At 45.3% G+C, this 58,691-nt stretch overlaps 4 protein-coding genes across 6 annotated transcripts in view; 3 read left to right on the top strand and 1 right to left on the bottom strand.

The window, feature by feature from the left end:
• Positions 1-218: 218 nt before the first annotated feature.
• hsd17b4 (hydroxysteroid (17-beta) dehydrogenase 4) lies at positions 219-23,791 on the bottom strand. The gene is made up of 25 exons (XM_068605290.1): positions 23,628-23,791; positions 23,211-23,264; positions 21,995-22,102; positions 21,478-21,537; positions 21,330-21,351; positions 21,137-21,183; positions 20,807-20,891; positions 18,061-18,248; positions 16,302-16,393; positions 16,067-16,091; positions 15,786-15,914; positions 13,541-13,653; positions 8,060-8,172; positions 7,779-7,902; positions 7,534-7,585; positions 5,855-5,926; positions 4,049-4,152; positions 3,878-3,943; positions 3,421-3,490; positions 3,205-3,311; positions 2,951-3,037; positions 2,756-2,842; positions 2,502-2,643; positions 1,871-1,998; positions 219-976 (listed from the first exon to the last, which is right to left on the bottom strand). Exons 1-25 carry the CDS (start codon positions 23,677-23,679, stop codon positions 887-889), a joined length of 2,217 nt encoding a protein of 738 aa, XP_068461391.1. The 5' UTR covers positions 23,680-23,791; the 3' UTR covers positions 219-886.
• Positions 23,792-24,676: 885 nt separating this feature from the next.
• prr16 (proline rich 16) lies at positions 24,677-36,354 on the top strand. Its single transcript, XM_068566224.1, has 3 exons — positions 24,677-25,471; positions 29,370-30,483; positions 35,322-36,354. Exons 1-2 carry the CDS (start codon positions 25,331-25,333, stop codon positions 30,237-30,239), a joined length of 1,011 nt encoding a protein of 336 aa, XP_068422325.1. The 5' UTR covers positions 24,677-25,330; the 3' UTR covers positions 30,240-30,483; positions 35,322-36,354.
• Positions 36,355-38,551: 2,197 nt separating this feature from the next.
• Positions 38,552-42,284, top strand: pheta1 (PH domain containing endocytic trafficking adaptor 1). The gene is made up of 3 exons (XM_068604852.1): positions 38,552-38,911; positions 39,046-39,146; positions 39,624-42,284. The coding sequence occupies exon 3, from the start codon at positions 39,662-39,664 to the stop codon at positions 40,496-40,498; it is 837 nt and encodes a 278-aa protein (XP_068460953.1). The 5' UTR covers positions 38,552-38,911; positions 39,046-39,146; positions 39,624-39,661; the 3' UTR covers positions 40,499-42,284.
• A 2,018-nt stretch (positions 42,285-44,302) lies between these two features.
• Positions 44,303-58,691, top strand: part of sh2b3 (SH2B adaptor protein 3) — a 42,687-nt gene continuing 28,298 nt past the window's right edge. For 2 of the 3 annotated variants that reach the window (XM_068604851.1, XM_068604849.1), the window contains exons 1-2: positions 44,303-44,667; positions 57,561-58,691. The exon at positions 57,561-58,691 is cut by the window's right edge and continues 159 nt beyond it. In XM_068604851.1, coding sequence (XP_068460952.1) covers positions 57,591-58,691 — 1,101 coding nt within the window. In that variant the 5' untranslated portion in view covers positions 44,303-44,667; positions 57,561-57,590. The remainder of the gene's footprint in view (positions 44,668-57,560) is intronic. The other variant, XM_068604850.1, reaches the window with a different exon arrangement.

The raw sequence follows: 58,691 nt of genomic DNA, 5'->3' as shown, positions 1-58,691 counted from the left end.
ACACAATCTCACTGCTTTCCTTGACCTGAGAACAGTGAGACATAAGTACAATACTTTATTGTATTAGACTTCATTAATATGGTGCTTATTAACGGGTGTTTGACAGTCCATAAGTTGATGTTTAAACCAGTTTTTTTCACGTGTTATTCTGCTCCTGGCTGCTGAAGTTCATGTACTGTTAAAACACTAAAAGCACTATAAAACATTCAGACATGAGCTTTGCGTTTGAATTACTTTATTTTCATATAAGAGAAACCTTTGAATTTCTTTACAATTCCAGAATAGATATTATGAAAAATCAGTATTTTGCATAATCAGCAAACTCTACATTATTATACATCTCACAGGCTCAGTTACAGGTGCGTGTACAACTGGGTAAAACGCTCCTAAATACTTGCAATAACGCCCACATATAACCATTTCTGAAAAGAGGAATTAGTCCTTGTAATGAAATGAGGGATTGAAAAATGACTGCAATCATTGAGTTTTACAACAGGTTAAGATTATTGTTATCACTTAATCCGGTACAGTCGCCCATTGAATTTTGGTTCCCTTTAGTAGACGCTTATTCTTCCTCATGTTATTGAATTATGAGAATGATTCAATCAAATATATAAAATGTGTTAAGTGTCCATTAAGCAGGGACGGATCACAAGGACCCGTGTGACACAAACAAGGAAACCTCGAGTATTTGTCCAATCTACAGCTTCAGTGAAAGTTCAATTATTCATTCTGAAGCAGCAGTAATCTCACTTGTGGTGCTTTTTTGTAAGTGTTTCTCTTGACTTTAAGCATGTCAGGACACACACGACTCAGGAGGAAGAAGCAGACAGACGGAGAGGAGCTGGTCGGTTAGTGTGTTTATCCGGCCGGTGGGCTGAGGAGCTCAGAGCTTGGCGTTGTCCTTCAGGATGACCTCCAGCTTCTGACTCAGCATGATGTTCCCTCGAACCTTCAGCTTGCCAGAGAAGAATGCCTGGGAAAAAAAATGACAGGAAAAAACATGGGTTTTTTTTGGTTTTTTTGAGAAAGCACACGAGTCTCCTCTGAATCTAAATTCTCGGATTCCGTTTGGCCGTTAGTTGTTTTCAACAAAACGGGGCCAAGAAGAGGCCTGCAGCGAGAGCACTTCACACAAATGAAAAGCAACAACACCGAGCCAAAAAAAAAAAAAAAGGTAATATGCGGCGACCATGAGTGCTCCGGCAGCAGAACAATGAAATAATAATATTCATGGGGTTCGGAGCGGAGTGGAAGCTACTGGGCGAGATGAACAGCTGACGGTTCCTCGGCTGGAATCAATCAAGGGACGACGGTTTCCAGAGTCCTTTTAACTCCTTCAACTTATCTTTCTCCAGCTGCTCCTTTCATCATCGGAGAAGCTGGTAAAAAAAAAAAAACACTCCCTGCCTGAGGGACCTTCAACACCACAGCCTGTTGACACTTTGTAAAAAAAAAAACACACACACACACACACACACACTGACCTCAGATCAATATCAAGCACTCCAGGAAACGTAATAAATTCTCTCCAGTGACGATCACTCCCTCTGACGGATGAGATACTACAGACATAACAAGCTGGGCTTTGATGGATCATTTTATTTCCCTCTTTTCTGACACGAGATTAAGAGAGAAGTCATTACAGATTGAGGGGCCTTAATTAAAATGTACAAGATGGGGTTTTAACGTCGGATTGAAAGTACGAGGCTCCGTTTTTCCGTCAGAAAACAAAACCTTTCAGCATCTGTTCTGCTAAACTGAGGCGCCCCCGATTGTGAGCACCGAGTCAGTATGAATCTAGCTTTATACACAAAGTGTGACACCTCAACAGAGCTTCATCGTGACTGAATAGGTTGGTCTCCGTTACCTTCTGAGGGTTCAGTGTGCCCCGCACCACCTCCACGAAGTCTTCGTCCGACACGGTGAGGGTGACGTCCGCCTTCCCGCTGGTGGGGCCCCTCTGCAAGGAGCCGCTGCCGCTCTTCAGATCGACGGCTGGAGACAAAGAGGAGGCGGAGTCGAGCGTGAACAGTTGAGATTAGTGTCACGACGACTCACTTTGCACATGGAGGCGTCGTTCCGTCTTTGACGTCGACGTGACTCCAGTTTGAACTGCTTATATCCACCATTTCTTTGGAGGCAAAATGTCGATCAATCAACTTAACAGCTCACGCCGATATTTAAGCCTTTGTTTCTTGGGGCCGGTCAGAGCGAAGCATGTTTTCAGACCGACTTCTGAAGAGACACTATAGTGATGTAATGTTGACAAAGAGGGTTCACGGAGGACCAAATCCAGCATAGAATCAGTCCTGAGACTCCTTACGATGGAGATTTAAATGTGTGAAACAGACAAAATAACACACAAAGCTGAACCCATCTCGGGGTCAAGTTGTAATCCCTCCTACCTATATAAAATAAACCCAATAAATGCTTTTAATTCTGACTTGATTTGTACTGAACTTGTATCTTTCCCCACAGTGAACTCGGTCAACACTCACTCCACTCTGCAGCGGTCTTGCCGTCTTTGGTGATCTCCCAGGCGAACACGGCGTTCACCTTCTTGACCAACTCCGCGCCCGAGTCTTTAATCCGACGGCCGATCTCCGCGAACACCAGCTCGCTCTGCAGGGCCGCCGCTTGCTGCGCCGAGTCGGAAAGAAACAGAAGTCATCGTGTGTAAAATGCCGACCAGGAAAAAAGGAGCCTCGGTGAAAGAACGCACAAAGAATTGATCGCTTTCCGACTGACGTACCGGAGCGAGATTTTCCGGAGAAGCCTCGGACGCTCCGTGCAAATCCACGTAGGCGCCGGCGAGGACGACGGCGTCGGTCTCCTTCACCTGGAGCGGAGAGAGAAGAGCTCGTCAGGGGGAGACGCACGCCGAACACTGAAGGAACGGGACGGAAATGATGAGCCCGACTCGTGCGTCGACACGTCTGTCACTGACTTTACACTGGAGGTGAATTCTGTTGCCTTCCTTCCACATCTCGGTCTGGAGAGACTGACCCGGCAACACCGGCTTCACGAAGCGAACCTGAGGACGACACGGGGGTCAAGTCGATGGAAAAACATCTTTTTCGACTACACCTTGACTGAAGAAAGCAGCATTCACTGCTAGCACTTTATAGTATAGCACTTTCATGAAGAAATTGTACTTTCTTGATTCTTGTTCGGAGTTTGTACTCATGGTTGAACGCTCACCTTGATGGCCTTGAATCTGGACGGGTCGTTGTCGGCGAACTGCTTGAGGACGTGTCTCGCCGCGAAGCCGAAGGAGCACAGGCCGTGCAGGATGGGCGTCTGAAAGCCTGGGTCGGAGAGCAGATTGAAAGGACATAACCCGTGCTGTAATCCCAAGGGGAAGGTTTCGGTCTTGACCGATACAAATCGGGACATTTCGACGACGGACTCTCTCACCTCCCATGGCGGCGAAGCTGGGGTCGATATGAAGAGGGTTCCAGTCTCCACTCAAGCGGTACAAGGCCGCCTGTATCCGCGGGGGGGAAACAGATTTTGTTTAGATCTATATCTAATTCATAAACCCCTGAACTCTTCATACACAGACGTGGGATACAATTAAATTATCACGGAGGCAAAAGAAGATACCTAAAATAAGAACGTCTTTGAAGTGATACAGTTCCAGTCATTTAAATTGCTCAAGGGACTTTAGTTTTTTTCTTTTTCTTTTCTGCTGCATCATACACTCAGTGTTCCCTATTTTCTTTGTTTAAATAAATGTATGAAAATCTTGTCCAACACTTATTTCAGCAGCAGAAAAACAATATATGTCCCGTCTTCACCCACACATCATCCTCGTCATCCTCATCAACGCAGCTGATTTATTCTGCAGCTAAGCCCACACACAAGCACTCACTTGGTCTCTCGTGGTGGAATCAATCACCACAACATCTGGTGCCCGTTTGGGCGGCGGCAGAGGAGCCTGAAGGGGAAGAAGAAGAAAAAACACACAAAACAAATCAAATACGAGGCGGCGAACAAGCTCCCGATGTCTTGTTTATTTGTTGCTCAAACTCGGGGCGCGTACTTTGGCTTTCTCGGAGGTCCTGCGGCCTCCGAACCCTCCGGCTCCGACCACGAACACCGAAAACTGGTTGAAGCAGATGAGCTCGTCGCCGCTGAAGGTGTTCACTGGGAAGCAGACGAGGCGTTCAGGACGTGAAATAGTAGTACATCACGAGTACAGCGGGAAAGAAGTAAAAGTACTCGTGGTGCAGCACAACGGCCAGTGTTGCATCGTGATACATTATACATTAATTGTCTTTTCTGCAGCATTAATGTGCGCAACATGTTGATAAAGTTTCACAAAGTCAACATGTTGATAGTTTAATCTATAAAACTCTGTTATACTTAACAGCATCATACCTTTTTTTCTCCCCATTTCTCAGAGTAATAAACTATTAAAAAGCAACCCTGTGCAGTTGTTTATAAATAATTGTAATAATCGATTGAAGATTATGTGTGCTTCAAGTAAACAAACACGCATGTAAACAATCTCGAGGTCAGCGAACGTGCGCGAGGTCGTTTCCATATCATGTGTATAAGTTAATATATTCATTATTGTGACAGGACGATGCTTTGATTAAAAGAATAAACATTTATATAGATGCCTGTATGTACGCCTGCTTATATATATATATATTTTCTTTTTTTCAAACTCGGCGTAAACGAATATCATGAACACATGAATATAACACTTTTACATGACTTTTACAACACTTTTGGGATTTTTTTTGTTTTTGTTTCAATGACCTTTCCAATCCTGGAAAAAACACATTCTAAAATATGATTTTTCCAGGTTTTCCATGACAGTAAGAACCCTGAAAATTCCTCTCAACGAGTACTTGATGTACTTACAGGAGGTATATATTGCGAAGTACATCCAGCATCACGGGAGAGACAGAAAAACAAGAAGTTTACAGTACAATACTTTGTCATCGATACACTTTGGCGCCGATGGCTCGTGGCGAAACCCACCGACGTGCAGGGGTCACAGACAAAGGAGGGGCAAAAGTAACGGCATCATCGCGCTGCTATTCGATGCCCGACCACATTACGCGGACAAACTAAACGGCGATGGGCCTCGGGCTCAGTTTTTCGGGGCCCACATTGTTCTCATTACGGCTCGTCCACAGTCAAACCACAGCGGGAGGAGGCCGGGAAGGAGCCACGAGGCGGCTGACGAAGAAGCGACCATTAGCAGCCGTCAGGGAGAATCACATCCGGGCTGCGTTCATGAGGTAAACTCAAAATACAACCGTGTGCATGTATGTGTGCGTGCGTGCGTGCGTGTGCATGTGTGTGTTTGTCTAGACTTGAGATCTGAAAGAGTCACAACGTAGCCTCAAGACAAACATCACCATTGCATCCTCAGTTTATTCGCTTTGTGATTTTTGTGCGTCTGTGTGTCTTTAGTATATTTATACACACACACACACACACACACACACACACACACACACACACACACACACACACACAGTGTGTCAGTCGCTTGTGTGCGTGTAAAGAAATCACCCCCCCCCCTCCTCTTAATCGAATCCTTGGCGGATTTCCTCAGGTCCCACGTGACTCGTTTCAAGTCGGATTCATTATAGATCAGAGTGGCTCTAATATCATCCATCGCAGAGGAATTGTCAGAAAATGAACACGAGTCGTTCTCAGTCCATTATTTTTCGATTCCCCCGCAGACGCAGACTGGAAATTAACTTTCAATAATTCAGCCCGAGAGGGCGACTTTTCAGGAAAAGACGCATTAGTCTGGATGAAGACGAGCCGCTCGCGCGCGGGATGATGAACACTCCGGGTCCACGAGGGGACAAAAGAATCTCACCGTCCAAGAGGATGACGACTCCGGAGCCTTTGTCCAACACGTCTGCGACGCTGGCCTCAGAGGTGAGGGTACCTGGAGAGGTATATTTGAAGTACTGAGTGAGATGTCGTACAAGTACTTCATGTCACCCAACGAGCGCTGCACATTCAGAACAAGACATGTTGGCACGAGGACCGTCTTCACGTCGCCGACTGCTTTGCCTGTTTTCAAGCTCAAATTCCAAACATTTGACGCCTCCAGGCTCCTCAAAATGTGAGGATGTACTTATATTTTGGGGAGGGTAAAACAAAAAGAATACATTCACTGACTTCCTTTCAGATCACGATGTTCAATTATGTTTCAAATATTGACAAATTGCCGTAATGGTCGGATTACAAGCCGCTACTACCGTTGGTGGGTGTCCCTACTAGCTCCCCGCTGCAGCTAGCAGCTGCTAGCTCTGCTGCTAGCTCCCTGACAACCACCGAAGGTAGCAAGACCAGCCCAGGGTCGACTTGGGCAGTGGGGACGCGGGCAGTAGCATCAGCTAGCGGGGGAGCTAGTAGCAGCAGAGAGCTAGCAGCAGCGAGCTAGCAGCAGCGAGCTAGCAGCAGTGAGCTAGCAGCAGCGCTAGCTTGCTACAGCGAGGACACCAACCGGCAAGGTTTTTGGAAAAGTTGTCAGGTGTGAAAAATATAACTAAACTAAAATTTGGTTCACAACATTTGTACAGTTTATGATCTTTTTTTAATAATGGAGAAGAGGATCCATAGATAAGATCTTTAAAATAGCAGCAGGTGTTTTTAAACCACCGCCTGAGTTTTTGATTGATCTTCAGGGATTTATATATATATATATATATATATTTTAAACATAAGCTCAATTCTGTGACTTGATTACGATATAATCATAAAAGCAGAGGGATGGACCGGGGCCACGCTGATCTTACACAGCATGTAGTCATTTCTGCAGTGTGGATACGCTTATATTAGCTATCAAACAAAATCCATCACGGTCTAATAGAGTAGCCTGCCCTTAATTAGAGATCCTTATACTTGGAGGCGCCAAAGAAATTAGTCTAAATGACCTATTAAACTCAGACTGCTCCCAGTTAAGTGACAGAATTACTGAGAGTAACATGAATCCAAACAAAAGGACTCTAAAATGACATTTATTGTACTTATTATAATGTAAAATCTACAGCAGGTACAGTAGGTACTTATACGTAAGGAGATAAGGCTTGCAGAATCAATCTTGTCAATGACTTAATTTTGTTAAATGTGTATTGTTACATGTTTATTTATTGTTAAATGTTTATGATTAAATGTTATGCACCTCCCGCCAGGACAAATTCCTTGGCAATAAATGGTTCTGATCCTGATTAAAACCATTTTTTATTGAATTGCTTTCAAGCGTCGTTCTTTTATGTCAACTCATAATTCTTTTTTTCATGCAGTTATTTTGTTCCCCTGTTTTTGTTTGTTTATTTTATGTATTTATTTGTTTGTTTTCGATTCCATTTGCTCTTTTTTATTCGTTAGATTTCGATTTATTCTTTTAAGGTAAGGTCCTTTTTTTGCTTACTGGTATTTAAGTTGTGTATAACTATACTTTGCTTCTCTGTAGAGCACTTTGTAAAACTTTGAAAAAAAGGTGCTGTATTAATAAAATTATTATCATAGTAGTGGAGAAGGAAATACCTGAGGTGGGTAGCGGTTTGTAAAGTTCCAGGTACTGCTCTCCATGCAATACCTGACGCAGAACAGGAGAACAGCTGTGACGCATACATCCCATAATATCATGAAGCCTCATTAGCATAGGTAATGTGTGCATTGCTGTGTGAAATACACCATATGGATACAAATATGCATATGAGCACACAACAATGTGAAGCGCACACACACACACACATAAAACATGAGACGTTGCACGTATGTTTTCTAACCCGTGTGAAATCTATGTTGAGTCCGGGGATGGCGCTCAGCCCGCCGTCCATCATGGCCGCCTGAGAGCAGATCACCCCGAAGGTCGGGAGGCAGCCGAAGTCCTCGTGGCCTTCGTACAGGAACCTGCGTGGGAAAAAAAAAAGTGAAAAGAGTTACTGAGCGTGCTCGGTAAAGCCTTTGGATAGATTTCTATTCAATCACACGCAGGTTGACTTAACAGATCCCTCAGGGCTGCTGGAGTCCTTGGCATGAACACACACACACAGACACACACACACACCTCAGATGATCTGGGTCCTTGGTGGACATGCCGACCCCCAATGCGTAGAGGATGCACTGGGTGGGGGTGAAGACGAATGTGGACGGGGGCAATTTTTGTCCCACCGCCTGGGCCTGAGAGAGAGAGAGAGAGAGAGAGAGAGAGAGAGAGAGAGAGAGAGAGAGAGAGAGAGAGAGAGCGTCAACTGGTGATCACAACAACGTCAGCTGAACGGTCCTGATGAAAGGAACCAAAAAGGTCCCGCATGTTTAAAGCGAGAAGTTTCGTAAACAGCTTCCAGCTCGAGGGCCGGCAGCGCCAGTCAGTCGGTCCACTACTTCCACTCCAATCCACCCAATATATTGTTAAAATATTCTCAGGCATTTGCGCTTCCCAGACGAGGAATTCAAATGTGACTTTGCCCAAATCTTTAGATGCATCGGGTAAGAAGTGAGAGCCGCTAGCGGGGCTAGTAGCTTCTGAAGACTTCTTAGGAGACAATATAAACAAGAGTAAACACACTGAGGAGTAGTAGAAGTATTCTTTTAGAAGTATTTAGCATTTGATTTTGTACACAGAATACTTTGTGAGGCTCATAGAAAATAATATGATAAAAAAAGGCAGGCATATGGAAGGCAAATAAAAGCAAAATATCGACAAAAAAATGTTTTTATGAGCCGGCACGATCGCCCGTTTGATTTCATCCGTGATCCTCAGCAGTAATTATGTTGAGGCCCTTCGGGATCTCCCAGTTTGGAGGAATCAGCGGTTCAGAAATGTTCTCTCGGGCCGGACCCGCCAGAGCTTTGTCAGTCAGCACAATTTTGGAAAACGCAGCCCGAGTATGACCGGTGGCCAGAGATGGAGCCGGCGTTCAATTCTCTCGGCGTGCACTTCTGTTTAACGAGCAGCCTGGAAACCGGCCGAGTGTTGGTGGAGTCGCCGTGATCGGGAGTTAACGATCCAAACCCACCTGTGTTTTTAGGCCTCGGCTTGAACATTGCAACCGCAAACTAAAAAAAGGTGCATCTCTGCAACAACTAGGGCTATTTCAATATTTTTAATGTTGTAATAAAAGGCTACACATGTGAGACGTTGTTGAGATGTGGAAATATCAGTCTATATGTTACTGGTTAAAAGTAAATGATGATGATAAAAGATTTCAGGTCCGCCTATTAAAAAAACACTTTCAGGATGATTATTTGTTTGAAATGATGCAGCTGTAAAGTCCAACCCTAACCCAAACCACAGCACAACATGTGAACATCCTCTCTGCAAAGGCTGACTTTGATAAAGTGAAGCAGAACAAAGTTACAGAGGGTTTAGTACAGAGAACATTCAGGCGAGGTCTCATTGGGGCTATATGAATTTTCTCATGTACCAAACCATATATTTCACTTGTATATTACTCATAATAATAATAACGTTATTTATATAGCACCTAAAGTTTACAAAGTGCTCTACAGAGAAACAAAGCATTGTCGTACATAACTTAAATACCGGTAAACAAAAAAAGGACAACACCATAAAGGCAATGAATACAAAACCAAATAAATAACCAAAAAGAGCAAATGGAGTAGAAAACAAACAAAATAAAATATACAAACAAAAACGGGATCAAAAGAACTGCATAACAGATCATAAAAATTCTATAAAAATGCGTTTTAGTGATTTAAAAGAACTTATTGATTCTGAAAGCCTCATCTCCTCCGGTCAGTCGTTCCAAAGTCGAGTGACCCTGATGGCAAAAGCACGGTCACCTTTTGATCTAAGCTTTGACATCAGACCGGCCAGGCGGTTCCAGGAGGGCCCACCGGAGGATCTGAGGCTGCGAGTTGGCTCGTATGCCGTTAACGTTTCAATAATGTACTCCGGGGCCAGACCCAGGCGGGCCTTAAAAGTGATCATCAAAATTTGAAAATCAATTCTAAAGCCCAACCTGGAGCCGGTGGAGCGAGGCCAGATGTGTGTCGTCTGTTGAAACCGGTAAAAAGCCCATAGCTGCTGCACTCTGGACTCGTTGGAGGCGGGAGATAGATTTTTTGGTTAATGCCCGGGAGGAGTGTGCTGCAGTAATCTGACAGCAGTTATGGCGTTCAATACATCCAAATACTGCAGTTTGGGGCTAAAAAAACAACCCTATGATTTACAGTTTTATATCACCAATCGCTCAGTTATTTTTTTGTTTTTAATATATTCTAAATTTTCTGTACGATGTGATGCAACATTATGTAAACATTGTTTTTTTTTGCAGGGCCATAGCCAGAATTTAAAAAATACTAAATAACTACTACCTTTGGTGGGCGTCTGTTAACTCCCCGCTGTAAACAGCTAGCGCTGCTGCTAGCGCTGATGCTAGCTCTCGGCTTGCTCCCTGCTAGCTCCCCGACAAACAAGCGTGACCAGCCCCAACTCGACGCCGTTATTTATAATAACTACACACTATTTAGCATTAGTAAAGCATGAACAAACACTCAATCCATCATTTATAAAGCATTGTTCCAACATGAACGCTCATTACTAACTCATTAGTATGCAATTCATAAGCTTAACTATTGTATTTTATACTTTATAAATCTTATTAATCATCTATAAGTCCTAAATACTTTATTTACAAATGGGGAATCCATCATTTATAAAGTTTGAAAACTCAATAATGAAACGCATAATATTTATGCTTATTAATAAAGAATGAAACATTTATAACTTTGTTTATGAATTGCATACTAATGAGTTACTAATGAGCATTCATGTTTGAACAATGCTTGATAAATGATGATTTAAGTATTCAGTCATGCTTAACTAATGCTAAATAGAGTGTACTTATTATTAAATGTGCTTACCGATACTCGATCTTGTGATCTCATGCAAGGTTCTTATTTAAAACCAGTTGCCACACTTTATGAATTACACATGAATCAGATCCGACGAGGGCGACGCACCTGCACCACACGCGAGCGGACGGAGCGGCGCTAACCTCGGTGGAGCTGATGAGATGCTCTCTGCGTGACATGAAATAAATATGAGCGAAGCAGTCGCACAATGTGGCGTAACTCAAGCAAATACGTGCACAAGACCGTGACAAGGACAAAGTCACACAAGCCACTGACACACCGTGTGTGTGTAGCGCGACGCAAATATGCAAAACACACAAACACACACACGCAAATCACAAAATGAAGTGAATTGAGGACGCGGTGGTGATGTTTGTCTTGAGGCTACATTGTGACTCTCTTCCAAATCTCAAGTCTAGACAAACACACGCACGCACACACACGCACAGATCATCATTTTACATTTCAGCCTCTGAATCGTGGTATATTTGAAGCAGTATAGTGAGTAATATTGCTAATTTGCAGGATGTTAAGAAATGTAGGTCACCAAATGCAAGTATAATTAATGATTTTTAAAAGTGTGGTTTCTAGCAAACAGATACAAAATGTCGAGTAAAGTGTTGCAAATCAGAGTTTATTGTGTCATATTCAGAAGTCTGGACGCAGCAATACATTTTCATAAGATGCAAATGGTCAAATTATTACATTGTTTACTTTTTATTTATTTTTTAAATACATTTAAAGACTATTTATAGTTTGTTTTATTTCATGATATGCTATTGTTTCTGCATGCTCTCATGTTGGTTTGAGTCGTTCTTTTGTGAACATGGGTGATGTGTGTGTGTGGGTGTGGGTGTGTGTGTGTGTGTGTGTGATTCTTTCTTTACGGACAGTTTGACTGCGATGATATAGACAGAAAAGATGGAGAGTTAGAAGGGCGTTAATATTAGCATTAGCCTACAGCAAGATCTTAATGAAAACTACATGGTGCCCTCACAGCATGGATTACACACGGCTATGTAGGCGACGACGACGACATCGTTCTTTGCATAAGTATGAGCAATTGTTTTTGAGCCTGAAAGGTGCTTTGCCATGTTTGACGTGTCCTCCCTTGGTCTGTTAGACGGGTCTGTGTGTGTGTGTCAGTGGGCTTTCCTTCACAGTCTGCAATGTATTTCCAGATTTCACTTCTGGCATCTTTTTTTCCCCCAACAAGCCGAGGACGAAACCTTTTTGCATGTGAGCGGTACTTTTATTATTTTTTTTAGTATCGTGCGACATTATAAGATAACCGACACACGTCGCACCACCTCTCCCCACTGCGCTAAATTAATCATTCCTCCGGATTAAACGTGGATTTAATTAATCAGCCGTTTCCTTTGATATGGATTCAGAGGAACGGTTTGCGCCGCCACGGCCAAGAGAGGCTTCAGCCGTCCGTCTGAGTAGCAGACACACATCCGACTGCCTCGCGATGTCACGCTACAACCAGCTGAACAGAAAAGTGTGGCCATCTCTGTTGGATAATTATTTCATGCGGTACAATTACACTTGTGGGTCAATGTTTTATTCAAGCAACTCAGCCCCCCTGGAGTGAGTGAAAGTGAGCGGCAACCGGCTCACTTTCTGGGACTCAACGATAGGGAACACAGTGGAGCGGCGCCTCGTCCAGGAGGCTGTCGGCGCCGCTGTTGTTGTTGTGCCACGGCGTCTTTTGTCTGCTCTCGTCTCCCCGTGAATGTGAAGCGGCGACGCGTCGCGCGTCAAAGCACTTATGTGTGTTGTCGACCGCTTTGCGTCGAACGTTATTATCGGCCTCCGACTAAGTAGAGTGCGGCGGTATTAAAGAGTCATGAGTTGCCATGTTTTAAAAAAAGAAAAACGCTCTTGACATTCTACGGCTCCGCACTTTTCAAAAGTCACCCTCAACCAATCATTTTCTCACACAATGGTGTGAGGAAATGAGGCGCAGAGGTCAGACGATTGGTGACAGAATGGAGGAAAGGGTGAAAAGAGGAGGAGGAGGAGGAGGAGGCCAGGCGGACCGATGAGAGTAAGATACATGAAGTGAGACGGAAACATATTGTAGATCTAATAGAGTTAGCTGCAGGCAAATTACACTCACAGTCACAATAATGTTTCCTGTAATGAGGAATTAATCAAGCCTAGAACCCGTTTGCACAATCCCACCAGTTAAAATATGAAAGCATGATAAAAAAATAAAGAAAAACAGGATGATGTGGTCTAGAGCTATTCATCTTTTAACACTTTTTCAGAACCGTAAAAATCGGGTTACAAGCCTCTCCTACCTACGGTGGGTGTCCTAGCTGTAGCAAGCTAGCACTACTGCTAGCTCCCCGCTGGTGCTGCTGCCCCACATCCCCGCCGCCCAAGTTGGGAGTCGAGCCGGGGCTGGTCGCGCTATCTTCGGTGGTTGTGGGGGAGCTAGCAGCAGCGCTAACTGGCTACAGCGGGGAGCTAGCGGAGATACCCGGCGAAGGTAGTAGCGGCTTGTAACCCGACTTTTACGGTACTTCAGGCAGTACAATAATTCCCAATGATAGAAACCTGTGTCCAGATGATCAATTCATTGATTTTAGACCTTTGAAAGCATACAGATGCACTTTAACATAACTGTCAGGACTCAGGAGAAGTCATCTCTACTCACGGGATTGACCCCTGAAGCCGAGGCGGCTGCAGCGGCGGCAGCTGTCGGATTCGCACCCACTTCTCCATCGGACTCCAGCGGAGCCAGAAGGCTCACGATTGACTGCAGAGACTCTGCAGAAAAAAAGGTGAGAGACAGACAGATGAGTACAAGCGCGCCAGAAGAAGAAAGACAATTGTATATTAATGCAAATAGATTTCACCCCTGTTAACTAGCGTGTTGAAAAGGCCGCCCAGCATGGGATATATCAATAATGTGGATGCTTAAAAGTAAAGAAAATCACAATTATGTCAACATTTCTCTACTAGGTCCTTAAATGGAAAGTTAAGGCTCCCTCACATCTTACAATTTGCTCAAATACGCTGTTCATCTTCTTCAAATGTCATCGTTCCCCAGATAACTACCATTCAACCTGCACATCCGCAGGAATGAGCGCAAGAATTTATATAATTTTTTTAAATATTTTTTGCTCCGTCAGCTCCGAAAGATTTCTAATCTCGAGTTAAATTGATCGCGGTGAAGTTAAATAGACTTCCGGGGAGATGCCGACACGCGATAAGATTTCCAATCTAACGCATGCTGATCCAGGAACGGCTTCAAAATGATGCGCGGTTGGTTTTTGAGATCCACAAATGAGTTAAGAATAAAAAAAAACGGGTCCGGTTTGAAATATCACTTGAGACATTAAAGTCCGCGCTGTGTGTTGTCTTCGTTTGTGGAAACAAACACAAACGTGTCCGCCAAAAGGTAACACAAGCTATGAATACCCGATGCGGGGCACAAATAGGGGACGACAGCCGAGACAAGCCGAGCCACAGAAACAGAGGCTGGGAGGACCGCAGCCACTCATTACCGTCACTCAGCAAGCAGGCGGCTGGAAAAACAAGAGGCAGCAACAAGTCTCGGGAATGAGCTACAAATGAAGGAGGCACATCAAAGTCACGCTAATGAGGCCAGCCGGCGCCCCCGTGGGCCCGCCACCCTTGTTCAGTTGATGTTAACACCGTCGCCCCTTTCCTCGAACGCACATCTGAGAGAGCGGCGAGGGATGGAGGAGAATGAGGAGGAGGAAGGGTACATTAATCAACATTTTGCCACCCTGCGTCGTTTGCGTGAGACTTTTCGTTGGGGAACAACGCTCGGCTTGTTCATTACTCGACGGCGTGTTCCCCTCTACCTCTTCTTCGAGAAGAAGAAGAAGAAGTTTGTGGATGGTCGCTTTGAAGCCTTGAGTCAGTCGATTTCGCAGTCGCCATTTTAGAAGAAAAAAGTCATCAAGGGAGAAAAGGAAGCTATCAAAGGAAAAGAAGAAGCTATCAACGGAGAAGAAGAAGAAGAAGAAGAAGAAGATAAAGAAGAAAAAGAAGCCATTGAAGAAGAAAAGAAGCCATTGAAGAAAAAGTAGAAGAAGAAGAAGAAGCCATCGAAGGATCCATCGAAGAAGAAGTAGCCATCAAAGAAAAAGACATCGAAGAGGAAGATGAAGAAGAAGTAGTAGTAGTAGTAGTAGTAGTAGTACTAGAAGAAAAAGAAGAAGAAGAAGAAGAAGAAGAAGAAGAAGAAGAAGAAGAAGAAGCCATCGAAGAAGAAGTAGCCATCAAAGAAAAAGAAGACATCGAAGAGGAAGATGAAGAAGAAGAAGTAGTAGTAGTAGTAGTACTAGAAGAAAAAAAAGAAGAAGAAGAAGAAGAAGAAGAAGAAGAAGAAGAAGAAGAAGAAGAAGCCATCGAAGAAGAAGTAGCCATCAAAGAAAAAGAAGACATCGAAGAGGAGGACGAAGAAGAAGAAGTTTATTAATCCCCTTGGGTAAATTGGCCTCAGCATTTGACCCATCATTAGTAATTAAGGAGCAGTGGGGATGAAACAGACTACCTGGTGGTTTCAAAACGACCGCTCTCTCTATGAGCTCCAAGCATGGTGGGTGAGCGTCTGATGGCTTTGATTAATATTCTGCAATCTGAATCATTCTGACTCAACGCAGAATGAGTTGAACAAGTGTGACAGCCGACAGGCCGGGTTGAGAGGGAGAGCACTATCCAACTCGTTCTGACTCAAATCAAAAATTAAGCGTGAAAACGGCCTCAGTAACGTCTCACCTCCAAGCACGGCACCGTGACATCTACTGTACGAGCCCTTACGCAAGTGTGTGTGTGTGTGTGAGTGTGAGGGTTCACATACAGTATCAGTCGTGCAACAACACGTGTGCTTTTGCAGGGAGGCGTGTGGAACTGCACCCGTTACTGACCTTGCACGCTCGCAGGCTTGGTGGCGTCGGTGAAGTCACAGATTTTGTCCCACTGGTCCCGGACGGCTTCGGGGGTCATGGGCTGGTTTTTCTGTCTCACAACGCTCCCCAGAGAACGCTCCCAGCGCACTGCACACACACACACACACACACAGAAATAAAGAGGTCACCGCATAGGGAAGACTCTCACACACAAACAGTCGTCGTGAACCAAGGGGCTAATGAAGATCATAGATGCATACGGACAGTGCCGGGGGAGAAATGCAATACAATATACTCACATTTACCAATCCAGCCCGCACCAGCCTGAAAGGACATGAACCACGCGCAGATGAGCGAACACACGGATGTACATATATATAAATATAGCGTCTATTTATGGAGATTGAATATGTGAATGGTACATTATTGTGCTCAAGTGATATAATAGATACAAAACTACCGGCGGCACAGTGGGAGTGAGATCTTACTGATTTTATTGAAGAGAAAGAAAAGAAAAAGTGTTGTTTCTTGTACCTCAAACAGTGCTCCATTTTCTTGGCATTGCTCATGACAGAGCCAGAGGACCATGGGAGCGATATACTCGGGCTTCAGAGACGCCAAGAGATCTGAATAAAACAAAAAAAGGTACAATTACAGCGTAGCAGAGCTTATTTTTACTGCACATTTGTTTTACAATTTGCACAAAACAAAACAAAAAAAAGGGGACGCTTCCGGTTTAGTGCCTCAATCTGGGAGTTAGCGTATTGTTTAACTGACGCTGTGTTTATTTAGAAAATACTACTATGCGTGTGTGTGGTCTGAGTTATTAAACAAGCCCCAAGCTTTTGTCCTCTTTCTACAGAGATTACATGAATTACAAGTTGCTGTTTATTTGTACCCGTTTTACCCAAAAGGGATTATAATGGGGGGAAGGTTGGGATAGCAAAGTAGTAGAAAATACATTTATTTAAGTATTTAAGTATACAATATGTGTAGGATCATTTTCCATGTGACAGTATCAATTGTTTACGACATACTAATTTGTGTACTTCATTAATATAATATTCTACTGGACAAATAGCACAAAACATGCATTAATACCGGAGCGGGTGAAGTAATTGTTTAACGCATGAGAACATAGGTCCAGGTCCAAATCTGTTTAAAGTGATCTCTGAAAAAGGTCTTGGTTTTTACTTTAATAAGTAATGAAAACAGATTTCCTGTACACGAGGTCATGTAAAATATGGCACGAGATACATGAATCGTTGCAGGATTTAATACCCAACGCCATATGTGAGCTAAAAATATCTGCACCCAAAACATGGTCGGTAGAAGCACAGGCAGTTGTTTATCAAGATTGGTTTTGTTGTTGTTTTTTTTTGAAAAGCCAGTCAGGGAAAGCCGACATATGGAACCATGTAATTTACCAAAGGTGGGGCCGTCCTGTGACAGTTGGCACGGTGCAGTGTGACAGATGCTCCTGCAGACCGGCGCAGCAGGGCAGCAAAGCCGTTCCTCTAATTTGTCACTTAATACTCCGTCAACAGAGCTGCAGGCGCAGAGCACCAACAATGTGCTCGCCGTTTTTGTTTTTTTTAGGGTTGGTTAGAAAAGCATCCTCCTTCTTTGTGGGCTCAGTAGACCGCTATAAGAACACACACTGAAAAAACATTTGCCTTTTTTTTTAGATCGCTTGTCGTTTTGGAAAGCTGTCATTTCAGTTTTTTGATAAAATGTTCATAGGGAACACGACGTATTCCACATTTACGAGCCGTTTGGAGCCATACCCGTACATCCAATGCCGTGTCGCCTTGCGTCTTAAGAGACATTTCGACGTGAAAAAAAAATCACAGATGTGTCATTCGTTTTACTCACTCACACTTGTGGGAGTATGAGGAGGAACAGCAGACACCTACAGTAAAATAAGGAGGTCGATATAGCTGCCTGTTTGAATCCAGGGGCTGAGACAGTGAAACTTTTAAAGCACTTACATGGCCTTACTTGCATGGATTTCATCATGGCCGTCGGAACAGTGAAAAACCACAGGTCTTTAATATTAGATGACAAATTTGCATGTCAAACGGGAATGCTGTTCCCTCAAATTTTTGTTAACCAACATTACACAGGCGTTACATTATACAGCTGTTCTTTTTTTTTAAGCTATGGTGAAGCTCCATTTGCCTATTTCGGCCTGTCCAAAACATTTTTTTTTTTTAAATGTATATGTATGAAAGCTGGAACGTAGAAGAACACGCGTCATACGGACCGATGATCATTAAATCTCTCTGCTCACCTGGGCTCATGACGGTCTCGGTGAGGCGCGACCCGGCAACGGGAGCAATAGTGTTGCAATGGATGTTGTAGTTGCGTCCCTCGATGGCCAAGGTGTTTGACAGCCCCAGCATGCCCAGCTTGGCAGCGCTATAGTTGGCCTGGCCGAAGTTCCCATAGATGCCCGCGGCTGAAGCCGTCATGACGATTCTGGCCACAGACAACCACGGGCAACAAGTCAGTAACACACACACACACACACACACACACACACACACACACAGAGTCTTGGAACGTGGTACAAACTCTTCATGCATGCATGAACACACAGCAGCATGCATATGTAGGCATGTACCCATGTAATGTTCTGCCCGTACACGTACACACACGTACACACGTACACACACACACACACACACACACACCTTCTCGATTGCATAACTGCCAACGCAAACACAGAACTGCACTGAAAACAGAGTGCAGGCCGCACGCAGAAATAAGTGCAAGTGTGCACGGCAGACACGAGGCATTGCACATACAATTAATCTCATCCGGAGACTTTGCTTCAGCTACTTTTTTTGCACGCGCAATCATGTGACTGTCGCTTAAAAGCACTGTTTATATGTGTCTGGGATCATACAAAGAAGGCACATTTACTTCAGGTCTTCAAAATACTTATTTAAGTAAAGATTTCGCCGGCAAATCAAAGTGTTTAAAGGATATTCAATCTTCGTTTCTTTAGAACACTTTGACTTTTCTTCTTTCCTTGTTACAGATAATAATAATCCCTGTTCGTCATCGTGGAGGTTGAATTTATGGAGTTTTGCTGGTTACACTCGTCGTTGTAGGAGCCACTTGTTTGATATTAGTATTCACTTATTTTACTAACGAGTAGTATTGTTTAGTACATGTAGTTGTTAGCTTATTTAGGTTAGATTTTTGTATGTGTTAGGATAGTTTTTTTCTTTTTAAAGTGTTTAGTTTAGTTTAATTACTTGGGGTTGTGGTCTAGGTCTACTTAGTTTTTAGATTGTTTATTGGGTTATTTATTAGGTAACGCTGTGGGCACCTGGGGTTATATGTCGGCGGCAGGTACAGGACCAGCATGCACCTGGGTAAGCCTACGTTTTTGACCAGCACAGGTTGTTTGGTTGTTTTGTTAAGTTGCAATAAATATCAGCAAAAACAGACCCCCTCATGGACACTGCATTCTTTTGGCTGCTTAAGTGGCCCTTTGTTTTAAGTTTAATTTCTTTGTTTTAAGTTTAATTTCTTTGTTTTAAGTTTAATTTCTTTGATTTATGTTTATTTTCTTTGATTTATTGGACAACTGGCCACTACACTCGTTGTCATCTTTGATTCTACACACCCTTATTTTGTTTGTGCGCCCTCTGGCGTATCGGAGAATAACGCAGAGCGTAGAGACGCCTCCGTTCGTGAATGAATAATTAAGGAGAAAGTCTATGACTCACTTACTGGGGGAACCTTCCAGACTTATTGAGTAGTAGAAGTAGAAGAGACACGACAAACACACTAACTGTCTTTAGTGTGTTGGGGACCGGACATGGTGTAATTGTGTCTGTGTGCGGCTGCAGGTCTATTCCCAGCCTTGGCGAACGGCTCTACTTCTCATTTCGTTCTGTTATACTGCCTTTAAATTCACGATAAGCTTTTTCTGAGGTTGACTGCACACACAGATATTGCATTTCAAACCCGTAGGACATACAAATCTGAAATTATTATGATTATTAGAGAATATTTTTTCGTTTCCAAATGTGTCCCTTCGATGTTCAATGATCTACCGTCTGCCCTCATACAGCTAGCGCGCACACGTGAAGGACATCCGCTACCTGGAGTTACACGGGAGCACAGCTGGTTGTGTGACCTTCTTTTGCTCATTTTCAATTCAAAACACGCAAACCTTTTTTTTTTCTCCTTTCTTTTTAAAATCAGAGCACACATTTTGTACCGTCGTAGCAGGAGAAGCACGAAGGGCTCAGTTCAAACCCAGAACGCGGGCCGTTGTTAATGTTTACGTCACTAGTTCCCCCCCGAAAGCAGGTCAAAGTATCGTTTTCCAAAGGCAACCGATTGTAGCTTCACAACATGAGCGATGCATATCTGACTGCTTCAGATTAGTACAAATGCTTTTTTAAATTCCACAAGTGAAGAAACACCTTGAACTCTACAACTTCAGACGACTGGGCACTTAATTATTAATAATTGTTATGCTGTACTACGTACTTGGAAGAATAAGATGAGCCTGCACAGACATCCTTGAGTACTATTTAGTTTGATGACTCCACATGAAGCAGCAAATTGTTCAGAGATTAACCTGCAGTGCTGCATAACCACATTAAGTAATTCCCTTCCTTCTTTGGTGATTTACATATTCCTCTCAAATTTGCCGTCTTGGGCTTTTATAAGTATGCAGATTTTTTTTCCCCATTGCACATCATGAAACCAATGGAGCTAGACATATTAACGGGTATCAAGTGACTATAGTCAAGAGCCAGAATGTGTATAATAATGTGAATGGAAGAGACATGCTTTATCTTCCTTATTACCTCAAGAGCCCTCTTAAAAATGTGACGCATGGAAAAAAATGTCGGTACTTTCACTGATGTCTAAATCAGGTCCGACAAAACAGAATTCTGTGCCATGTTGACATCTTCTGGATTAATGTTCAGCAATGGCCTGTCTGCTGAGGATACAGGGGAAATCAACTTTTATCCACCTCACATAAGTAAGTAGCTAGGGCTCCTCACCTGCCAAACTTTTGTTTTTTCATGTGGTTCCAGGCAGCTCGAGTCACAAAGAAGGAGCCTCTCAAGTGAACTCTGTGAATCAGGTCTGAAATGGAGTGCGAGAGCAGTGACAGAGTGAGATACATAACACATAACAACTATTATAAACTAGTATTTCGCATTAGAACATTGTGCAACAGATCCAGGTCACGGTTGATGTTCAAACTCCCACATAGAGACAAGCTGTTCAGGCATAAGGGACACACAGCAGATTGCAAACCTAAATTAAAATGTTGTATATCCGAGGGGACCCACAGACACAGCATGAGTTATTGTGAATAACGTATTTACCCCAGTCCAAATCGCTCGTCCTGGCAAATGATCGGTCACGTAGGATCCTTGGCAAAGAAGAGCAGGAAAGGGTTTGACTTAAGGTTCTCTTTAACGTGGTAATAGTCGCCTACACTCCCGTTAATGCTGCAACAACAGTCAAATAGCCACATTTGATAGGACTTAGCAAAAAGTGAGATGATAAGTAACTTACCCAGCGTTGTTCACAACAATATCTGCACAAAAATATATGTTATATTAGTCATATTTCGAAATTGCAGTAATAACATCACAAACAATAAATGAACTGAGATAAATTAAGGATTCACTACTTGGGATAGCCACACAAAGACAATTCTCACCTATTCTCCCAAAGGCATCCAGTGCGGTTTGGATCACTTTTTCTCCATCTTCTACAGAATCTGTATGTGCATGAAAGTAAGTTTATATATAGAAAACATGCAGAGATAGCGTCACAATATAACTGACATTATGAGAAAGTTGTATTGTGTAGTCGAGAAAGTTACATGCTCAGTGCGTCGAGTAATGACGTATGCAATGAGTCACCTTTTTAAAAGCAACACTGTTATTTATTGATGGGAAATCATTGGTTCTAAATTACAAATCTGAACATTTTTCCGAAGTGCATATAAAACGCATTCATTAAAAGTGTTGTGCTTTTGGTCTGACATATGTGAGACGCACAAAGATGAGATACACTCGACTACAAAACACACCGACAGCGTCGTCAGCAGGCTAAGTCGGTCTTCCAGATATCACACATTTAACACACGCAAAATACTACAAGGTAAGGACACAACAACAAAAACAGAAGAAGAGAAGAGTAGGGAAGATAAGACAAGAGTCCAAACTTCTCACCATAGTTCGCCACGGCCTTTCCTCCCTTCGCTCTTATCTCCTCCACCACCTTATCAGCTGCTGCAGAACTCTTTCCGCCCCCTTTAATGTCTGCCCCAAGGTCATTCACTTTATTCCAGCAAAGAAGAAAAAGATAAGCAATAATGGGGTGAGTTATGCAATTCTCCACGAGTGATTAGGTGAGGAGAAGAGCGTAGCTAAGCTGATTCCTTGTCAGAGTTCAAAGGCACGTCGAGTCCAGGCATCAAGGAGAGCTATTATTTTTGGGGAGCACACAAATGCCCGACATCACCTGCAACCGTGACTGCGTCGTCCAGAAAAAAAAAAGTAGCATCATTTACTGTGATGATCAATGCCCCTCACGTTTCTTTGTGACATGCCCCATTCTGAGGTAGATGCATCTCTTAAATATGTATTTTCACAATGACATCATATTTACTTGAAGTCCCTGCATTTACTGCAGATCTGTCATGTCAAGGTTGATACCCGATGCGCTGCAGATGAGTAACATCCCGACCAAAAATGTAAACCAGCACACCCCAACACCCGCAGTCAAGAGCAACAATCTGCAGGTTCTGACTCGTGATGTCATTTAGTCGGATTTAAAATCACCTGCGGCTGCTTTTTCTGTACTTTGTGTGCCGTCAGCAGAAAATGCTATAAGAACTTATGATTTAATAAATGTCAAATGAATAGCTTGTTAATGAGATTGCTAAAGGGGAAATTGTATACATAAAACTGATGTCCGGTCTCTAAAAATCCCCGGTAAAACATCAACATACACAGCAAATAGCTTTATTGTCTTCCTGTGGCAAAAAGAACCTTGAAAGAGGTTATGATGGTTCACTTTTGGAAAGGCTTTTCCACACAGTATAGAGGATCAAAGCCTGGTTGCAATAAGCAACGGCGGTGTAAAAGACAAAGTGGTGTTGGGAGTGGGGCGGCAGTGGCTCAGTTTGTGGGGGGATTTGCCTCGGGAACCGTAGGGTTGCAGATTAAAAGTCCCCATATGGGCTCGAGTATGGAGTGTGAACCGGTAAGCCTCCTGAGCAAGGCACCGGGGCCACAAACTGGATGAAAGCCGCCTCCTGCTCCTTGTGCGGATTGAACGAGGGTTGAGTGCAGAGGCTAAATGTTCAGCGCTGTACACAAGAATACAAGTTTATTTTGAATTTGACAGAAGAAAAAATCTCAACAATGAAGATTCTTTATTTACCAACAACTGAGGCGCCTCTTTCAGCAAAAGCCAGTGCATATTCCCTGCCAAGGCCTGTGCAAAGAAAGACACATGGGTTTAAAAAAACAGAAGGAGGGGGGTGCATACTTTTACAAAAAACATGTTTAAAAAAAACACACACTTGGCTGTCATTCGCGACGCATGAACTTTGCTCCCCTATTGAAAGGCTGCCAAATCGATGCAGTAACGTTACACGCTACACGCTACAATATGAATGTATACGATACCGTGATCGATAAAACAGTTGTGTATAACCAGTGTCTGTCACGTTTAACGCGAGGAAGTGAGCGAAAGGCTCGCGCACTGACCGTTACAGCAATTCGGCTCACATAACAAGACTTTAGCACTCGGAGCTACAGTTAGCAGCCTAGCTAACGTTTGAACGGCGGAATTTACCTCCTCCGGACCCGGTAACGAGCACCACCTTTCCCTCGAAAGACAGAGCCATCCCTGTGAGATACTAGTCCCGGTTTACGAACACTGAAAAGCACTCTGGGGTGACAAGAGCACACACTGAACTGTCTCACACACAGACAGCAGAGTGAACTTCGACAACTTCCACTTCCGCAATTACGAAAGGGGGCGTTCCCAGCGTTGGCCAATCAGAGACCAGGGTTTTATTATCTGGTTTTCACCACTATGAATTTATTACACATTCAGTCTTTTATGTTGGAATACTCTAATGTATGCAAACGTTGTAAATAAAACTATATATTTTTGTGAGCTTATGCAATGAACTTATCCTGCACATTTTCATTTTTCTGACTTCTTTTTTTTTTTTTTACCTCATTTTAACACTTTACACATCTCTGCACCAAAAGCATAGTCAGTAAAAAGGTGGCTCTTAAGCATCATTTGTTGGATCATCATCATCTTTAATACCAAATTCCACTCATCTTTAGATGTTAATATCCCAGTGTTTGCAGCAAAGACTGCAGGTAAAGAAAATGTATCATATCCTTGTTGTTTTTTGTTATGCCATGTCACCTTTTTGTTATTATCAGGATGACGACGAAGGCACCCACTTCAGGAAACTAATTATGTGTGACTCTTCGTAACAGAAAAAGTGTTGTGTTGTACTGTGTGTCTTGTTGCATATTCACTTTGGTTTGCAAAAGTGAATTAATAAAGTGGAGGACACGAAAGCAACCTTTCATTGTTGTTGTCGAAGTAAACGTCGTCGCAGCTTGAAGGGTATCACTGAAAGCTCGTGGGGATGCAATTCGTTATTTTGTAACGCAGCAAACACGGCCACAACCTCACAGAAAAGACCGGGAGAGACCCGTCTTCACCATTACGGCAGCTGCCAATGGAGAGAGGAGAGAGAGAGAGAGAGAGAGAGAGAGAGAGAGAGAGAGAGAGAGAGAGAGAGAGAGAGAGAGAGAGAGAGAGAGAGCATCCTCTGCGCCCGGACGTCGGCTGCTCAGACTCTCCAAGAAGGCTGCGCGATGGAGACAGGACGGAACCGTCGGAGTGTTTCCCGGAGGGAAGGGACGCGCCTCTACCTGGCGGCTCCCCTGAGTGTCCCGTTGCCGGCGGCGAATATCTGAAGCAGGGGAGAAAAAAATGAGGTTTTTGTTCCCGTTTCGTCGACGCCTGGGGATTTATGGAGCATCACAGTAACGACCGGCGGATGTGACGGTTTGGACAACGTTATGTCTGCGTGAACTATACTCCTTTTTTCTTCTTCTCTGTGTCCTTATCTCTCTCCAATTCCCCTCGTTCGGACGTGTTTTCTCTCCCCACCAAAAAAATGTTGAATTCAGCGCTCCCTCGACGCGAGGGATATTCGCGGCACGTCGCCATGCTGTCGGACATGAAGACGCGCGGCGCAGGAACCTGTGGACAGCATGATACGATATTTTGACACAATTTTTGTTGTTGGTGTTACACGCTCCATTGCGCATGCCCAGCGGTGTGGACACGGAACGCTGCCCGACGCACGCCTCGCTCCGTCCTGGCCGTGATGGAGGAGCGAAAGTGAAGTGGGGAGCGGAGGACCAAATGCAAAATGCGCTGGCAGAGTGGCGGCCAAAGGGCGACCAAAGGGTTTGACTTTGGATCCTAGGTGAACTGAGCTCGTGCCCGTAAACCGAAGAATGTCGGGCTCGCCCTCCGGGGCAGAGGCTGAAGGGGTCGTGGTCTCCAAAGTGAAAGTGAAGAAGGAGATCAAGACAATCGTGAAGAATTTGGAAACCATCCTGGGAGACCTCAAGGATGTAGCCAAAGAGCTCAAAGAGGTAAATAAACAGGGGGAGGGGGGCACACTTCGCCATGTGCTGGGGGTCAATCTCGACATCGGTGTGTGTGTGTGTGTGTGTGTGTGTGTGTGTGTGTGTGCGTGTGTGTGTGTGTGTGTGTAAGAAAGAGAGCGCGAGAGAGAGAGGCCTGCTGGAAGAAGAGGCTGCACGTTCACACACGCCCACTTGTGTGTGGTCATCATCTCCAACATGAGAAGACATGTGGCACGACAGGTTGATCACTATTAATATTTAATGGGCAAGTTGGTTGAACCAGGAAGAGGCTTTTTGCATCGCATTTCATCATCCTAATGCTGACAAATAATAGAGCAGTTGGCTCAACTTCTCACTTCACGTCGCTCTCTCTCCGTGTCTCTGTCTCGTGGCGGTGGCTCTCTTGTCCTTCATCTCTCTGTCTTTCTTTCTCTCCTCCTCTTTCATCGCGCCCTCATCACAGTCACTCGTGTCCTCTCCCTCTCCCCTCCCTCCACAGAATCCCAAAAGATCAAAACTCTCGCGGCTGTCCGATTCAACATTCAAAACCACCAGTGATGCAGAGAGCAAGGACGAAGAATTCAAGGGTTTTTTTTTTTTCATGAAGACAGAGACCAGAGACTATTCTTTAGTTGTATCTCTTAGAATCAGTGTTCCCTCCTTCGGCCCTCTCAGTCTCACCTGCCTTCATCTTCCCATCCATCCTTTCCTCTGTAGCGGCCTTCCACGCCGGGCCTGCGGTGCCGAACCTCTCGCCCTGACGTGACAGGCTGTCAGTATCGTGCACAGCCTCTGGTTCCTACATTATGGATGGGTAGTCGACACAGCCTATGTCCCCCTTCCGCCTCCCTGCTTCCCCGTCTCGCTCCGTCTTTGCAACTTGAGCTGCATTTATAGACACTTTCTTCCTCTGCTTTCCAGCAGTTGTACGGCGTCTCGGAGCAGGCGGCGCAGATAAACGAGAACAGGACGGCATTGTAATCTCTCTCTATTGGGATTTGTGTGTGTGTGTGTGTGTGTGTGTGTGTGTGTGTGTGTGTGTGTGTGAGATGTGCCCTCTTTCTTTTTCTTTTTTCCCTTCCTCTAAAATGTTGGCTTGCAGGAGACTGTGTGTAGAGAGGATCAGTTATTCTGACACGGCACCCACTAAACACATACCTCGAGGGGGTGTTACTACCAAAGCCAGTGTTCGGGGGGTATAATCCTATTAAAATGCAGATATCTGTTATAACTCACAGACAGAGCTGGAGCCCAGCCTGGCTCTGTGGAGGGACCCGGCCCAGATGCTGGGCACAGCCACAGAAAGCTGCCTGGCCTACAGCGGGATGCTGGTGTTACCTCTTATGATCCCTTTAAGACATGCGTAAAGAGTTGAGCCCCTTCACCCTCCCTCTCTGCCCTGGCCTTCTGTCTTTCCCTTCATCCATCCCTCTGTCCCCTTTTCTCTCTCTCTCTCTCTCTTTCATCATCTCCATCTCGGCCTCCTGCGATGCCAGTGTTTAGGACATTTTAAACCCCTCAGACGACGCACTGGGTGTACTCTCACTCGGAGATGAGCCTAACTGAATCGGAAAACGAGCATAAGCACGTTGTCGTAATTATTTTATGAATGCGGTAACTTTCTTTTTCTGCGAAGTTTTCATTTCACTGTGGCACAGTGAACTTGGTTGTCCTCAGCTCAATTTATGTTAGACCCCAGTTCTTGGCATCAACGCAATAATAACTGCACCAAAGGGAAAAGAGAAGCAGGAAGAAGGGGAACAAAACTCTGCTCCAATGGGAATGTTTTGGGGAGATGTCAGAAAAATGGCTGAGGAACAAACACGTTTTGTTATTGAACATCATTTATTAGTTTAGCGACTCGTCCGCCCTAAAATAATTGCTCTTCGGGGCAATATTTACACCATTTATGGGAGAGTAGCCACGTCCTCGGATGTTTGCAGGTGCTTGCCTTGAGTAAACAGAACGTGATCCGCTAACCAGAGCCGTTTGAAGAAGGCGAAGAGCAACGCTGTCTGTCACCCCTGAGTTGTCACATATTGACTTGTGGCAACATTGCATCAAATCCCGTTGAGCATCACATCACGCCAACAAGTGGATGTCTGTACAGTATGTATGTATAGCGTGCAGGGTTTTTATGTGTTCTCTCCATTTGTGCTATAACTTCCCCCCCCGCCCACCCATCTCGCCCCGGTAACGCTTGTCGCTCTGTGCCCTGCCAACAAACACAATTTGTGCTCCAACAGCTGTTTAATGTGTCCCCGAGCCGGCTGTGGGAAAACAAATTTCCTCTTGGAGGACAAAGGAAGCACCTTTTGGATCTAAATATCTACTGAGTACATAGTCCAGAGACATTTCTTTATATTTAGTTCTTCCAATTTCTCTGTAATACCATTGTGTTTATTGCCTCCGCCCATCTCTTTTTATAATAATGGTCTGCTGTGTACAGGTAAATATTCCTTTCCCCAGAGGATATTGTATTTGCTCACATTGCATTGCTTGCAGAGGGATTTCAGGTGATTATGCATATCTTCTTGTTTTGTTTGTGTGTGTGTGTGTGTGTGTGTGTGTGTGTGTGTGTGTGTGTGTGTGTGTGTGTGTGTGTGTGTGTGTGTGTGTGTGTAAAATGTATATTTTACGTCGAGGTTTGCTTTCTCGGAATGAATTCATGTCGGGATGAAAATAAGAAAATGTGACACCGTTGTTCTCATTTGCTCTCTTGCAACTTGCTCGCTCGCAGCAGAATGTTACCAGCGTTTGTTCAGATGCTTTGCCGACAAGAAACTTGACAATCTTCTTTGGTTTTTTTCCCGCGTCTGCCTCCGTTTCTGTCGGCTACGTTCCCTCCCGTGTTTGTCCGGCTTCCCTCTGCACTCGTGGGGCCGTTTTCATTCATTCCTCGCATTAGTTTTGCTTTATGAAGGATAGTTGTTGTGCCTCGGCTGTACACGGCCGCTGTTGTTCCCTCCCCCCGGCTCTGGTGGTGCATGGGATTGCCGTCCTATATCACTTAGTTCAGAGTCTGGCAGGCTCGTGGCCGGTCCCATAAATTGTGGTGTTACTTCTTTTCTCCCTCAGAGCGGTTGTCATGGAGAACCTCAATCTCATTTCACACTCATTTCTTAACACGTCGAAAACTGAGGAACCAATTTTGTCTCCAGATCTCTTTTTTCTCCTGTGTTTGAGTCGTAGTAGGAACCCCAAATTAACTCTAATACTTGTGTTTATTGTGTGTATTTGTTCTGCAAAGTCTTGGGGTAAAAATTGTATATTTGCAAAAAAAACACTTTTAAAATATATTTTGATCGTAACTATGAACTTTCAGCATAATATGAGCCAGATTCCCCCCCAAAAAGCCTTTTGGAGCGGTCAATAATACAACTTTTTGGAAAGATTAGGACCTAAAGAATCAGAATCTGCAACAAAAATCACAATAAAACAAAGTCCTGGTCTGTTAGGAAGAAGTTTCAGTCAAAAAACGGTGTTGTTCGGTTCAACAATGGAAAAATATTCAAAAAAGTCACACAAAAAAGTCAAAAGTCATTTTTATTGTCAATTCTCATGTGCAAATATACAAAAGATTAAAAGTACGTTTCTCTTCTGTCCAACCATAAAGCGAATAAGTGAATAATAATAATAAAGTGCAAAAAGGTTTACAAAATGTAAGAAAAAGTGAAGCATTTGTAAATATTATGTATTGTATGCCAAAAGACTGTCGGAATGGGGCATGCTGGGACTTAAAATGGTCGCGTGAGGATTTTCCTGCACGGTTTCCAAAAGGTTAAATCCGGAGTGTGTCTTTAGTATTTTTTTTTCCTCACACAATGAGAGGAAGACTTCTGCGTCGTCCTTCCTCCCGGCCTCCGTCTGTCTCAGTGACGTTTTCCCTTCTCCTTGTCACCAGGTCGTTCACGACATCGACACCCTGACCGGTGACCTGCAGCTGGAGGAGGACGGGCTCACCGACAGCTCCAAGACGGACACGCTCAACTCCAGCTCCAGCTCCACCACCACCACCACCACCGCCTCCAGCCTGGAGAAGATGAAGCTCTTCCCCGACGACTGCGTCTTCAAACCCCACTGCCTCGCCGAGCCGGTCCCCGTCAACCCTGTGGCGGTCCTGACCGTGCTCAAGAAACCCCACCCTCCCCTCCCGCCGCCCAGGCACACCCCGCCGAGGGCCGAGGACCACAACTTCAAGAATCTGCCTCACCCGACGTTCGTGTTGTCGGGAAACATCTCCAAGGCCGCGGGGTCGCTGATGAGGAACGGCGGGGTCTTCCCATTCAAACCGAACCGGGATTTGTTCTCCTCCATGCCGCGGTTCATTTCCAACGACGGCGGGATCTCCGAGTCGGGCCTCGTCCCCACGTTGCCCCGGCCCATGCCCCTCCTCCGCCACGAGAAGAACAAATGCCCCAAGGCCCCCGGCAGGGAGTCCCGCGAGAGGGAGCGCGTCCGCTTCAGCGAGACGGTCCAGTACCACGGCTACTGCCCGGACTGCGACCTCCAGTACGACGTCGACGACACGGAGCGACACTTCCAGGCCGAGCTGAACGACCTGAGGCTCAGCCCGCTGCATTGCTGCTCTTCCTCAGCCTCCGCCTCGCCTCCTCTCCTCCCCCACGAACTCATGTTGGAAAACGGCGGCCTCTCGGTCAGCCACAGTTTCCCGCCGACAGCAAACACACCTCCACCTTGTGTGCCTCCTCACCCGCCCTCCCTCAAGCCCCAGAAAACTATCCTACGCAAATCAACCACCACCACGGTTTGACGCAGAACACACACCTCCTCCTCCACCTCCTCCAGCCCTCCCTCCCTTGTTCTGTCGGACTTACAGCATTCTTGAATCATTCATATGATGTTTTCCTACTTTATGAGTGCTTTCTACTCCAATTGAACTTTGGATTATCCAAACAGAGAGAGAGGAGGAGTCGGGCAGAAGATGGATAAAGCCGGAGGTGAAAAGGCCAACGCCACGGGCGCTGAGACGTACGCGGTGAGATCGGGAAGAAGCGGTGAGTGCTCGCGCTCGCGCTCGCGTCTGGTGTGTTTGTCTGGACGAAAACGCGTCCGCTGGCACACACCCGTGAGTCCGTCTGCAATACCATTTATGTTTGTTTACGTCCTGCATATTCACGAGTGTAAATTATTCCGGTGGCGTGTGCGTGGGCCCGTGTGTGCAGAGCGCGATGCCTGCAGGCGGCGACGGGGAAAAATGCACAGGGACTTTAAACATTTAACGAAATACTGCTGACAACTCTGAAACTAAATCGTATCCGTGTCTGTCTGGGAGCTGCTAACGAGTCTCAAACTCAGGAAGTTCTTTCAGAGAGGGGCGCTCTAATTAATTCATGTCCTGCTGGATGAAACAAGAAAACCTGCTTCACTCACATTTCAGTCAAAGCCCTAAAGATCTCTCCCCCCACATACACACATATACGTCAATAAAAGCTATTTATAGGAAGCGCCGTTACGTTTCCAAGTCGCCGCAGACAGCCGGTGACATTCCTAACTCTCCGCCAGGCCTGGCAGAGAGGAACTGTTGGAGCACAGGCAAGTGGGTTCATCCTCCATCGCCTCTCGTCTCCTCCGAGTGGCGCCGCGCCGACGTGTCAGACCGGAGGAGCGGCCGAGGAGAGATGCGGCGTCGTGGGCCGGCGCGGCCTTTACGTGACAAAAACTGCCATTTTTGTTTGTTTTGTTTGCACAGCTCCATGGAAAACCTCTAAAGTATAAAAGGTCCTGCCCCTCATTGTCGTGTAGAGAGTCATGTGGAGCGACTCAGCTCCCACTTGTGTCGACCCCACACACACACACACTCACACACACACACACACACACTATCACTCACTGTGCTGTCTGACCACGTGAACTGTAAGCTAATCAACTCTGCTCCTGAGCGCAGAGGGAATCAGGCGGGCGAAATAAAGGCATGCGCTTTATTCCCCCCCCTCGTGGGAATATAAATCAACCGAAATATTCCCATCGCGGCCTGTATGTGGAGTCGTTATCCTCTGCTTTATTAGCTTTTATTAAGCGGCACGTTTAATGAAGCCTGTGTTCCCCGTGTCTCTGCACGCACATGTGCGTGTGTGTGTGTGTGTGTGGCTCTTATATTGTGTGTGTGCAAACAAAGTGTGCATGTGGTGAACATTTTAAAAGGAAAAGAAAAATAGGAAATCATTCTCAAATCGCATCTGTGGCTTCGTGGGCGTGCACGTCTTTGTGCGCGCATAGGTGTTTGTAAAAGCACATGCCGGCTCTGCAGACTCGGAGAGACAGCATACCCTGGAGTTGGATGAGAATAGTAGCGCTTTTTCCTCCCAGCGATGCCCTTAATTAGCCGGATTAGACTACAGGAGATAACAGTGCTGCCTCAGACAGCCTTTGTGCCGACATTAGCCTCGACAAAGCTCTGAGCTGCTGCTGCACATCTTCTTTTTTTCATGATAAACCGATAGCGAGAGAGATAGAGAGAAAGGGCAAGGTAACAAAAGTAAGTAACCACAAGGGGAAGACAGGTAAAGAGGCAGTTATGTGTGGTGTGTGTGTGTGTGTGTGTGGTGTGTGTGTGTGACCGTATACTGTGCGTGCTTAGGGTCCAGTGGGAGGCTGAGAAAATTCGAGTATGACACACGCTGATGAGTAAATGCAATGCACGACCTCGCTGGCCTCACTAATCTGACATCAGCATCTGTATTTGGGATCAGTAGATATTCAGCCACGAGTGTGTGTGTGTGTGTGTGTGTGTGTGTGCGTGTGTGAGTGTGTGTAAGGGGATTACGCATGTTGTTCCTCAAGATGATTGCTCACAGTGTAGAACATTTACTGTGTTCACCTTGTGTTAATGGATCCTAATGAGTCTGGCAGCAGCAGCTCCGTCACACACACACACACACACACACACACGCACACACACACAGAGAGCAGCGTGCCACATAATGGAGTGCAGCCAGTATCATCAATAAATGCAGCTCATGAGGGGCTTTTGTTACTCGCGCTGGCGAACACACTGTAACTACTCGACGCGGTGGATCGCCCGGTCAAGAAGAACGCGCTGAAACGCTGAAAAAAAAGACATCTGCACTTATTTTTCTTTTCTCTCCGTGCTTGTTCCTTTTTCTTTTCTTTTCTGATTGGTGGATTTGAGGCCTTGCCCTGTATTTTGGCAAAAGGATGTGAAACATACACCCCCTGCGCCACCTCTCTTTTATGCACATAAGCATATCGTTGTCCTTGAGATTTTTAGTACTTTTTCAAAGGTACCGGCACTCTGCTGAGTCTATTGAGTCCGATAGCTGGTGTGTGAGACTTTCTTCCTTTTGCTGACCACTCACCGCAACACAAAAGAGCGTTCTCATGTGCACAGGCTGCCACTTACAGATGAGAAGCAGCAGTTGTTTAACAAAACCTGAACAAAAAGTTGATGCACTTTCTGAGCCTCTCTGCAAGCGGCTGCTGTACAGACGTCCCTCTTCCCGCTCACAACAGAGACATTCATGACTTTTTTGATACTGACGCCGGGACATTGCTCTGGCTTTCTTTACGTATTTCGATACTTGGTGCTGCTGAGGTCATATTTTAGTCGCTACCCCCCCCCCAAAAAAAGCCCTCTATGTTTGTGATATTCGGTTTAAATCACGCTTTTAATCGTCCCCGTGTTCTTAAAGGACGCTGTTTGTACACATCTGTTTTGACCTGACACATACATCCGGTGTCATACATTCAACAGCCACCTCCTGTTTGTGGAGAGGTGGGAGGGGAGCTGAAGGACTCTAGCGTGCCGTTCGTGACACCCACAGCGAAGGGAAGTGGTGGAAATTTGCTGACCGGCCACTCGGGTTACAAACAAAGGGACTCGCCGCTCAATGCGTCCAGGCCTCGTTATCGGATCGTTCCTGTAACACAGAATCGAGCGCTCCTTCTGACCACGGGTGTAGGAGTTTTTCATCGGTTTTTTTGTGTGTGTGTGTGTGTGTGTGTGTTGTTGTTTTTTGCAACAGCGATCTGAGCTCCAGTGCTCCAGGCTTGAGGATGAAGTTGTAATGGGCAGGGAGGAGGTGGATCTACACCGCCTCCATCATGAGTCAGGGCTGACTCAACTGCACTGACCTACTCCCTACAGCTCACAGCTCTGGTTCATAGCCCACCTCTCTCTCTCTCTCTCTCTCTCTCTCCCTCTCTCTCTCTCTTTCTCTCCCCCTTTCGATGTGATGCCGCACTCCCACTCGGCAGCAGCTGTATGCATAATCTCTTCCTGCACATGCATCCCTATGTTCAAGTGGGCGGGTTTCTATCATGAGAAAGAAGAAGAAAAAAAAACACATATCTGACACTTTGTTCGGCAACACACCGCTGGGCGCAATTTCCATCTGAAATCCTTCTGCATCTTTCCGCGTCTCTCACCTTCGAACAGCAAAGCAAGCTTCGAGGAAGGAGACAAATCTACCCCCTGTGTGTGATGCATCTGCTGGAGAGATCGTTGCGTACAGTTGCGCCACCATTTCATAGTATACAATCTCACAGTCGCTCTCGAAGCCAAAGGGTTGGAGTGTTACTGTTCCGGGTTGTCAAAGGCAGACCTGTTACTCGTTAGGCGTTTCATTCCAACCGCCTTGTCTTCATTCCATTTCCCAACCCCGGCGGAGTGCAGCGTGCAATAAAACTCAACAAATGTGTCAGAGTGAGACACACATTTTGCCAGTGAATATTAATTAGCTGGTGTTTCTCCGTCTGATTGTTGGTGGTGGTGGTAGTCTGCCAGGAGACTGTCTATTTTCTCCTCCCCACTCCTGCACGACGCCATTCACCTCTCCATTTTTATTTATTCATTTTTTTTCTTCAGAAAAAAGACTCTTTCTCATTGAAAACAACACGTTGCGATGGGAGACATGGAACAAAAACGAGGGGCTAAATAATTGTAAAGGGGTTGCGCGCCAGAGGCATTGCATCTGTGATGGAGATCGGAGACGCAAAGTTCATCGGAAACACAAAATAAACATGACCCACATTGCCGAACATCAGAGCAGAAGAGCAAATCGGGTGCACGCTGAGCGTGCATACTGGCTCGTTTCGATGCTCCTTTATCTGTGACTCAGACGAAGTCATGATGTGGGAAAAGTGAGTGGGCACGCATGTTTGTGTGTGTCCTTGTCGAGCAATGTGTGCATACATTTTAATGCTAAAGAGATGGTCGGGCCTGGCGTTTCAATGTGCACGAGAGCGCAAAAAAAATAAAAGGTGCGCGTGCGAGTATACGTGCAGCCATGTGTGTGAGAAAGAGAGAGTCAAAGGGCCTGAGAGGGTTCAGTGCAACTTAGAGAGGAATCCGGAGTCGAAGGCAAACTTAATGCGAGGATTTCACGCTGCTTTGGAGATTGTTAAAAGTCGGAGGCATCAGCTGCACCTCACTCATGGAAGGTACACAATATCTCAACAACAGGATCCGATTTTGTTGTTGTTGTTGTTGTTGTTGCAAGAGCCACAGTGATCCAGATGGGGTCCTCGTGCTCATTCAAGCACTCCAAGACTTGACGAAGAAACGCTGGGGAGAAGAGAAAAGAAATGGCAGCTATTTAGAGAGCGGCACGAGGCTCGGCGTCGCTTTCTTTCTTCTCACAAAAAGGGGAGGCTTCTTAATCCAAAGAGGAAATTGTGCAAGACGCTTCAGTCCTATTAACTTTTGATGACTTGTGTGTGTGTGTGTGCGTGGGTAACAATACCTAGGCTGTATATTCATTTTGGCTGTGTGAAAAGAGGCCGTCGCTGCTGTGGCTGTTCTGTCAAGTGGCTCTCCTTTGTGCAGTCAGATGTTCACACTAATGTGTTTCCTCTTTTTTTCTCTCCTCTGCAGGGCCCATCGAGGTACTTGAGATGCGAGTGGAAGCCGAGTTTCATGCCCCGATCGACCCCTCCGGTTGATCGGGGCGAGAGGAGCCAGAACTGAGGCCAAGCGTCAACCTTTCCTTTTCTTTTCTTCTGTTTTTTTTTTTTCAAACATATCGCACTATCGGCTCTCAATCACCAGGAGATCTTCAGAGTTTTTTTTTGAACAACTTGCAGGCACCGTTGTGCCCGGGGGGCTGCGATCCTGTGAAACTGGGGGAGGGTGGGGAGGAAGGGCATAGGAAGCGTACACACAGATTGATGAATTTATAGCTGCGGCGGTGATATTTTTGTAACGTAGAAAATAGATTAGAAAGCCGCTGAGAAGCCCCCCCTGTCATCAAGGGGTAAAGGCGGCGAGACGAGACGATGAGGTGCAAGACGGGGGTGAAATGATGTCAGCCAGTATTCGATCGATGTCTACACTGGTTTTTATTCTGCGCATACTCAGATGGAAATCAATAGCTCCACTCAAAACGATGGAATTTGCCTTTTAGGGATTGTAATTGTTTGCGTCTGGAGAGCCGGGGGCGGCTACCGCCCCGAGAGCAACAAAAAAAAACAACACTGCTGGACGGCCGACAAGGAGACAACGATACCGCGGACGCACGTGACCGCGCGCTCAATCAATGAAGACGTGGTCGCCGATTCTGTGTCCAGACAACAATGTGAACTGTACGACACAACCGGCGCCGCCGTGCCAGCTATGTTCTTTCTTTTTCTTTCTTTCACGACAACATGCAGAGATACAGTATCGTGCCATAGTTACAGCTTTAAAGGATTGTTGAAGTAATAATTTGCATCAAATTTTCTTTGTATACAAACATACAACAACGTGTTTAATATCTATCTATATATAAATATATATATACATATATATATATATTTCAGGCATTTTTCTACAGAGACTTTAACATTTAAAGAGATGATATTTTTGATATTGTTTTGAAAGGTGAAGCGAAAGCTGATATTCCCTCGAGATGTGTTTTTTTGGCAGGTCCCAGCAGGATTATATATATATATATATATATATATATATATATATATATATATATATATATATATATATATATATTAGTGTTTGTGTGCTTCAGTAATCCCCCCCTCTAAGAAACTTTACTGAATTGTGAGAAAGTGTAAGGCGCCGAGGATAAATGGCGTAAACCAAATACCTAGTTGTGCTTTATGGGACGGGGGGCGCGGGGCTGAATGAATGAATGGGCGGCCGACTCTTCACTTTGTCCTGCCATCACTGTGTTTTTCTATGCATTTTGGTTAAAGAGGCTGTCTGTTGGTGGGTTAACTCTTAACACAAGAGTTAAGAAGTACCCACATCTGACAAACATCGCTTTCGGCCCATTTTTCATTGTTAATGAAATGATGATGCGAAAGTTTATTCATCTAGCACTTGTCAAAAACAGAGATTATAAAGTGCTTTACGAGGACACACTTCAAATAATGAAATAAAAGGGAAAGAATAAGGAAAACGCATGTCAATCGGCCATTTTGGATCATTACATCGGCTACGTATGCTGACTGAGAGGCACCACACCTGTAAACTCCACCTCTTTGTTCTCACTGGAGACCGAATTCGTGGCCAAACTTCAATCAGAAATCCATTTTTGAAAAACGACGGGAGGTTCTCAGAGAGCCGTCGAGTGATATTTTTTTGCGTGTGTCCACAAACTGTTGGTTTGGATAATAACTTGTGAGAAGTAAACACTTTACACTTAACGCCGGTGTGTCTGTGTCTGTTTTTATTGGACTGACCAAACCCTTCCAAGTGCAGAAAGGGTTGATTTTACATCTGTATTATTCATCGTAAAAGCGATGCTCTTGCAAATGAAAACTTCAAGAGTGTCAAGAATCTTCCAGAAGGTAATCTCGTGACGTCTCGGCGGCTCGACGTGATCGTGCACGCGGCGTGACAAGGGCCAAAGCCATCAGCCGTGACCTCACCTTACAGATCAAGGACAAGGTCTCAGGAAGATGGGGATTGAATTGATTGTGTTCGTGTTGGATGCAAAGAGGTTGTTCCTGAATCCCACCGCAGCAGATGCACAGAAACTCTCCTCTCCAAATACATTATACAAAACATGACACCATATTATGAAGTTATACTTTTTTTTCTGCTATACAAATTGCTTTCGTAAGCATGCTTGTGTAATTGCCCCTTAAGTATGCACTGTGCAGCTGCATTCAGAGAAAATGTACTAAATATAATCAAAATCAATGTCACAGACTTCTGGGAATGGTTTCCCCATTCATTAATCCATCTATTGTTAAATATCAAAGAGACTCCAAACAATACAGTTGTCTCATTTTTATACCCCACAGTATGGAGATCAACCTTTTGCATACAAAACCTTGTTTGAAATTAAACTAGCCTACTAAACTGTACATACGTTTTATGTCACAATACTACTAATAGTCCAGTGGAATAATATACAACTGTACTTGTTTTGTTTATTTAATTATGTTTTATGTTCACTCATGTCTGTGAGTGCTTCCCCAGGCTGGAGAACTAATTTCTCCTTGGGGACAATAAAGTTAAAGATGAAAGTTGCACTAAAAGGGGCACATACTTTAACTTGTAATACTTGGAGTACATGTTGCTGCAGGATCTCTAGCACAGTAAGAAAAATATTATGAATGCAGGATTTGTAGTGCTCTTTTTAGATTGACATATTGCTACTTTTCAGGCTTGAAACATTTATTTTCAAGATTGATTACTGTATGTGATTTACTGAAAGAGCTCCACAATTTCCAAAAATATTAAATGATATTTATTAGTTATTTATTTTTTCATTATGTATTAGTTTCTGCAAGGTGTGCTGTGTTATGTTCCAATCCTTTAACAATATAAATATGTATTAAATTATTTTAAATAATTAATAAGTTTTACAAAGTCCGCATTGGCAGTGATGGGTCCTCGTATGCAAATTAGGCAGCGAGATGCCACATTTCTAAGGGCACAGATATGGGTGCGCGTGTTTTATGTAACCGCTCATCCGGAGAGCGAACGTTTCGTCAGCACGGCGGAGGAGCGGTAAGCCAAACCCCGCCCGGTCGAATTGTCCGCGTCAAACACAACATGTTGACCCTTTCCGTTGGTCACGTGAACGGGAAGAAACAGGAAAGAAAGTAGGAAGAGAGATAAAACAGAGGCGGGGGGCGGACACAAATAAACAACGGGTGTGTGTGTGTGTGTGTGGGGGGGATTATCTACCCGACAGCAGGAGGCGTAACACAAAGCCAGTTAATAATGCTGTCTGTTCGGATGTGAGCGCGAGCTAATGCCGGGGGGAAAAAAGAAGAAAAAAAACGCTAACGCTAGCTCATTTGTATTCACGAAGCGCGTTAAGCTAGCTGGTTGGCGCAGAGACGTTGGACGTTTACGCCGCAGACTCGTCCCGAAAAGAATTCCCGTAAAAGCGCTGATGCGTCAAAAGCGTGTGACCGACACCGCTGGAGGCTGAATCATTGGTCCGAACAGAGGTGGAAAACAAGAAGAAGAAGAAGGAAAAAATCCCCCAGCTCCCATGTCCGAGACACACGGTGCGTCGAGACCTCTCACTCGGCCGTTGGTTTTAGCCGCGGGGTGGAAGAAAACAAAACTAACTAACGTTAAGTGACTGTAACGTCTTTTTGTGTGCGTGTCTTGACCCTCCACGTCCCTTCATTCGGAATAGAGGGGTAAAAAAAAAGAAGACGATGGAGACATGTTGAGGCCGTGATCTCCATCGGTGATGGGAGGACGCTGGTGGATGGCGGCGAGATACAAGATAAACGAGTAAGTAACCAAATGTTCAACACGTTGGATGAGTTGTTCTATATAGCCTTTGTTGACACGGAGCATGTGATCCAAAAGCAAATAAGGTTAAGGTTAGTAGAGGGTCGAGCCTCCAGCAGTATTGCTTATCTGCTGTGTGTGTACCTGTGTGTGTGCGTGCAAACTGCCACAAGGACCAGTAGGATCCTTTGGGAGGAGACCAGAGGATGTAGGTGGAAAGTTTGCTTGGCCAACACCTCGCCCCTCCAAAGTTTCCAAGGTGTAAAACACTCTCTTGTTTGCTGATCCGGTTCCTCCTATTTTGTTAAACAAGAGACAAGCAAACAAACTGTTGGCCAAGTGAACATGAATCGTCTAACTTCCTGTTTATTACCACCTAACCCATATCAATAAACTTAAAGATTGCTGTCAGGTAGCAGCTTCTGCAGCTTTTATATCTCCTATCAGCTGAACTCAGTCTTTTACAATGCTCTTCAGGTAAAAGAAATACATCATCCACCGAGGAGGAAGTGACGATGAAGCTGAACGAACGCAGCGTGGCGCACTACGCCACCTGCGACTCGCCGCCGGACAAGACGGGCTTCCTGTTCAAGAAGGGCGAGCGTAACACGGCGTACCACCGGCGTTGGTTCGTGCTGAAGGGCAACATGCTCTTCTACTTCGAGGAGCGCGACGCCCGCGAGCCCGTCGGCGTCATCGTCCTCGAGGGGTGCACCGTGGAGCTGTGCGAGTCGGCCGAGGAGTTCGCCTTCGCCGTCAAGTTCGACTGCGCCAAGGCGCGGGTGTACAAGATGGCCGCGGACAGCCAAGCGGCCATGGAGTCGTGGGTGAAGGCGCTGTCCCGGGCCAGCTTCGACTACATGCGGCTGGTAGTGAAGGAGCTGGAGAGGCAGCTGGAGGAGATCCAAGGGGCCGGGGTTGGAGGCCTGCAGGGCAGGTCTAAGTCCTCCAGGCGAACCCAGGTGGCCCTGTCCAGGTCCGGGGCGTCCTCGTCTTCCTTATCCTCGTGGTCGTCATCATCATCAAGTGCCCCTTCTGCGGCGGGCCTTCAGGATGAGGTGCAGCTCCCCTCTGATCGCTCCAAGGAGAACGCCGTAGCGTGGGGTAAACCGCCTGGCGCCTTGACCAACGGCTCCGCCGAGGGAGCGGCCTGCGTGGCCTGGGAGGCTTGCACGGACCCCGGGAACAGCCACGGGGCCAACGGGGCCAGGGCCCCGCCGGTGCCGCCCAGGAGAAGAGGAGCGTCTCTGGAAAGCCCCGTCTCCCCCGGTACCGTCTGCTTCTCCAAACTCCACGAATGGTACGGCAGGGAGGTGGAGGAGCTGAGAACACAGTGGCTGCAGAGCCAGTGACCTCACAGAGGTGGATTATCTCTTCTTCTCTTTTTATTTTCTCCACTGTTCCATTCCTTTCTGATCATTCAGCAACGTTCCACCGCTCTGAATTCAACTTATTTGCAAACTGCAGTCTTATCGGCCATGAAATCGATTGATTCCAGAGCTTGTCTGGCACAAGGGAATCGACCCATCTTAAACATTCACACTATCCGTTGGACAATCCAAGACATTTGGAAATGCACATTATCCTCTTTTCCATGGGTGTGTCTATTTTCCATTGAGTGTCATTTGCAAGCACACAGTGTTTTAAAATGCTAATACTTTATTAACATCATCAACCCTTTCTAATGTCGTACCTGCAATTCAGAAATTGCTGTTCTGTTATGTTTGCCAATGTTTGCCAGATTTCTTCAGCCCTTCTTGCTTCCAAATATTCCAAATGTGTGCCGTTACCTTTGGGGGTCTAGCTTTTTATTCAAACTGTAGCAACCTTGATTCAAACCGTGTTTCTTTTCTCCTGCATAAAGTCTGTATGCAAACTACGGTGCTAAGCATCCAAAGAATGGCACAAAAAAAAAAATCACCACATAAAATTCTTATTTTTTGCTGATTCCACGACGAGGATCGCGAGGGTGCTTTTCTGTTCTATGCAAATAAAATGGGCAAGCCCACAGAAACGTCTCACCCCGGCGACCTTGCGGTGGAGGTCGGAGCATCTGCTCAGCAGGAGCTGGATGTCTCGCTCGGAGCGGGCGCGCTGGTATTTTTAGCCCCCGTTAGCCGGCGGCCAGATGATGCTGTGTCACAAGAGGGCCCCGTCACTCAGCTCTCTTTGGACTCTCACGTCTCCTTGAACTTGTCCGATAAAGTCCCAACGAACAAGTCGGACTCTCCTGAGTTACCGCTGATTCAGCGTGGAGGTTTTATTTGAGTGTAACAGAAGGGAGGCCTTTACTGTGTGTGTGTGGATCCATATTTAACTGTTCCATGTTGGAAAATGTACACCAGCAGTCTGCAAAATGGGCCTTTAAAAAAAAAAAAGATTGCTTGTACTGTCACTATACTACTTCTGTTTTTCTGTATCCAATCACATTCTGTTTTATTTGTATTTGTTATGTGCCTTATGTTGTGTTTATAACTTTATTACACTTGTAACCATTCCCATAGGACTATAGCAGTGAGAGGGTTTCTTCATTCCTTGCTTCCTGACAATGGCTCCTTTCCTTCAGTCTGCATCATTGCACAGCACTATCACGGCTGTTACACATGGCGTGTATGCACACACCTGGATCGGGGCGAGTTGTCGAGCCGATGTACTGGTGACATGTATTAACTAAAATGATTGTTGTTGTTGTGCCAATTTTATTAACTCCAGATGACTATTTGACTAATTACAGATGATACTGGTCTGTTTTTACTGAAAATATTTACATAATTTGTGAATGTGTCAAATTAACCTTATGAAGGTCTGATCTTAAGTCAAGTGTGCCAAATGAGGAATGAGCAAACTAAAATGCACAAATCAAATTGTTTTTCCTCCTTTGACTTCCATGATTGTAGTACACATTTTACAATGTTATAGTACGCGACAAGAGTTGTTTAAAAAATATATACAATATTGAACATATTGTCTTGATATGGTACCTTGATGACATGATGTTTGTTAATGAAGCATTTTCTGTAAACCACTTAATTAACAGCGTTAACAAGTTGCGTTGTTAACAGTTTTCTGATATTTCATTGTTGATCAGAGTACTTGAGTTTAAATTGTCTTTATAATAAAGATGCTATGCTAAGGCGTCGTGTGTTTTTTTATTATTTCATTATGCATTACGTTAGAGAGCCACGTACAGATGAGTAGCAGTGAAGCAGTTCGCAGATATTAATCTTAAATAACAGTGTCATAATATTGAAATACTTGCTTACAAGTAAAAGTCCAGCATTCACAATACTTGAGTAAAAAAAAAGTACTATTGTCAAAATACAACTTATTCACTGATTAAGCTTTTCATTATGCAGAACAGCCAATTTTAGACTGATATGACTGGATTGTGAACATCATTATATTCCACTACGCAAGAGAAGAGAAGATAATATATTCCTCTATTCTTCCCGCAGGGGGGAAATTGGAGAACAACACACACTTCTTAATATTTTATTCTGTTTCTGCCAGTAGACTTTTAAGTGCTGCACTAACATTCCTCCACTGAAACCACACACACATTTTTCATGCTATTCGGTTCAAGCCTCACAAGGGGGCGCTGTGCAAAAAAACAAAATACAACAACAAATACTATTTGTAATATGTTGTTTTAATTTCCCCCTGTTCTTCTCATGTAATAAGCACTTTAAAGGCCAGAAATATGCGACAGGAGATACACGTGACGCTCCAGGACGGCTCGCGCATCTTTCACGCGCTGTACTGTACTTGTTGACCATAAGGGGGCTGCCGTCTGCAGGGAGCGGAACGGGGAAGCTACTTCCGGTCGCGACGATTTCAACATAAGAGCTCAGCGTTCAAACGCTGACACGCTCGAAAAGAGACCGAAAAGTGTCTACATTTTTTTGGAGGCTGTAAGTTTGTGCTGCTGAAATGTGTTGCATAATAAAGAGGGGTATTTCTGTTATACACTATTTTACACGTCAGGGCTGCATTAGTTTTTAGCTCGGTTTAAACTGTCAGCTGAGTGTGAATATGTGACATCGAGGACATATTGTTTTGCACATGCTTATTATTAACTTATATATTAAGTAATTGAGCTGAATGAGCTAAATTAAATAATGAAATAAATGGAATGGAATGTTTCCCAGATCATTTATTACATTAGAAAGAGAGGTCGCCAAAAGAGACAACAACAAAAAATAGGGCCAAAGAACCAATTTGACTTGCCAAATCGACATTGTTGAGCTTCTGAAGTTGCAGGACATTAAAAGCAAAAAGGAAGCATGATATTTGCTTTTTTTCCAAAATAACAACGCAACATTTCATTAATTGTCTGTGAAATCAATCTGATCTGCGTCAGAATGTAAAATGTGGTGAAAACTCATATAAAGATTTGTATTGAACAAAAAAGCCACACATGAGGGGTCAGCGGGTCAAGGTCAAATGTAATTGAACACATTTACATTTACATGTGCATTTTACTTATTTGGCAGCTCAAGCTACAACTTACTGAGCTGAAGATATGAAAAAGGATGAGCACTTTAAATAAAATGCATGCATTGGATAGTAAATTTAATCACACATTTAGATCATTAGAATGCTGATAGTGATTTAATGCATTACTAATAATTATATTAAAGTGTGATGAATATACTTCTATGCTTTGAGAAGGCCAAATTTTCCAAAATAGCAAGTGAAATTTTGAATAAATTTTGAAATTTTTTCAGTTTTGAGGTATTTGAGTTTACATTTTCATTTAGCTAATGCTTTTATCCAATAAGTGCATTCATCCATGAGTACAAACTCAGAACAACATTGATCAAGAAAGTACAATTTCTATCAACTACAAAGTGCCATTTAAGTGCAACTAAGGTGCTACTATGTGCTACTGCATATCCTTGCAGATACATATTATTAATACAACATATGTATATATTAAATTGCTATTGCTAGCTCTACTTTTAGAATATCTAAAATACTTCCTCCACCAGAGGTCGTTTCTGCACAGAGGTCATTTGTCCAAGCCGCGGTGACCGGCGCTTGTTGCTCACTTTTAACGCGGGCAAAGCGTTGCGTCTCTTATTTTGAAAATCGGAAGCGTTTTTGTGAATTCCCTCCGACTCGGCACGAGCTTGACACAAGCCGGACCGCGGGCACATTTTTTTTTTTTTGACAGCGGAAATGAGGAGTCGCCACTTTTTTTTACGCGTCAAGTCCGTTGGCTTAAAGTTTTTCTTGCCTCTTTTTGTTGTTATTGTTGTTGTTGATGTCGTTGTTGTTGGCGGTGGTTTGTTTCGTTGAGGAGGAGAAGTAACCGTCGCGTGCGCTCAACTATGAGAGAAAAAACAACGGACTTTTTTGAACATGCAGCTTCTCCCCCGATGTCCAGTTTCCTGTTGCTCCTCAGCGACGTCGTTGTGAGTTACTTTAGATGCTTCGCGACACATTTCCGTTATGCGAAGTCCAACTCGTTGGTTAGTCGTCGTGCCGCGGTGGGTGCCCGTCCGAGATAACGGAGAACGTGAGTATGCTTTGAGGACTATCCGCTTCCATTGCTTTCCTCTTCTTAAAGTGCCTTTTACCATCACTAAACTCTTCACCACATGAGGGGATGGGAGGAGGAGGAGGGTGATAATCCCCTCTAAATGACGAACTTGCACCAGCATTGTGGACACATTTAGTTTCCATCCTAAAAAATGAACATTTTTTCTTCTAATATTGATCGAAAATCGGTGCTCGTTTTAAAGTTAAAGGGCTCTGCCTCTCTTCGGCTCGGGGCCGGTGGTCCTGCAGCAGACTTTTAACCCCCACACCTCCCAAAAAAGTAGAGTTTTGCACTGTAAACAAAGTCCTGTCATTTTGTTTATTTGAGCTACTTTGCTTCACATCATCAGGGGTGTCTGGCACAACATATGCACACGGCACACGTGTTTTTTTTTGTTGTTGTTGGTATGTTTAAGTAACGTTTAGTAGCTGCTGAAGTGTGTGTGAACATTATTTGGTGCAGACGTATACGTGATGGGCTCCGTGGTGAGGTCGTGATCCCTATACCTCATTGTGATACACGTTAATATGTCAGGACACTTAACCGTCCAAAAACACACATTCACAGTGTGTGCACTTGAAATGTGAACTTCGTCGTTGTATGCAGGCAGACGTCATTGTGTGTTTGTGTCTGCGCATGCGCGTGGTCAGTGGCGGTCACCCCTCTCATGGCTGCGGGATGGAGGAACAAGAGGAAGTGGGGAGCACTGACTTGGTTTCACAATCCAGTCTGTTCAGTGTTTTGGAGGGGATTCACTTATATTCTCTCTCTCTCTCTCTCTCTCTCTCTCTCTCTCTCTCTCTCTCTCTCTCTCTCTCTCTCTTTGTGTGTGTGTGTGTGTGTGTGTGTGTGTGTGTGTGTGTACAGGAAGATATTCCTTCAAAGTAACAGGTGTCCTCTGTCTCCGCGTTTTGCTTTGACGTTCTGGTGCAACAGGTGTGAACTTGTTGGTGGTTTTCCAAACTTTTCTGACCAAAATCGGTCGTTGCACAGTTAGCAGAAGCACTGAATATTGATACGATCTCACGATCTTTTGAAAGTATTGTACTGAGATAGGCTTTGATCATTTCCACTTTGTGCCGTTTCATTGTTCCACAACATTCTAGAGGGGCGAACATTGTTTTTACTCCACGACAGTATATATATATATATAACACAGTTAAAAGCCCCACTGTGACCTCCTGCAACATTAGAATTTTGCTTACACGTTAATGCATCAATAATAATAATGGTAGTAATAACAATAATGCAGTCAGAAAGTACTCAAAATGAGGAATACCATGTTTCAGAGTACATTTTGCTTAAAAATACTCATTTACTTTCACTTAAATTTTGACTGCTGGACTTGTAAAAACGTGTTTGTTACATTATTGCATCGCTGCTTTAACGTGAGTAAATCTGGGTACTACTTCCGCCGCTGCCTTTTTTCATCACTTTGTTCACCGACAAGGTCAAAATCACACCTTGGGGAGGGATGGGGGGGGGGGGGGGGTCCTCCAAAAGCCACGAGGCTAATCCTTGAGATAGACGGCAAACTATATGATTACCAAACTGACTTTGCCAGGCCATGCATATTGTGATACATTACAATATTTGAAAAACAAACAAGCTCGCGCAGGAAACAGGCCTCTGGGGGTTCGGGAAGTATCGACTGCACACAACCGCTGAAGTCTGTCAACCAGACCAAAGGTTGACTGTAAATTAAAGGCTCGGTGCAGCTCCAGATCTGTAATTGGCGTTTATACTGTTGCAAATGTATTCTTTGTGAATTTCCAAGCGGCTTTGTAAACCCTCCCTCCCTCCCCTCTTGCAGAGGAAGGTGGCGCGCTTCACTCAACGTGATTCAAATGAGATTTTTCTGCAACGTGAGGTGATTGCTCGGTCGGCGAGAGATTGTCCGCCACAACACAATGAAGTCCGGATGAGTTTATGAGACGTCTTTCCTTGAAAGAAAACAAAAAACAAAAAAACTGCGGTTTCTTGGAAATGACACATTCTTGAAGCATCGTGCACATTTGGTGCGCGTACACGTTGTTCACCGTGGAAGCGAAACGCAAGAAGCGAAGGGCTGTCAGCCATTCTTCATTCATGGGTTCTAAGAAATCCACTCAGACCACGAGAGAGGCCCGGCCCACAGCAGCCCTGAGGAGAGGAGAGGAGAGGAGAGGACGGAAGGAGGGAAGAGGAGAGAAGAGGAGAGGAGAGAACGGAAGAGGAAGGAGAGGAGAGAACGGAAGGGAAAGGAAAGTAAAAGAGAGGATAGGAGGGAATGGAAGGCGAAGGAGAAAGAGGAGAACTGTGGGAGATAAATTGGCAGACAGACAGGAGGTAGGAAAATGGGAAAAAAAAGAAAGCACTTTTCTGGTATCGATAGAATAAAAGTGTGTGTGTCTGTGTGTGTGTGTATTTACTCGCACAGCATTTGGCCACCCAAACAGCAAAACTGGAATATTTCAGACTAACTTGTGGACCACACACACACACACACACACACACACACACACACACACACACACACACACACACAAACACAAAAAGGCATACAGTAGTCGGGTTTAGGTTCCTGAGTGTTTTGGGGGGTGGGGCGGACACACTCATGCGTGCCAGTGTGTTTTTTCCAAGGCAGCAATAATTAGAGGCTGTGTGTGTGTGTGTGTGTGTGTACTCCCGATGCTCCCCTGTTCTTGTTGGAAGAATGCTGATTATAGGCCAGATTTAGCTGCAGCAGTACGAGGATGTAGCTTAAAAACATGTGTGCTTTTAGGCTCTGCAGTTGCAATACGTTAATGGGTGTGTGTGTGTGTGCGTGTGCGTGTACTCACACACACACACAAACACACAGGGTTTGGACATAGGACGGGGTCAAGAGTTTGGCTTTTGTCAAGCTTAAGAAAAGAAACACACCAGGAATGTTTGCTTTTCTTTTTCTTTTTTTTTTTTGTCATGAGAAGTTTCAAGAGCGCACACAACGATCAGTCCACGAACGTATTTCCTTGTCGACAACTATGTCGACGAAAGATTCATCGTTTCGGTTGCTTTTTGTTTTTCTTGTCGCAAAAACGTTAGATAGTGTGCGCTTTCAGCTTCTCCGATTTGAGGATGTGTGGCATTGTCAAACGGGACACTAAATTAAAAAGTCGTTTGCTCGCTGGAGACCACACAGAGGCTTTTTTTTTCTTCTCACATAAAAAAAGACCAACAACTCTCATAAAGCAAACAATGCGACAATTGAGAAAGCGATCAGCAGACGGCGAGATAGTAATCGTTAGTCGGGCCCCGACGGTACGCACACGTGAATAGTTCTTTGTGTGTTTGTTCCTCATGTCTTAAGTTGAAGTGAAAGGAGGAACACACTCGCACACAAAACACACAATTTGCATCATGTCGTGTTTGTTTCCAACACGAGCACAGAGTTTGCTGCTATCACTGCATATTTATATTTATATTACAAAATTATATATTCATAGGTGGTGTTTTCTCTGCCAGAGAGAATGAATATTCCAGTGTGGAAAAGTTTGTAACTCCTGAATTTGCTTTCCGAGAAAGTCAGATGCCCAAAGTCAGATGATCCACGCACACGCACACACACGCACACACCTATCATGCGTCTTCACAATGAATCGGAAACGCCTCTTGAGTCTGCATGACACATTCATAAAGTACCTTTGGACTTCAGCCAGAGATCTCTGTCGTACTCTCATCCCCCAGGTGGGACATTTGAGTCTCGAATGCTTAAAATTGGCTGAATTGTATTGATTTGTCTCAGCCAAGTTGTGAATGATGGATTGTTGTTTCTTTTCTGGCTTTTCAGAAACCCATATAAGCGTTTAAGGGTTCCAGTAAGATTTTGAGGTCAGCGTTCGGTGGCTTTGGAGCCGAAGGAACACACTTAAACTGTGTGTGTGTGTGTGAGTGATTTATTTTTGACATCACAGTTTGTGGATTTCTGGAATTTGTCTTCTTCTTTTCGTTACTCTTTTCTCTTTCATGTCATTAGAAAAATGGATATTTGGGGGCTTTTGGGGTTCAATCGTTCAAACGGCACAAAGATGTTGAAAGTTGTGACGTACATTTTCATCCCTTCTTTTTCTGACAAACCAAAGAAAATGAACTGATAAATGGAGAGAGTAAGCTGCAGACTTATCCAATAATCTCTCGTACGCGACCGCATTGAGCAACGGAGCTGTCCATAATCTATGACTTTATTCTCACTCGGGTTGGGCAATAGTTCTGCCATCGTTAGTCATTATTGGTTATATAATAGTCTCCAAATCGCAAGAGGCAATAAGTGATGGCTGGCTCGTGAGGCCTGGTGGTGGTCGCTGCCCTCCTTCCATCGGTGTTCCCTCGTTAACAACTCGCATCCGTCTGTGCGGCCAAAGCCCCACAAAAAAAACAAAACTAAACCTGACTTCCCTCTCTATTTTTTTCCGCTCGGTCTCCGGGAGCTCTGTGTTTGAGTATTTGAGTATTTCCTCGACATGCCAGGGCTCCGGCCGGCTAATGACAGACTGCAGACTGTGCAGAGACGTTTTGGATTAGTCATCGGGAGGTTTGCCGGAACGACTGAAAAGGATGCTTGTTAGTGAAAGCCCCGTGCTGCTGGACACACACTCGTCATACACGCTTGTTTTCAGTGCAATGGCCCAGATTTGGACTCGATACTCCGGTCGGTTCCCTGACTTTTTTAATCCTCGCTGTCGTGCCGGTTCCCTTTCTGATCACAGCTCCAGCTCCTTTTCTTTTCTTTTTTCTTTCTTCTGCTTTTTCGTTGTGTTCCTTATCCCCGACTTGCCTCCCTCTGGCGGTTCCCAGCCCACAGGAAATGACCGGAGAGCGAAGCAGACTTTATTTCTGTGCGTCTCAAGAATAGCAGCATTGTGTCGAGGTGGAGGTTTGCATTGTTGTGTGGAAAGTAAGAAAGAAATCTTGAGAAAAAAAGACACTGTGCCCAGTGGTTTTTCGCCTAAATGTATGTATGTATGTATGTATGTATGTATGTATGTATGTATGTATGTATGTATGTATGTATGTATGTATGTATGTATGTATGTATGTATGTATGTATGTATGTATGTATTTATTTATATGCAGTACAAAAGTTAAGCCTTCACTTGTTCACGGTCGCCTTTTTCTTTTCTTTTATTCATTATGAAAGAAATCACTTTTTCAAGAAAACATAACAGCGATACAAATTTTGATGTCAAGTGATACCGTCGGGCGCAGTAACTTCCCAAACATTGAGAACTAATCTCGCTTTTTTTTATGTGTTGTGGGTAAAAAGCGGGTCTAAATTGTACTTTATTGTAAGTATTTTATCTTTTGTGCAGGCCTCACAAAAATACAAGCGAGTCCTTGTCTTTTGTGATTTACCAAACGCGTTGAGAACAAAAGCATTTTTTATGCTTTTTGCCGGTGGTTCATATTGTAAACTCTGGTTGGGGATGTAGCTGCAGGCTCCCCTCCCTCTAGTTTCACCCCGAATCAGCTGACACCCTCCATCCCCCCACCCACTGTCCCCAGGCTATGGGAAGTTAAGGGTGAGGGTTATCTCATGTTTCGATGCTACTTCCTCCTTCACAATATGTTCTCACAATTATGTAAGCCGTGCGCGTCTCGCCGTTCTGCTCTGATCGTTATCAAAGCCTCAAACCCCCCCCCAAACCTTCCTTCCCGCTCCGTTTCATGTCGGCCTTCCGCTTTTAACACGGCTGATCAATCAGGCAACAAATAAATACATTACAGCGCCTTTAATGGATGATGCACGGCGAAAGAGACGGGGATAATAACGTGTCGCATGGTGTCGGCTCACCTTAACCGGCGGACAGAGAGACAGGCCGCTACGCCTCTTAACTGTGAGCCGCTTCGGTGGGAATCGCTGGCCTTTTTGTCTCCGATAACAACGTGCATCAGACGCTTTGGGTGTTTTGTGCTCATCGATGCCCCTGTTGTGTCGCGCCGAAATTTCATGAAAGTCCATGTCATTGCGTTGTATGTATTGATAGCGTCTACGGTCATGATTTTTGGGCATCCGCAGCTCAATTTTCAGCACTTTTTCAAAGCTATACATACATAAAAGGGGTCAAATAAAGCGAGTGCAGTACAGTTATTTGCTTTTCGGAAGATGAAATTGAGTCTTTGCGACGGATAATCGACACCTCGGTATCCCTACCACGTGCGTCATCGCATGCCAGCCGCCGTGTTGAATATGCTCTTGATCTGAAGAGCTCTTCCTCTTGTTAACTTTTGAATTATTCTGGATGTAAAAATCTGTCTGGTCAAAAAAAAAGGCACGACTGAGTTGATTCTCTCAGCCTCCATGGCTGCGTACATACACATCATGAACTTAATGTGTCTTTTAAACCACTGATGTTTGATCGTTTCTCTCCTTTTGGTGCGATGGAAATTACACACAAAAGGAATTACAGTCATACAATATCTTCAGGAACTGCTGTTTTTTGCACAACCCGTGTGTGTGTGTGTCTTTGTGTGTGTGTGTCTGTGTGTGCTGGTCACCGCTTGGCCAGGGCAGGGCTTCCTGTTGCTCTGTGATTGCTGCCCGGAGCCGAGGCAGAGATCCCTCTTTAGCTCTGCCACCTGGACTCGCGGCCGTCGCCTCTCCTCTCCCGGCTTCGTTTTCCCCTCACTTCCTGCCTGCCTTCTCATTATGCCCTCATCTCGCTTTCTGTCTAATCCATGTGACCCTTTTGCCTCTCCGTCGCCTCCTCCTCCTTCCTTTTCATGTTTTGACTTCCTCACTACCTCCCAGCCTCCTCCCCTCCTTCCTCCCTTCCTCCCTCTCTATTCTTAATAAAATGCCCTTAACTCCCGCTCTCTCGCACACCCACTTACTCTCTCTCTCCCACTGCTTTGTAACTGTATCCCCGGCTCTGTGATTAATTCAGTGATTCAGGGAATGAACATTCAAAAGGTGGCAACAAAGTCTGTTTTTCATTGCGGACCTTGTGATGCACATGTTGCCTCATTTTCTCTCTCTCTCTCTTTATTCTCTATTTATTTTCCGCTCAAGTTTTTTTACTGGAGAGAAAAAACAAAACTGGAGTGTTTGAAGTCTCCGAGCGCCTTGATGCCATGCGGACTAATTTGGTTGTGAGCAATAGATTGGATCCGGCTGATCTCGGGTAATAAGGACAGGGCTATATAAAGGTCAGAAGGATGTGGCTCGTTGTAAATTGCATTTTACATAATGAGGATGACAATTAGGGGCAAGTCCTATTTTTAAAACAACCAAGCGCTGCTTGGAGGTGCACATCGGCACACATTCTCAGACGGGTTAGTCACACACACACACACACACACACACACACACGTCTCTTTGTGTGCGTTTGCAAAATTAGACGTGTATGCATGTTTAGGTATGCCTATTAAAACATGGGGGTGGATGCACAGATGCATAGTTTCCTAGAAGGGAGGCTTTTAAGACTTGGGGTTGGGTTTATTGCTCACCGCTATGTTAGTTGTTGGTGTCAGAAAAATCCACATTTGAGCGCAATGAAGGGGGGGAGAGCATCTTTCTGGTCGCGTAACGTGGGATTAATTATCGTAAAGATGTGACCTCATATCCTCATATTTCTACTACGAGACCAACATGTTTGTAAGCGATTCTTTAACCAATCAGGGAAGTTTGAAGTTTGAAGTGAGCGAGTCGAGGAGAACTTTGCCGAACATCCACAGCGAGAGCACGTCGGGGCCGTGACTCATTCTTGACCGATCTCTCTACGGATTATCTTGAATAACCGTCAGAAAATTATGAAAAAAAGGCCGTCGCAGATTCCCAGAGGCCAAGACGAAATCTTCAAATAGCTTCTTTCTTTCTTTTTTTTAACGGTGTAAAACCTAAAGAGGTAACACAGTGATGTAAGAGGAGTGAGTGTTCCTTTACAGCCAGTTACCGCCATTAGTAATTCTGCATCTTAAACCACTTTTACACCGGCTTCAGCATGTGGCAAGAGCAGTCGCCGCCTGCTATGAATACACGACTGGAGAGCTCAGAGACCTCTTTATGTGTATGTGTGTGTGTGTGTGTGTGTGTGTGTGTGTCTGCATATGTGTCCATTACATCAAACAAGAGCTGCTCCCAGCTGGGGACAAAAGGGAACACACAGTGGTGTGTGAGAGCTGATACCGAGCTCTGGAGATATAAATAGGACCTCCCTGCAACAAGTCTCCCACCAGCAGCATTGATAATGCTCTGTGTGTGTGTGCGTGTGTGTGTGTGTGTGTGGGGTCTCAGTCAATGTGTGTCTTTGTTGATTTTGCACGTCTTGGTTTCTCGCTCAGACATTAATGCCGTCTCTCTCTTCTTTATTTATTTTCTAAATCTTAATTCGGTGGCGGTAATGTTTGTGTTGGTCGGAGGCGCACGTGTGGAAGTGTGTGTGTGTGTGTGTCTGTGTGTCTGTCTGTGTGTGTGTGTATTTCAAAAGACAATGCTGTTTTCAAGGAAATAGCTTCTTGGCTCTGCTCCCAATAGGTCAAAGCCAGGATACTGTTTTACTGGCCACCACAGAAACACTGCCAGCTGCTCCGCGTTTTGGCCTTCAGTGAGAACGGCGTACCAGCGCTCATCTCTCTCTCTCTCTCTCTCTCTCTCTCTCTCTCTCTCGCCCGCACTCCTCAAATGTGTGTCCAGAGGTTGAGCCAAGGTCACGTTAAAAAAAATCCACTCTGTGAGCTGACACGAATCATGAGGTTTCTCACGCTGACGAGATCAATTAACGTGTGTGTCTTTCATGCATCCTGTTTCCTTCCTGCTTGCTTAAATTTTTTTTTTGAAAAACTCAGCTTTAGGCAGTCCCCAGAAGAAAAAAAAGTTTAGTTCCACTTCTGGTGTCGGTGGGCGGTAAGACCTGTGCTACACTTTTCTGTTAGCGTGTCCTGACTTTGTAAAGGGCTAAATAATCTTTTATTAACCCGTCTGGATCGTAGCGTTGACTCTTCAAACTCTTCTAGTCTGAATCTTAACCTGTAGTTTTAAAGCTGCAGAGGAGGCACCTCCTCCCTAACATCCACAGTGCATTTGTTATAATTAACAATGAATTATCCTGTTAGTTTCTCAACAACATGTTTTCCAAAAGCGTCAAATCCACATGGCTTGTTTTGTCCGACACCATTGTACATCGAATACAACAATGTTGTATCATAATGCTGGTCGCTTGAACTAGTCGCTGATAAATTATCTGTCGACTGACGAGTAGATTTAACCAGACAGTTGTTCCACCGCTCGGCCGAGCTCGCGTCAGAGGTGCAGATAAGGAGCGAGGACTAGTCGTTCTAAATTGTCAGCTGTCACAAGCTGCTGTTTTTTCTTTCTGGCACCTGCTCGACTGCTAAGTGTTGAAGGTGTCGCTGTCTTTTTTTTTTTTGTTTGTTTGCTGTTTTTTTTACGGAAACAGTGGTTTGAGCCGCAGCACCTGTACTGTCAGTCACAGGTGTGTGTGTGTGTGTGTGTGTGTGTGTGTGTGTGTGTGTTGGACAACATACAGCAGTAGCATTTGTTTAGCACACGACCCTACGGCCGATGTCGTCGTTAGCCGCTAAGTTGCTCAAGGCGAGTGTCCTTTAAAATGCCAAAGTTTTTTAGGCTTCTTGTGGCTTCGACACTGCAGCAAAAGTTGAACCAGATTTCTGTCGACACATGAGAGAGAGAGAGGAAGCAGGCAATCTGTGTGAGTGGGAAGAATATAGTCATTGAGGAGGAGGATAGGGGAGTGATGAAGAAGGTAATGAGGGCAAACACACAAGGGAATTGCAAGAACTTTGACTCTTAATTGCGCGGGAATGTTTTCAATCGCCCCGTTTTCGCCGGACCGTCCCACGGAATCAATAACGCGGTAACACAAAGCGCCAAAAGAGTCGAGGTCAGACACCCTGGATGAGAAACAAAGAGGAGAGGAGGCGCGCAAACTTTGTATTTGTCTTTTGGTTGGTCCCCCCCCCACCCGCAGCGTGAGCGTCGAGGTCGCAAGCAAAGGAAGCGCGGACCCATGGGAACGGAGACGGCCGAGCCCGGCGAGAGGTGGAAATGTGCGTGTGCATGATCTGTAGTCGTGTCAGTCAGTGTGCTGAGTCATTCGATGGGCTGGCCGAGCAGATAGAAACAGGCTCTGTGGGGGGGGCGGCGGCGGTGGTGGCGGTGCAGAGGGGGAGGGCCAGCTGGAGGGGCGCGAGGGGGGCACGCACTGAGCCAAGCACCGGAAGGGAATTAGTTGTTGTGACAGGACACGTCCAGGAACTTTGGTGACGCAATATTTCGCGGTGCCAGGTCTTCACTGACGCACGTGTCGTGTGCGTGTTTGTCGGTGACGCGGTGGAAGGAAGAAGAAGAAGAAGAAGAAAAGTTAACCTCGTTGCGTGACACCGTCTCAAAAGGAGCTCCTCTTTCTCTGAACGTCGTCGCTTAGGACACCGAGAGGGAGAGAGATGGCAGCCGAGCGATAACGAGACGTGTTGCTCCATGTTTGGCCCGACCACAACGCCCCCCCCCCCCCCCCCCCTCCTCTCTATTTCTTGTGGTTTTCTGTGATCTGTTAGACCATAGTCTTTGACTCCCCCGGCCCCATACACCCACCCTCGCACACACACACACACGCACGCACACACACTTCCTGTATTTAGAAAAAAAAGACTGGACTGTGCTGCACTGGAGGAAGATGGTATGTACACGTATGTGTGACACACATGTTGTACTTTGCAAACTCTTGTTAGTTCCACTGCTGCCGTGGTTTTCACCGTTTAACTTCAGCTTTTGTTTTACATTTGCCGCCACGTTATGCAACAAATCTAACTGAAAAATTTAGATCGGGCCGTGGATTAAAATCGGACCATAGTGATTTAGTAAAAAACAAACCTTGTTTAGGAACTTAAATTAGGAAGGTATAAACTGACAGCAGCTTCTCACACAACTCCACGGCGGCTTGCATAACGCTGTATCAATGGGTCGTCTGCACAAGCCAAGAAGCTCCGTTGTTGCATCAGCTAAAGGCCTCTTGTGGTTCTCTTCCTCCAACCCCTCATCTGCGACTCTGGTTGAGCGTACTCGGGTGGGTCGGCGAGGAAAACTCATGATGGAGGGCAGACGAGGGGGGTTGAATACTTAGGAAGGCGTCCTGTTTCCTCTTTTCTGTGGGACCATGTGGTTAGCTCCAAAAAAACCACTGCCTGATTTCTCTTTTATTCAGAAAATGAAGAGCGGTGAGTTAACTACAAGCCCGATTGTTGTTGACTTCTTTTGTGGTCAACAGTGGTGCTTTGACACTAAAATGAGGATGTTTTTTTTAATTTTTTTTATGTGGTCACTGAGAGAATTCTGTCCATAGTATCATAATGAGAAAAACCTGCAGGTACTTGCAAAGAGCGGAAAGCCTACGGATATGAAACTACTCAGGAAACAGTGTGTCCGTACGCGGCAACAGAAGCAGAAGAAGTGAAACACGGATCAGAACAGAGAATAAGAAGTAGTGGAGACCAAACAACCCTCCGATACAAGCCAAAAAACACCCCCAGCAAAAACAAAAAAATAGAAAAATAGCTGCTCTTTATGTAAGTGCAGCGGCCACCATTTGATCCCTGGAGGCCAGGATCTTTGTTGCATGTCATAATCTTCATTTCCTTCATATTTTATTTTCTTTTTTTGACAGTCGGCTCTCAAAGAAATGTCAGAAGTGGCCAAAAAAAAAGACCCAACTGCCAATTAGGCCGAGAAAATGATCATCAGACACCGTTTGTCAGCAGTTATTTCCTTCACGAGCAGCAAGCGTTTATTCTTCTCTTTTTTAGGGGGTAAACGAGCATTTCTCATCGTCATCCGGTGCATGTGGAGCGAGAACATCTGATGCAGAGAGCTTATATTTCCCGACCAAGCACAATTAGGAGGAAAGACCTTATCGGTGTAGGTTATCGTTTCAAATCCGGCCACAATGTCCTTCATCCTTTTTATTATCTATTGAGAAAAGAGCCGCTGCTCTTTGGGGAACCGAGAAAAGAGACGATTTGAGTGAGAAAATGGGGGTGGAAGTGACATCACAGCCCATGTTATAACTCTGACAGGGCTTCAAAAAAAACAACAAAATAAAAAAGCAGAAAGGGAACATTAGATGGCCAAGGCGGCAGTGCGGTTGATTGAGACATCTGTCTGACTAGACTTCCTCAAGGCTTCATTCAGCGTCTGTCCAAATGACTTCTGACTGTTTTTATTCATTCATTTCAAACACCCGGGTCTCTGTCATCCATATCGGTGTAATTTGGAAGTGATTTGTGATTTCTAGTGACTCCGCTTCTCTCTCTCTCTCTCTCTCTCCTCGTTTCCTTTTCTCAGAGTGTTTTTGCTCTTGATTCAATTGACTGTTTCTCCACAAATTGAATGCTTACCGATTTGTCCTTTGAGTGAACCGCGGGGCCGTCCTCATCCGTTAAGATATTCTATGATTGGTTGATTGCCAGAGATTCCAATTTAATCCAATTCAGTTTCTGTTTGAGACCGAGCGCAGATTAAATCAGGCTTTTTTTTTTTTTTTTTGGCTGTCCTTACTGCGTGTTTGAACTGTTTCAAACTTTCTAGTAGTTCCAAGAACTGTTTAGCCAGCGCTCCGGCTCTTGCACAACCCTCCACATTATCTTGATTTGCCTCTAATTGCATTTCCATATCTCTCCTTTTTTTGTTTGTGCCTCAAACATCTCTTTTATTCTCCTCCTTTGCTTCACCTTCCACCCCTCCACTTGTCTCCAAACCAACCCCTTGACCCCCACACCTCCTCCTCCTCCTCCTCTTCCTCTTCCTCCTTCTCCTCCTCCGACCATCCATTTCTCATTTTCTATCTCTTTTTTTTCCAATCTTCTTTGTCTCGCAGCAGTGATTCTCAGCCGCTCTGGTTACTGCGATGAATGGTAACACTATCCATCCAGCCAACACCACCGCGGCGACTGCAGCAGGAGGCGGCGGCGGCGGCAGCAACGGCGTCCCAGGCGTGGCGGCGCCCCCGCGAGGCTGGAGGGAATTCTGCGAACTGCACGCCATCGCCACGGCCCGGCAGCTGGCCGGACACTACCGGAGCTTCGCCAGAGAGCGGCCGCAGCACGACCTGCTCCCGGCGGAGACCTTCTCCAAGCAGTTCACCGACCTGTTCCAGCAGCACTTCTGCGGCGAGGTCGACAAAGATGGCGCTCCGCTCGGCCAGGGCACGGGCTCCGGTTCCACCGCCGGCGGCGGCGGCGCTTCCTTCGCCGCTCCGGGGGCCCCTCCTCTCCCGTCGCAGACCGTGATCGGTCTTTTGCGGATCACATCTCTGTCCGGGGCGCAGGACTATCGCGAGGCGGGTCGGCCGAGCAGCGGAGGAGGAGGAGGAGGAGGAGGAGCGGACCCGTCGGTCGCGGTGTCGCCAAAAGCGGAGCCGGCAGTGGCGAGCCGGGAGCAGGAGCAGCCGCTGCGATGCTCGGCGGGCGGCTCCTTATCGAGGAACCCGGTGGTGCTCCGGGGGTCGAATCGCGGCAGTGGCGGAGGCGGGTCGGTGCTGATTCGTAGTCGCAGCAACGAGGAGCTCTCCGGCACCGCTCGGCGGCAGGTGTCTGACCGGTACTCCTCCGACTCCTCCACCTCCAACCCGGCACACGCCGACGTCACACATTTCTCCGTCAGCCAAATCCGGCAGACCGTAAGACGGCTGCTCAAGAAACGGCCCAGCCGCCCGTCATCCCAGGACCTGGCTTCTTGCAACCCCAACACCACCACCACCTCCACCACCAGCAGTGTCGCCAACAATCCCCCAAATAATGGTGACAGAGTGGGCGGGATTTCCTCCACAAACGGGGACGTTTCCGCCTCCCCTTCTTCCTCTTGTCTGAACTCTGACGCCTCGACCCCAGCCTCGTCGCACACGTCTATGACTGGAGTAGCCTCTCACTTCCTGGATCGCTTCCGCTGGTTACGCAGCGGAAGCATGAGGCAGAAGAGGTCGGAGGTGAGCGGCTGCTGTAAAGAGGGC

This window comes from Clinocottus analis, unplaced genomic scaffold (assembly GCF_023055335.1).
Source record: "Clinocottus analis isolate CAN_PGR_092001 unplaced genomic scaffold, fCliAna1.0.p SCAF_7, whole genome shotgun sequence".
Taxonomy (NCBI): Eukaryota; Metazoa; Chordata; class Actinopteri; order Perciformes; family Cottidae; genus Clinocottus; species Clinocottus analis.
This window is presented reverse-complemented; position numbering and strand designations above follow the sequence as displayed.

What these genes read in the sequence shown, in the direction of transcription:
- prr16 (XM_068566224.1), top strand. Translation starts at nt 25,331, where the DNA reads ATGTCGGGCTCGCCCTCCGGGGCAGAGGCTGAAGGGGTCGTGGTCTCC. An exon ending in TAGCCAAAGAGCTCAAAGAG is followed by an intron (nt 25,472 to 29,369) that starts GTAAATAAACAG and finishes CCTTGTCACCAG; the next exon opens with GTCGTTCACGACATCGACAC.
- pheta1 (XM_068604852.1), top strand. Translation starts at nt 39,662, where the DNA reads ATGAAGCTGAACGAACGCAGCGTGGCGCACTACGCCACCTGCGACTCG.
- hsd17b4 (XM_068605290.1), bottom strand. Translation starts at nt 23,679, where the DNA reads ATGGCTCTGTCTTTCGAGGGAAAGGTGGTGCTCGTTACCGGGTCCGGA. An exon ending in AAAAAACAAAAGTTTGGCAG is followed by an intron (nt 18,249 to 20,806) that starts GTGAGGAGCCCT and finishes GTCTGTGGCCAG; the next exon opens with AATCGTCATGACGGCTTCAG. An exon ending in GAATTCACCTCCAGTGTAAA is followed by an intron (nt 2,843 to 2,950) that starts GTCAGTGACAGA and finishes TCTCCGCTCCAG; the next exon opens with GTGAAGGAGACCGACGCCGT.